Raw genomic sequence first — 72,089 nt, 5'->3', positions numbered from 1 at the left:
GCCCCGTCCTGAACTAAATCATGAACGTATCACAGGCGACACTACAACACGCACCATTACAACATCTTCTGCAGACAAAATGGAGCCGGCCGCGGTGGCCGTGCGGTTCTAGGCGCTCCAGTCCGGAGCCGCGCTGCTGCTACGGTCGCAGGTTCGAATCCTGCCTCGGGCATGGGTGTGTGTGATGTCCTTAGGTTAGTTAGGTTTAAGTAGTTCTAGGGGACTGATGACCACAGCAGTTGAGTCCCATAGTGCTCAGAGCCATTTGAACCATTTGAACCAGACAAAATGGAAAATACACCAGTGTCCGCTTCCACGGCGTGGCACGAGGAGGTGGTCGAGGAGCAGGACCCGTTACGGGACCCTGCGCCGTCACGGCCGCACCACTAATCATACTCCCCCCAGACTCCCCTGCGGGCCAGCGGGATAACGTTCCGCTACGACGCCCTCATCCTTGCTCGGACAGCGGAGTGGACCAGCCTCCAGCAATCCGACACCAGGCCGACCGGATAGCAACCATCAACACCAACAACATCCATTCCAGGGTGAAAATCCGCCTTATGCAGGAGATGTTCTGGGCTTCGGATATCGATTTCGCTCTTCTGCAGGAAGTTCACTTGGCTAGTCTCCCAGATATCAATGGCTATACCGCCCATGCCTCCGCGAGTGATCCTATGGGCCGCGGAGGGGCCATCTACGTCCGCCACGGGATTTCTGTGACCGATGCCGCCTTCCTTCCATCAGCTCGGGGCATGGCACTCACTGCCGTGGGGACACGCATCATTAATGTCTACGCTCCCTCAGGCACCGACCGACGGCATGAAAGAGCCCAGTTTTATTCCGAGGAAATCGCTTCCCTGTTTTTAGGGCGTTATGACCATTGCCTACTAGGAGGTGATTTTAACTGCGTTCTGCATCCTAAAGATTAGATTCCCCACTATACTACACGCCAGGAATTACGTATAGTGGTGCGAGACCTCCTGCTTCTCGATACCTGGGAAGTTCAACACGACCCCTGCAGGTCCGGGGTAAGAATAGGCCCGAGGTATTCCTGCCTGTCGTAAGAGGCGACTAAAAGGAGTTTCAACCGTTTCAGCCTTCCATGTAATGGTCCCCTTTGGGGTTTGACCTCCATTTTTCAAAATTCTACAGAAGTACGAGCCTTTTGGGGAAGGACACCTTACATGGTGTACCACTGGTCCTCAGTGCACTAAGACCTTGGCACTCAGCATTGCACCGGCGTTGTAACCATACCCACTATTCCTCAAATTGGGCCTAAACGCCTGATGGGTTGTCCAAGTTACGCCCATAGTGCATCTCCATCTGCACCAGCGATCATGATGGACTTTCCATGGCACCAGAAATCCAGCACGGTAGCCAGCCCGTTGTGGTGGGGTCGTCATGTACCCTCTAGGTTGTAGCCCCCTGACAACACAGGGATCGTACTGCCGATACCTGAGCTGCACCCTCCCCACGTCGGCCAAGGAGTAGATGCCCGTCTCCTTGGGGCATCAGGACTCCCGGCAATGGTCATCCTGCCAGGTGGCCCTTGCTGCGGCTGGGTGGCGCCCGTGGGAAGAGCCCCTGGTCGGAGTGGGTGGTATCGGGGCAGACGTTTCGCAGATGAAACGTCAACATGTATCAGGTCGCTCTGCGGCCGAGTCTTTCAAAAGAAAAGGTACCGTTTCTAGTTCTGGTTCTCCTGCCCTTTCCCTCTTGGCCACTCCATGGGAGGAGGGACAGGCCCGCCGGCTTGGGGCGAAGTACTTCCCCCGCTATTTGGTCTGTTCTCGAACCGATGGGGGGACGTTCGCCACCTCCAAGCCCATGTTCTTTGTTCAGCACATTGAGGACGTCTTCGGGGAAATCGAGGCTCTCAGCAAGATGCGTTCAGGGTCCGTCCTTATCAAGACCACCTCCGCCACACAGTCGGCGGCGCTCCAGGCGTGCGACCGCCTAGGGGACATCCCAGTATCCATTGTCCCACATCTGGCACTAAATAGGACGCAGGGGGTTATTTTCCATCGTGACCTCCTGCTACAATCTGATGAGGAGCTCAGGGCCAACCTGGAGCGCCGAGGCGTGCATTTCGTCCGGCGAGTCCAGCGCGGCCCCAAAGACCGTCGCATCGGCACCGGGGCCTTTATCCTCGCCTTCGAGGGGGACGTTCTCCCAGAGAAGGTAAAGGTGATGTGCTATCGGTGTGACGTGCGACCTTACGTCCCACCTCCTATGCGCTGTTTTAGGTGTTTGCGCTTTGGGCACATGTCATCACAGTGTGAGGCTGAGCCCCTTTGTGGCGATTCTGGACGTCCTCTTCGTGAGGAACATACATGCACCCCACCACCTCGGTGCATTAATTGTCCTGGCGTCCACTCGCCTAGATCCTCAGACTGCCCCGCATATCAGAAGGAGAAGAAGATACAAGAAATCAAAACTTTGGATCGGCTCTCTTATTCTGAGGCCCGGAAGAAGTACGACCGCCTCCATCCCGTGCCATTGACCACCTCGTTTCCCTCAGTTTTGTCCACTCCTTCCGCGGTATCCTCACCCCTATCCTGTCCCCCCTCCGCCTCCTCCACCCATCAGGGGGCTCTGCCTCCGCCTCCCAAATCCCTCCCTTCCAAATCCTCCTCCCCCGTGGCCCCCACCCCCTCTGCCCCAGGGGCCACCCTTCCTCCTCCTCCTCCCCCCACGCCACCTGAGAAGTGATCCTTTTCTCAGGCGTCCATCGGGGAAACGTTCCGGACCCCAGCTTCCGAGGTCCAGCGTTCCAAAACGGACCCCGCGCGTGAGGATCTTCTTCGGGTCCAGCCCACCATCCCTGTGCCTCCTCGGCCTTCCAAGAAGGCCTCCAAGAAGAAGTCTCTATCCCCCTCTCCACCCCGGCGCGTTTCGTCTGACGCTCCATCCATGAGTCGCTGCTCCCGGCCGTCCTCAGTTTCGCCGGGACGCTCTGCTGCCAGGCGCTCCGCCGGCCTTTCGTCGGCAAATGATGCGGCCCGTCCTACACAACCAGGGACAGCGGCCGCAGCTGGCGACGAGTCGATGGAAGCGGATCCGCCTCCCGTCGGTTGTAGTGTAGTTCCCTCGCAACCTGGCCCTCCGCGGCCGTCGAGGTGACCAGCTCTTCCCCTGTCTCGTTCCCCCAACCTTTTGACTAGCGATGGCGTTGTTTCATTGGAACATAAGAGGTATTCGATCTAATCGGGAGGAATTACAACTGCTCCTCCGCCTGCACTGTCCGCTCGTCCTTGGTCTCCAGGAAACCAAGTTGCGCCCGACTGACCGTATTGCCTTTACCCACTCTACCTCGGAGCAGTATGACCTCACCCCTGTGGACGGTATCCCAGCTCATGGTGGGGTCATGTTGCTCGTTCGGGACGATGTTTATTACTATCCCATCCCATTGACCACCCCACTCCAAGCAATAGCTGTCCGCATTACTCTTTCTGCTTTTACTTTTTCAGTTTGTACCATCTACACTCCACCATCATCTGCTGTTAGTCGGGCTGACATGATGCACCTGATCGTTCAGCTTCCCCCGCCGTTTTTATTGTTTGGCGACTTCAATGCCCATCATCCCCTTTGGGGCTCTCCTGCGTCCTGTCCAAGAGGCTCACTCTTGGCAGATGTCTTCAACCATCTCAATCTTGTCTGCCTCAATACCGGCGCCCCGACTTTCCTTTCGGACTCTACTCATACCTACTCCCACTTGGACCTCTCGATCAGTTCTGCCACTCTTGACCGTCGGTTCGAGTGGTATGTCCTTTCTGACACCTATTCGAGCGACCACTTCCCCTGTGTCGTTCGTCTCCTGCACCACATCCCATCCCCACGTCCTTCGAGCTGGAACGTACTGAAAGCTGGCTGGGGACTGTACTCCTCCCTGGCGACCTTTCCGGACCACGATTTTCCCAGTTGTGACAGTCAGGTCGAATACCTCACGGCTGTTATCATCAATGCTGCCGAACGTTCCATTCCTCGTACTACTTCTTCTTCACGTCGCGTTTCCGTCCCCTGGTGGAACGAGGCTTGTAGGGACGCTATCCGTGCTCGACGACGTGCTTTACGCACCTTTCGCCGCCATCCTACGTTGGCGAATTGTATAGAATACAAACGACTCCGAGCGCAATGCCGTAGAGTCATCAAAGACAGCAAAAAAGCTTGTTGGGCCTCTTTCACCAGCTCCTTTAACAGTTTCACTCCCTCTTCTGTCGTTTGGGGTAGCCTGCGCCGGCTGTCGGGCATTAAGGCCCACTCCTCGGTACCTGGCCTGACCTCAGGTAATGAGGTCCTTGTTGATCCTGTGGCTGTCTCCAACGCCTTTGGCCGCTTTTTCGCGGAGGTTTCAAGCTCCGCCCATTACCATCCTGCCTTCCTTCCCAGGAAAGAGGCAGAAGAGGCTCGGCGACCTTCCTTCCACTCGCTGAATCTGGAAACTTATAATGCCCCCTTTACTACGCGGGAACTCGAACGTGCGCTTGCACTGTCCCGGTCCTCTGCTCCGGGGCCAGATGCCATTCACGTTCAGATGCTGGCACACCTTTCTCCGGCGGGCAAAGGCTTCCTTCTTCGTACCTACAATCGCGTCTGGACCGAAGGTCAAGTCCCCATGCATTGGCGTGACGCCGTTGTTGTTCCTATACCCAAACCCGGGAAGGATAGACGCCTTCCTTCTAGTTACCGCCCCATTTCTCTTACAAGCTGTGTCTGTAAGGTGATGGAGCGCATGGTTAATGCTCGGTTAGTCTGGATTCTTGAATCTCGACGACTACTTACTAATGTCCAATGCGGCTTTCGTCGCCGCCGCTCCGCTGTTGACCACCTTGTGACCTTGTCGACATTCATCATGAACAACTTTTTTCGAAGGCGCCAAACGGTAGCCGTGTTCTTCGACTTGGAGAAGGCTTATGATACCTGTTGGAGAGGAGCTATCCTCCGCACTACGCACAGGTGGGGCCTACGCGGTCGCCTGCCCCTTTTTATTGATTCCTTTTTAACGGATCGAAAGTTTAGGGTACGTGTGGGTTCCGTATTGTCCGACGTCTTCCTCCAGGAGAACGGAGTGCCTCAGGGCTCCGTCTTGAGCGTAGCCCTTTTTGCCATAGCGATCAATCCAATTACGGATTGCATTCCACCTAATGTCTCAGGCTCTCTCTTTGTCGATGACTTCGCGACCTACTGCAGTGCCCAGAGAACATGCCTCCTGGAGCGCTGCCTTCAGCGTTGTCTAGACAGCCTCTACTCGTGGAGCGTGGCAAATGGCTTCCGGTTCTCTGAAGAGAAGACAGTTTGTATCAACTTTTGGCGATATAAAGCGTTCCTTCCGCCATCCTTACATCTCGGTCCCGTTGTTCTCCCATTCGTGGACACAACTAAGTTTCTAGGGCTCACGTTGGACAGGAAACTGTGTTGGTCTCCACATGTCTCTTATTTGGCGGCCCGTTGTACACGTTCCCTTAATGTCCTAAGAGTTCTTAGCGGTTCATCTTGGGGAGCGGATCGCACTGTCCTGCTTCGCTTGTATCGGTCCATAGTCCGATCGAAGCTGGATTATGGGAGCTTCGTCTACTCGTCCGCTCGGCTGTCCCTCTTACGCCAGCTCAACTCCATCCACCATCGGGGGATACGTCTTGCGACCGGAGCCTTCTACACTAGTCCTGTGGAGAGTCTTTATGCTGAAGCTGCCGAGTTACCATTGACCTACCGGCGCGACGTACTGCTGTGTCGGTATGCCTGCCGGCTGTTGTCTATGCCTGACCACCCCTCTTACGAGTCTTTCTTCGCCGATTCTCTCGACCGTCAGTACGGGTTGTATGTGTCTGCCCTGCTGCCCCCCGGAGTCAGCTTCCGTCGCCTGCTTCGACAATTGGATTTTGCCCTCCCTACCACCTTCAGAGAGGATGAGAGCCCGACACCACCTTGGCTCCAGGCTCCGGTTCCTATTTATCTCGACCTCAGCTCACTCCCGAAGGAGGGTACTCCGGCTGCAGTGTATTGCTCACGGTTTGTCGAACTTCGTGCTCGACTTGCCGGTCACACCTTTATTTACACCGATGGCTCCAAAACTGACGATGGTGTCGGCTGTGCCTTTGTCGTCGGGGCCGCCACCTTTAAATACCGGCTCCTCGACCAATGTTCCAGCTTTACGGCCGAGCTTTTTGCTCTCCATCAGGCCGTTCAGTATGCCCGCCGCCACCGCCATTCATCGTATGTACTCTGCTCTGACTCACTCAGTGCTCTTCAGAGCCTTGGAGCTCCCTATCCGGTCCATCCCTTGATTCAACGGATACAGCAGTCCCTCCATTCTTTCGCTAATAATGGTGGTTCTGTCAGCTTTCTGTGGGTTCCCGGACATGTAGGAGTGCCTGGGAATGAGGCTGCGGATGCTGCAGCCAAGGCTGCAGTCCTCCTGCCTCGGCCAGCCTCCCATTGTGTCCCGTCATCTGACGTTCGTGGGGATGTATGTAAGAGGCTTGTGTCGTTGTGGTGGGATGCTTGGTCATCCCTCCAAGGAAACAAGCTCCGGCCAGTAAAACCGCTCCCAACTGCTTGGACAACATCCTCCCGACCATCTCGGCGCGAGGAGGTCCTTCTGACCAGGTTGCGGATTGGGCATTGCCGGTTTAGCCACCGCTACCTGCTCTCCGGTGATCCAGCCCCGCAGTGCCCTTGTGGTCAGGCATTAACAGTGCGCCATGTTTTATTGTCGTGTCCCCGTTTTAGTCAATTTCGTGTTATCCTGTCCCTGCCATCTACTTTACTAGATGTTTTAGCTGATGACGCTCGAGCAGCTGCTCGTATTCTGAGTTTTATAACTTTAACTGGCTTGTCCAAAGACATTTAACCTTTTTACTTATTTTATCTGCATCTTTGTCAGGTACTTCTGGTGTCCCCCCATCCCCTTGAGTTTTAGCAGATTCCATTTGCTCTAAGACCAGTGACTGGGCGCTAATGACCTCAGCAGTTGAGCGCCCTTAAACCCTACCAAAAAAAAAAAAAAAAGTTCAACACGGTGACCGTTCTGGCCGTACCGCAAGCCGACTAGATAGGATATATTGAGTAAAAGTCTCTCGGTGTACATGCCGCGTCAAATCAGGATAAATCTCCAAGCTTTCGACCACTACCTCCATGGTCGTCGTCAGGGCTGAAACTGACTGTCGTGAACTAGCGAGGTTCCCACTTTTATATGCAAAGGACGGCTACTGATTGGCTGGAATACGTCAGCGATATGGCGCGTAGCGAAGTGGTGCCCTCTACTTCCATAGATGTAGTTGCTATCCCGCGTTGCTTGCAGCGCCATCCCTTGAATCAGGAGGTAAAGTGCGAGAAGTTTTTCTCTGCGATTTTTCTTTATCCAGTGCACTCTTCCAAGTGTTGCTAAGTGCATAGCCGTTGTCTCTATTAAAGTTATTATCGCTAAGTCTAATTTCGACTGCTTCCCGGATCACAGAGTCCCAGTAATTCGATGTGCGGGCTATAACTCTGGTTTCTTCAAATAAAATCTTATGCTTGTTAAGGAGGCTATGTTCAGCCGCCGCTGATTTTTCCAAATACCTGTATTTCAGGTGGCGTTGGTGCTCGATGCAGCGGTCGGCAACGGTTCTTACAGATTGGCCCACATAATTCTTGCCGCATTCGCAAGGAATAGTATAAATTCCCGGCACTCTTAAGCCGAGACTATCTTTGACTGGTCTCAACATTTCCTTAATTTTCCTAGGTGGTCGGAAAACTGGTTTTATTCCTTGCCTCTTCAGGACTCTGGCTATCTTGCTCGTTGTAGCACCGCAAAAAGGAAGCCGCGCTATGTGTTGGTCCTCTTCTTGTATGTGGCCGGCATCGTGTCTTACTTTCTTGGACAATACTGATTTAATTTCATCGGCAGAATAACCATTCCTCTTGAAAACAGTCGTCAAATGGTTAATCTCGGGACCGAGGTGGTCCTTGTCGGAAATAGTCCTGGCTCTGTGTACTTAAGTATTCAGCATAGCTCTCTTCTGAGACGGATGATGGAAGCTATGGCTATGCAGATATAAGTCTGTATGGGTTGGCTTCCTGTACACAGAATGGCCCAGTCGTCCATCCGGCTTTCGCTCTACCAACACATCTAAAAAAGGTAACTTCCCTTCCTTCTCTACCTCCAATGTAAATTTTATGTTTGGATGTACACCATTCAGATGTTCGACGAACTGCTGCAGCGTGTCGCTGCCGTGTGGCCAGATTAAAAAAGTATCGTCGACGTATCTGTAGAAGCATGATGGGCGGAGGTGAGCACTGCTCAGGGCTCGTTCTTCGAAGTCCTCCATGAAAAAATTCGCTATTGCTGGTGACAGTGGCGAACCCATGGCTGTTCCATCCGTCATTTCATAATAATTTCCACTGTATAAAAAATAAGTGGTCGTCAAGGTATGCCGGAACAACTTCAAAATTTCTGAGGAGAAATGAGCAGCCAACAGTTGTAATGTGTCATCCACAGGTTTTTTCGTGAACAGAGAAACCACGTCGAGGCTGACCATGATATCACTTGGGCCTATCTTCATCTGTTTTATGATATCAACAAACATTTTTGAATTTTTAATATGATGTGGGCAGTGACCAACTATAGGCGCCAACAATTTAGTTAAGTGCCTTGCAAGCTTGTACGTAGGAGAGCCAATAGCGCTAACAATCGGTCTCAACGGGACGTTCTCCTTATGAACCTTTGGCAAACCGTACAGTCTTGGTGGCCTAGGTGCTCTCGGCCGTAAGTTCTTCACCAGTTCGTCGGAGAGGCCAGAGTTTTTTAGTAGCTCCCTTGTCTTCCTGCTGAGCGCCGATGTGGGATCCCGTCTGAGAACCCGGTATGTGCTGTCCTCCAGTAATAATCCAACTTTCTTATGATAATCTGTAGCATTGAGGATTACCGTGGCGTTCCCCTTGTCAGCAGGTAAAACAACTAGATCTTCATCCTTCTGCAACAATTTCAGTCCTTGTCTCTCCTCTCTGCTGATGTTTGACTTAGGCGGCTTGGATGTCGCTAAAATCCGGCTAGTAGCAAGCCTTACGTCATCCGCTGCTTCTTGAGGAAGATGACGAACTGCTTGTTCCACTCCACTAATGATTTCAACCACCGGTAACTTACGTGGAGCTGAGGCAAAGTTCAATCCTTTACTGAGAGCCGAGATGGTAGCTTCATCAAGTTCCTTGTCAGAGAAGTTGATAACAGTGCGGTGAATGCCGTTGGACCCAGTAGTTCCTTGATCACGGTTAAGCCGCTCAAATTTATCGGCCTGTTTCGCCGTAGTCCTGCTTAAATTGGCTCGTTGGTGTGCCGCCAAAGTCATATCCACCCATTCCCAGTCCAATGGTGAGAGGACTTCGGCCAGAAATAAATGGCAACTAAATAACAGGCGAGCGTTCATGTCTAGTTCATACCTGGTATGACGTATCCTCTCCTTCACAATAGCATGGCTGGTCTTTCGTAAAATTCTGTTTACTGCAGCGCTTCTGATGTGGTGTTTGACGACTGCAAACTTCGGTACTACCTCCTTGTCACGACAGCGTTGTAAAAGAGCCAGATTGCTCAGCAACTGAGACTGTTTCAGGCGCAGCTTCTCCAGGTGACGAACGCTGCGCGCTATGTCCTCCCCGTAGAGGAAACTAATATGGCTACGAAGTCTTTCGCGACGTATTTCTTGAGTAAAAATCTCTCGGTGTACATGCCGCGTCAAATCAGGATAAATCTCCAAGCTTTCGACCACTACCTCCTGATTCAAGGGATGGCGCTGCAAGCAACGCGGGATAGCAACTACATCTATGGAAGTAGAGGGCACCACTTCGCTACGCGCCATATCGCTGACGTATTCCAGCCAATCAGTAGCCGTCCTTTGCATATAAAAGTGGGAACCTCGCTAGTTCACGACAGTCAGTTTCAGCCCTGACGACGACCATGGAGGTAGTGGTCGAAAGCTTGGAGATTTATCCTGATTTGACGCGGCATGTACACCGAGAGATTTTTACTCAAAAAATACGTCGCGTAAGACTTCGTAGCCAGATAGGATATATGTCTCACAAACTCTTAGATCTGCGATACGGGGCGCCGAACGCTGGCCGCTGGCCTTTTCCGACCATTGCGCCTACATCTGTACGGTCCTCCTTCCGCCGCAATCAGTATGGCGCAGCCGTGCTCCATGGAAACTCAATACTTCACACTTGCATGACCTGGCATGTCGCCAACAAGTCACTGAAACGTGAACAGCCTGCGAAAGACGCCTTCCCCGCTACCACTCGATATTGACATGGTGGTTGGACTGCGCCAAGCCGGCGATCCGGACACTGATGAGATACGGGAAGGACATGGCCGACTGGCATCGCACCACTGTTGACTTCTATTATGCGATTCTCCGAGATCTGGAAGCTCAACCGCCAACCCCGGACAACCAGTTGGAACGGCAAAGAACTAAGGCGAAGATAATTGCGCTGGCACGCCGTAAACTGCAAGGGGTTGTGATACGGACGCGACGCTACGATCACGCGAATTTAGAAATTCCATCCATGAATCATATAGTGTCCGACAAACGACGGCGTCGTCGGCAGATCATCAGCACTCTGACCACGCCTCATGGCACGCAGGTGACCACTCAGAATGACATCGTCCGCGCATTCGTCGAGCACTACCGTCGTACTTATAGTGAAGAAGACGCTGAAACTGCAGCAGACGACTCCTTTTTGCATTACGTCACGCGCACACTCCCCCACACGGAGGCGGATGCTTTGACAGTGGCGGTCACCCTAGACGAAGTCAACAACGCAATCGCCAAGGGTACTGTCAACAGATCGCCCGTCATTGACGGCTTACCGATTGAGTTTTACCGTACCTTTCGGGACCTCATGGCACCACGGTGGACGACTATGTATCAAGAACTGATGACATCTGACCAAGCCATCCCACCCGCCTTTGCTGAGGGCATCATCATCCTAGTCCACAAACCAGCCCGTGGGTCGATGGTCACGAGTTACAGACCGCTCACCCTCCTCAATGCCGATTACAAGATTTTCGCGCGCTTACTGGCAATGCGACTCCGAACTACACTCACTCATATCCTCTCGCCAGAGCAAATGACGCCTGGAGGACAGGTTAACATATAGACTGCCACAGCGGAATGCCGAGACTTAATTGCGATGGCGGCGGCCTGCAGACCCCGTGCAGCGGTCGTCGCTATAGACTTCGACAGCGCCTTCGATAAAGTGCGTCATCGTTTCCTGTTTTCGGTGGCAGCCCGAATGGGCATCCCCCCTCCGTTTCTCGACGTCATCCGGCGTCTTTACGACAGTGCCAGTTCACGTGTCCAAGTCAATGGACGTTTAGCAGGGCCGGTACCTATCTGCCGTTCGATACGGCAGGGGTGCCCCCTCTCTACCCTCCTGTATGCCATTGCCCTTGAGCCCCTTATTGGGGGCTTGACGACCAAGCTCTCTGGCCTCACCCTACGCCAACACACTTTTCACTGTCGGGCATATGCTGACGACCTCCTCCTCCTCATTCGCTCCGGCTCTGAGATTCGAGAAGTCCTCGAATTGATTATCCGTTATGGGCCTGCCGCTGACAGTGCCATGAATGTCGCCAAATCTTCTGCAATGCACATTGGACGAGGCCTCCAGAGGGGTGAAGTGGCACCCCTGCCGCTTGTGCGGACTTTCCGGTACCTGGGCATTGCCTTTACCCCCACGATCACACGGACAGCGGCAACGAATTTCCGTCGCCTGTTACACGTCATCCGCAACGACGTCCGCCAGAACCTCTTGCGCCACCAGGACACACTTCAACAGGTTGAGTATCTTAATCTTTATGTGGCATCAAAATTGGTTCACATCGCGCAAGTTCTCTCTCTGATGGTGGATATCAGTGGCGCCTTTGACAACCTGTGGTGGCCTTCGCTCTTCTCCTGCTTGCGGGAGAAAGAGTGTCCAGGGCCGCTATATGGTTGCCTGAGGAGCTATTGTAAGGATCGGGAGGTCTGGTTATCATCGTCTAGCGAAAGAGTTGGGAAGGTAATTACCAAAGGATGTCCCCAAGGTTCTGTCTTAGGACCCCTTTTTTGGGACATCCATATGGAGCCTTTACTAGATAGATTGCAACAAAGTAATGAGGTGCTAGAGGTGATAGCCTACGTGGATGACCTCCTTCTGTTGGTCGGTGGCCGTAGCCGCGAAGACACTGAACCGAAAATAGAGACAGCATTAGACAAACTCCAACAGTGGTGCCACACGACTAAAATGACGATTTCACCCAGTAAATCCACCTACTTACTACTAAAAGGTCAACTCATCAGAAACCCGACAGTAAGAATAGACGGTTCACCAGTTCTCCGACGACGAGAGACACGCTACCTGGGAGTTATCATTGATGAGAGGTGGAACTTCGGGAAACACATTGATACTGTCACCCAAAGAGCCCTTCAGGTATTAAATAATCTCATTTCAATAGGTCACAAAAGATTTCATCTTCCTCCACACTTAATCAGACTCTATCACAATAGTATTTTAACCTCAGTTGTGGGCTATGGCTCGGGAGTCTGGGCGCACAGGCTCACGAGGGTTGTGCCCGCCATGGCCGTGAGAAGGGTCCAGAGAAGCATGGTACTAAGAGCAGTAGGTGCCTATAGAACATCTCCGGGGGGGCCCTATTAGCCATAATGGGGCTCTGCCCCCTGGACATAAAGATAAGAGAGCAGGCGGCGTGGTATTGGGCCAAGAAGGGAAATTATGAAAAGATTGCTGAGATTATGGGTATTAGAGTGGGGGATAAGAGAGAGATAAGGAAAAGAGGGGAGGAGCTCTGGCAGGAGACTTGGGAGGCAGAAGAGACGGGACGAAGAACCTTCCAGTTCCTACCTGATGTCAGGGAATACATATACAAATTAAATTAGTCATAGGAATAGGAAATAAATAGTATATGTAGATATTAGATGCCCATTGTTATTAATATTAATATTAACTGTAGCTCACCAACTAATACTAAACTAGCTGCAACATTTCAATACAATTGTATAAATGTTAGGACCCACTAATGTATTAAGGTAGTGGGTTAGTTTGTATAATTATAATGGTTTTTCATAATAAAGAATTTTTTTTAAATTCTCTGCCAACTGCAATTGGGCGCAACCTTCAGGCGGCTTTTGGCTCTTATCTCATGGCTGGTTCAGAGTCCGTTATGAGACACTTACCCTGCCCCCACGGTATGGTGGCGTCGGGCTCGTCAATGTCCGTCTGCGAGCTGCAGCCTTGTACATGAGTACCATGAGAAAACAGTGGATGGGCCAGGGTACATCTCTAACACGCAGCTTGCTTGAGGTCCTCCTACCTGCTTCCACCTCACCACCGGTGTCTGTCGGCCATATCGTGCCTCATTTGTCCCATCTTTCGACCTTTTTCGTCGACTACAGTTGCATACACACCAGTCTCCCAGATACGCGCCCACCCAGGTCTAAGGATTTTTACAGCCTGTTGCTGCGCTGTGTTCCCCGGAATGTGATGGAGACCAAACATCCCTCCATCCAGTGGCCCATAGTGTGGACTACCGTCCACCAGCCCTTTCTCCCTACGAACGTCCGAAGCAGTGACTGCACAACATTGGCTTGTCAGAATCCCCTCTTTGTCTCCTTTGCCAGCAACTGGACACTGATGAACACTGTCTGACATGCGCCTCATCGCAAGATGTATGGCGCTTCGTGCAGCAAATCATTGCCTGCTATCTCCGGGTACCACCAGACACAATCGAACCTCGAATGTTTCTATACCCAGAGGACCGACATTTTCCCGCCGCCAAATGTCATGCTATTACGTGGGTGAAAGGGTGGGCGGTCGCTTATCTCTTTCATGAGGGACTTAAATCCCGCCTCGACTTCTGGACCTATTTACGAACAGCCCATGCAGCTCTCGAAAACACGCCACGTTACCGAACATTATTTGCTAACTATCCTCGGGCAGTCTTTATTAGACCTCCACTGAGTTGGGGGATGTCTGGCTCAGAGGGCACCTACCCCTCCTCCCCCGGCGGTATCTGCGTTTCAACCGCCTACGATCTATTCTACTTCTGACCTCCGCGGATGGGAGAGCGCGTCGCAGATTGCGCGGATTTTATTTCTTTTTGCTTTTCCTTTTTCGTTTCTTTTTCTTTAACCAGAATTTCTATTTCTTTTCTCTTTCGCCGATGTGTTCACATAATTTCATGATATTAGTGAATAATACAAAAACACATGCAAATAAATAAATAACAACGCCTTCCACTACTGTTGAGTCCTGTGTCTCCCATTTCCCTAAGCACCACAGGCTCGATAGTGGTGAGGAGGACACTGTGGCCAGGCCTCGGGTTCCGACCCCTACCCACTTTGCCCCCTGAGCCCCCACCGGTCCACTACAAAAAAAAAAAGATAAGCAAAAAAAAGCGGTCTGAAAAAAAAAAGATGGTAGAGCACTTGCCCGCGAAAGGCAAAGGTCCCGAGTTCGAGTCTCGGTCGGGGACACAGTTTTAATCTGCCAGGAAGTTTCATATCAGCGCACACTCCGCTACAGAGTGAAAATCTCACTCTGGAAACATCCCCCAGGCTGTGGCTAAGCCATGTCTCCGCAGTATCCTTTCTTTCAGGAGTGCTAGTTCTGCAAGGTTCGCAGGAGAGCTTCTGTAAAGTTTGTAAGGTAGGAGACGAGATACTGGCAGAAGTAAAGCTGTGAGTACCGGGTGTGAGTCGTGCTTCGGTAGCTCAGATGGTAGAGCACTTGCCCGCGAAAGGCAAAGGTCCCGAGTTCGAGTCTCGGTCGGGCAAACAGTTTTAATCTGCCAGGAAGTTTCATGAGCACATATTGCTACATCGGCACCAATCGCCAAGCCCAAGTTACACATCCAGAAAAATGTCAATTGAGCAAGAAGAATGGAGACATAGTCTTCAGCTCGTGTAACTGAAGCAACAAGCAGTACCCAGGATGCAATAATACATTTCAAAGGCCTGACAGTGCAGTTGAGAGCGTGTAACAAATTGTCGAGCAAACACAGCGGAATGAGGACCACTGACAGGTTCCATTGCCATGAGCTGCTGGAGGTGCAGTGCTTTATATTCAAGGAAATGCACGCCGCAAAGTTGTAGCTGTATTGCACCTGTTTGAACGGAGAACACAAAACGCCTCTGGTTGCTGTATTATCGCCATCTCGGCTCGGCGCACACACTGGGCAATGGAGAAGCCTTGGGGCTCCCTGCACCGGAGAGACACCTATCGGCGATAACATGAACTAGCAGTTTGCAACTGGCGCCAAGGCAAACTTTTACTGTCGATGCATTATCCCGAAGTTCCTATTTGTCATTTATGTAGATGACAGATTCTTGCCGCGCGGGATTAGCCGAGCGGTCTAAAGCGCTGCAGTCATGGACTGTGCAGCTGGTCCCGGCGGAGGTTCGAGTCCTCCCTCTGGCATGGGTGTGTGTGTTTGTCCTTAGGATAATTTAGGTTAAGTAGTGCGTAAGCTTAGGGACTGATGACCTTAGCAGTTAAGTCCCATAAGATTTCACACACATTTGAACTTTTTTTTTTTTTTTTTGACAGATTCTTGTCGAAATGTATGGATAAATCTCTTTGAAACACTTTTGCTACTTCCATCATATGCAGCATCGTAACATTTCGGATTTCCGTAAACAATGATCTCCATTGCGAAACTTGAGCAATCTGCTGGGAAAGTTGACGGCTGTTGATGGAAGACCCCACCGGATCGTAAACTGTTGCGGCGATATACCTTTGCTCATGCTCCACGCAATGGCAGACAACCAGCGTGGCAAACCGAACATCGGAGAGACACTATGAAACAACTAAGGAGATGTGCAGCGAGCAGAAACACTAGAAGGAACATCGCCAACCGTTAGAATAGGTAGTTGTAAAGCACTGATTAGAAGCTGACCACGGCAAGGAAATGATAGAAAGAAAGTAGGCCATAAATATGGTTCAATGAAAGTAGACACCATAATCTGGTAGTCTACAATTGCATCAAAATCAACTATTCTACCTGGCTGAACAGCCGAGAAGAATTTAAACGTGATTATACACACACACAAAAAAATGTTTTGCATAACCTCGGTTCCAACAGTTCCTTAACCTGCATAGAAAATTTGAATAGAAAAAAAATGGTTCAAATGGCTCTGACCACTATGGGACTTAATTGCTGTGGTCATCAGTCCCCTAGAATTTAGAACTACTTAAACCCAACTAACCTAAGGACGTCACACACATCCATGCCCGAGGCAGGATTCGAACCTGCGACCGTAGCGGTCGCGCAGTTCCAGACTGTAGGGCCTAGAACCGCTCGGCCACTCCGGCCGGCATTTGAATAGAGATCAACATAAACATCATTCCCACTCTTTTCATTACTCATGAAAACCATATGTTGCATGTTGTACCATCATACAGCGAGGCCTTCCGAGGTGGTGGTCCAGATTGCTGTACACACCGGTACCTCTAATACCCAGTAGCACGTCCTCTTGTATTACTACATGCCTGTATTCGTCGTGGCGTACTATCCACAAGTTCATCAAGGCACTTTTGGTCCAGATTGTCCCACTCCTCAACGGCGATTCGGAGTAGATCCCTCAGTGGTTGTGAGTCACGTCGTCCATAAAGAGTCTTTTCAATCTATTCCAGGCATGTCCGATAGGGTTCATATGTGGAGAACATGCTGGCCACTGTAGTCGAGCAATGTCGTTATCTTGAAGGAAGTCATTCACAAGATGTGCACGATGGGGGTGCGAATTGTCGTCCATGAAGACGAATGCCTCCCCAATATGCTGCCGATATCGTTGCACTATCGGTTGGAGGGTGGCATTCACGTATCGTACAGCCGTTACGGCCCCTTCCATGAGCTCCAGCGGCGTACGTCAGCTCCACATAATGCCACCCTAAAACAGCAGGGAACCTACACCTATCGGCACCCACTGGACAGTGTGTCTAAGGCGTTCAGCCTGCTTGGGTTGCCTCCAAACACGTCTCCGACGATTGTCTGATTGAAAGCATATGCGACACTCATCGGTGAAGAGAATGTGAGCGGACCATTCGGCATGTTGTTGGGCCCACCTGTACCGCGCTGCATGGTGTCGTGGTTGCAAAAATATACCTCGCCATGGACATCGGGAGTGAAGTTGCGCATAATGCAGCCTATTGTGCACAGTTTGAGTTGTAACATGACGTCCTGTGGCTGCACGAAAAGCATTATTCAACATGGTGACGTTGTTGTCAGGGTTCCTCCGAGCCATAATCCACAGGTAGCAGCCATCCATTGCAGTAGTAGCCGTTGGGCGGCCTTAGCGAGGGATGTCATCAACAGTTGCTGTCTCTCTCTGTATCTCCTCCGAGACGCTTGGACACTTTTCTTGTTGAGAGCCTTTCCTGGCACAAAGTAACAATGAGGACGCGATCGAATCGTGCTATTGAGCGTCTAGGCATGGATGAACTACAGACAACACGAGCCGTGTATCTTCTTTCTGGTGGAATGACTGGAAGTGATCGGCTGCCGGACCCCCTCCGCCTAATAGGTGCTGCTCAAGCATGGTTGTTTAAATCTTTGGGCGGGTTTAATCACATCTCTGAACAGTGAAAGGGACTGTGTCTGTGATACAATATCGATAGACAACGTCTATCTTCAGGAGTTCTGGGAACCGGGGTGATGCAAAGCTTTTTTTGATGTGTGTACAGTGAGTTATGTGACAGCGCTATGCACATATACTGATGACGTCAGTACCGTGTACGTAAGATATAAAATGGTAACGTGTTGGCGGAGCTGTCATTTGTAGTCAGATGATTCATGTGAAAAGGTTTCCTACGTTGTTATGGCCTCACGACGGGAACTAACAGACTGAACGGGGAATAGTAGTTGGTGCATGATACATTCCATTTCGGAAATCGTTAGGAAATTCAACATTCCGAGATCCACAATGTCAAAAGTATGTCAAGAATATCAAATTTCGGGCATTAACTCTCATCAAAGACAACGCAGTGGCCGACGGCTTCCACTTAGCCGCCGAGAACAGCGGGTTTGCTTAGAGTTGTCAGTGCTAACACACAAGCAACACTGCGTGAAATAACTGCACAAATAAATGTGGGACGTACGTCGAACGTATCTGTTGGGAGAGTGCGGCGAAGTTTGGCGTTAATGGGCTATGGCAGCAGCCGACCGACGCGGGTGTCTCTGCTACCAGCACGACATCGCCGGCATCACCTCTCCTGTTCTCGTGACCATATTGGTTGGACTTACACGACTGCAGAGCCTTGGCATGGTCAGATGACTCACGATTTCAGTTGGTAAGAGCTGATGGTAGGGTTCGAGAGTGGCGCAGTCTCCACGAAGCCATGGACCCAGACTGTCAACAACGCGGTGTATGTGCTGCTAGTGGCTCCACAATGTGTTTACACGGAATGTACTGGGTCCTCTGGTCCAACTGAACCGATCATTGACTGGAAATGGTTATGTTCGACTATTTAGAGACCATTTGCAGTCATCCAACGGTTGAATTTTTATGGATTATAATGCGACATGTCACTGGACCGCAACTGTTCGTGACAGGTTTGAAGAACATTCTAGACGATTCGACTGCATGATTTGGCCACCTAGATCACCCTACACGAATCGCATCGAACATTGATCGGACATAATCTAGAAGTCACTTCGTATACAAACTTCGCACCGGCAACAATTTCGCAATTATATACGGCTATAGAGGAACAAGGGCTCAGTATTTCTGCAGGGGACTTCCAATGACATGTTGACTCTATGCCACGTAAAAGTTACTGCACTTCGCCAGGCAAAAGGAGGTCCAACACGATATTGAGGTATTCCATGACTTTTGTCTCTTCAGTTTATATTTCAGTAATCTGTAGGTGGAACAATCATTAACGATACTTGTTTATAAGGTTTTTAGGCAAGCCTCATTTCCTTGTGAAAAAATTTTCTGCCACCTGTTTGTAGAATACCGTGCTGGATAGAAGACGCAGGAGAGGATCTCGACGTTTTTGTGGTCTATCCAGTATGATGCATTCAGGCACCGCTCGCTAAACGATTACTTCACCTGGTATCCTAACCTGTATGATGGGGTTGTTGCAGCTTCTATCGTTAATAAAGCAATACTTTGAATAGTATAGGATTCTCTGCTTTGGCACGGAATCACTGAAACAAACTGCTGACTGCACCCCGGAGAGAATGCATACATGTATGGGAGAAAGGCAACTTCTATACTCCGCTTTTTAAGGAGCCTGCTCCTCAACCTGCATTTGAAAAATAGAGACGAAAACCAACATTAACAGATACTCCGCAAGACTGATAGTCTCTCCCTGTGTCCAAGACTTGGGTGACATTTGGAATAGATTATAAAGCTGTCCGCAGTTTCTAATAGAGTGAGGACACGTCAGGCTATTGATGGTTGTCTGGACATCGCATGGCCTCGTTCAGCTCTGTACACTCCACTGTTACTCACAAGGCATATGCCTCAGACACGCTCATCCGAAAATGGTTGCCGAAATGGGGACTATTTTAAGGTATTTTGGCTCACTATCCCCACCCACCCCCGACTTTCTATAAAATGATAAACCACTCCTAAAATTCAGGAAGGGCAAACGAATTAAAATTGATGGAATCGATAGATAATGAGATACGAGCATTTTTCATCATCATATATTGCACCCCCAAACGCATATTTCAGCGAAATCTAGAAAGGCGTTTTTCACGAATGCTGCTTATGAACGCTGTAAAAAGAAGACGGCGATGACCCAACCGACCGAGCCAGCTGGCGTTGACCCAGCCGACCGAGCCAGCTGGCGCTGTGTGTGTGTGTGTGTGTGTGTGTGTGTGTGTGTGTCCAAGCTGGCGGGGGCAGGAGTCTTATTAATGCAAACAAATCAAGAAGAGACGTATATAAATAAATTTCTGAAACAACTTGGATTCATCAATAATAAAATTTTTGTTTCTCGTTGTATTTCGGTGTTCGGATAATGCAGAAGCAGAGAACACGGGTGTAGACCGCCAGGCCTGAGAGAAGGGTTAGGTCTTGTTCCCCTGGTTCGCTCCTCTCTCCTCGGGCAGTCTAAGTTCTCATTTGCTTGCTCTCGCAGCCGACTGCTAAGTTACGATGTCCACACTATATGTTATTCTAGTTATCTGTTCGTCACTGGATAGCTTTTAAATTTTATCGTGTACTTGCAGAAAGAAATAAGTTTTATGAAATAATACAGTGGTGATCTTTTGTAACAGGTCAATTACAGTACGTTGTAGAAAATTACATTTTTATGCGGTAATATCAGGTTGTTCAGTGAAATTTTTCAGTCACACAAATTTAATAATGAAGAACCCATAGATTTTGGCCAACGCTGGAATAAGTGTTACTGAGTGTATCAAATGGTAACTGACCGATGCTGTGTTTTGATGTAGTTTAGTATGAGGATGTCTTTCCTGCACTTAAGAAAACGCTAAATGTGGAACGATATGAACAAATTCTACAGCATTGTGTTCTGCATATAGTATAGGAACAATTCGCGGATGACGATAGTTCAAATGGTTCAAATGGCTCTGAGCACTATGGGACTTAACATCTATGGTCATCAGTTCCCTAGAACTTAGAACTACTTAAACCTAACCAACCTAAGGACATCACACACATCTATGCCCGAGGCCGGATTCGAACCTGCGACCGTAGCAGTCGCGCGGCTCCGGACTGAGCGCCTAGAACCATGACGATAGTCGCAGTATATCAATGCACCCTGTCTTAAAGTAGGATCGATGCGGCAACAGTTTGTAGACAACAAGACTCCTGAAATAGACTGGTCTGTCCAGAGTCTTGACCTGAACCTAACGGAACACCTTTGGTTTGATTTTAAAAAATCCTACCTAATTCTTATAGATGAGAAACTCCCTAGTTCTTAGGAAAACCTATCCTTCCGAAGAGTACTTACATTCCAAATTAATAATGTAAGTGTAGACCAGATGTGGCTTAAATTCGGCAGCAATTGAGAGCTGATCCTACTTGGTACACAAAATGGGTTAGAACACTGTTGCAGAAACAACGAAACAAACATGCCAAATTTAAACAGACGCAAAATCCCCAAGATTGACTATCCTTTACAGAAGCTCGAATCTTAGCGCGGACTTCAATGCGAGATGCTTGTAATAGTTTCCACAACGAAACTTTGTCTCGAAACCTGGCAGAAAATCCAAAGAGATTCTGGTCGTATGTAGAGTATGTTAGCGGCAAGAAACAATCAATGCCTTCCCTGCGCGATAGCAATGGAGATACTGTCGAAGACAGTGCTGCCAAAGCAGATTTACTAAGCACAGCCTTCTGAAATACCTTCACAGAAGGAAACGAAGCAAATATTCCAGAATTCGAATCGAGAACAGCTGCCTACATGAGTAACGCAGAAGTAAATATCCTGGGAGTAGTGAAGCAACTCAAATCACTTAATAAAAGCAAGTCTTCTGGTCCAGACTGTAAACAAGTTAGGTTCCTTTCGGAGTATTCTGATGCATTAGCTCCATACTTAACAATCATATACAGCCAAAATACGTCGGCGAAAGATCCGTACCCAAAGACTGGAAAGTTGCACAGGTCACACCAATATTGAAGAAAGGTAGTAGGAGTAATCCACTAAATTACAGGCCCATATCGTTAACGTCGATATGCAGAAGGATTTTAGAACATATATTGTGTTAGAACATTATGAATTACCTCGAAGGAAACGGTCTATTGACACAGAGTCAACGTGGGTTTACAAAACATCGTTCCTGTGAAACAAAACTAGCTCTTTATTCACATGAAGTGCTGAGTGCTATTGACAAGGGATTTCAGATCGATTCCGTATTCCTGGATTTCCGGAAGGCTTTTGACACTGTACCACAAAAGCGGCTCATAGTAAAATTGCGTGCTTTTGGAATATCGTCTAAGTTATGTGACTGGATTTGCGATTTCCTGTCAGAGGTCACAGTTCGTAGTAATTGACGGAAAGTCATCGAGTAAAACGGAAGTGATTGCAGGCGTTCCCGAAGGTAGTGTTATAGGCCCTTTGCTGTTCTTTATCTATATAAACGATTTGGGAGTAAATCTGAGCAGCCGTCTTCGGTTGTTCGCAGATGACGCTTTCGTTTATCGACTAATAAAGTCATCAGAAGATAAAAAAAAACTGCAAAACGATTTTAAAAAAATATCTGAATGGTGCGAAAAGTGACAGTTGACCTAAATAACGAAAAGTGTGAGGTCATCCACATGAGTGCTAAAAGGAACTCGTTAAATTTCGGTTACACGATAAATCAGTCTAATCTAAAAGCCGTAAATTCAACTAAATACCTAGATGTTACAATTACGAACAACATAAATGGGAAAGACCACACAGAAAATGTCGTGGGGAAGGCTAACCAAAGGCTGCGTTTTATTGGCAGGACACTTAGAAAATGTAACAGACATATTAAGGAGACTGAATACACTACGCTTGTCCGTCCTCTTTTAGAATACTGCTGCGCGGTGTGGGATCCTTACCAGTTCGGGCTGACGGAGTACATCAGAAAGTTCAAAGAAAGGAAGCACGTTTTGTATTATCGCGAAATATGGGAGAGAGTGTCACAGAAATGATACAGGATATGGGCTAGAAATCATTAAAGAAAGGCGTTTTTCGTAGCGACGGAATCTTCTCACGAAATTCCAATCACCAACTTTCTCCTTCGAATGCGAAAATATTTTGTTGACACCGACCCACATAGGGCGGAACGATCACCACGATAAAATAAGAAAAATCAGAGCTCGTACGGAAAGATACAGGTGTTCATTCTTTCCGCGCACTATATGAGATTGGAATAATAGAGAATTGTGAAGATGGTTTGATGAACCCACTGCCAGGCACTTAAATGTGATTTGCAGAGTATCCATGTAGATGTAGATGTAGATTGAGGGCATAGTGTTGTATGCCAAACCAAAAAATGAAAAGATCGACCTGGTGCCTCTTAATTCAATTAATCGGTTGGCGTATACTAGGGCGGAACAAACAAGCACCCCAAATATCCTATTAACCAAGGGGCGCCTCCAAAATGTAACTACTATTTCCTTGTCAATATAAGTCATCATACTACAAGCCTATTTATAAAATGACTAACCAATCCAAATAGGAACTGACACATAGCAAATTGTATTGCAGTAGGTACTGTGGGGACGAAGCAGGATAAAAGTAAGGTAAGTGTGCGAAAACCAAAAGTATGAGGCCACTAATTAAGGAACATACTGGTGCAAAAACGGCAACATTTGTGAGCGAGAAAGGGGTTGTTAAATGACCTCATACTATAAACCGATCATGGAATGGAAGAATACTTGATGAAAGCCTTCTAAATGATGAGGAAAACCATGTCGATAAAATAACCAGAGTAGTAGCACAAGTCTACATATGCCAGGAGCATCGAGCTATACAGAAAAACTTGTGAGCCACAACAGTAGCACGCAACGTACTGAAACCTCACAGCTATCATCAGGTCGACACAATCCAAAACAATAAAAAAAACCTAAAATTCATGTATATGGAAGAAAATCGTAAAGTAATCCCACACTACCCTTTGCAATACAACTTGCTATGTGTCAATTCCTATTTGGAAGGGTTCGTCATTTTATAACTAGATCGATAGTATAATACGTTATATACCCAAGGGAATACTAGTTACACAGTCAGTTGAGATTTTTGAGGTCTTTCCTGGTTTAATATGGTGTTTGGGGTCCTTGTTTGTGCCATCCTAGTATTTTCCCGCCGATTAATTGAAGTAAGGAACACCAAGCCGTATATTTTTATTGTTTGATTTGGTATATAATGCTATGTCCCCTAGATACTATTGAATATTTCTCGCAATTTCTTTGCACTTCCTTACTCACTTAATATTTTGTCGGCAATTGGTTTTTGTCTCTGGTTTCGATTTTGATGTTTTGGGAACTATTTCTTATATATCTCTAGAATTGATTATACTTAGGCTATACATATGCTGACTATTGTGTGCCTAATAGTTTATACCGCAACATTTTACTTTCAATGAGGATATGTAGTTTCTCCCGTCCAAGAACCATGGACCTTGCCGTTGGTGGGGAGGCTTGCGTGCCTCAGCGATACAGATAGCCGTACCGTAGGTGCAACCACAACGGGAGGGTATCTGTCGAGAGGCCAGACAAACGTGTGGTTCCTGAAGAGAGGCAGCAGCTTTTTCAGTAGTTGCAGGGGCAACAGTTTGGATGATTGACTGATCTGGCCTTGTAACACTAACCAAAACGGCCTTGCTGAGCTGGTACTGCGCACGGCTGAAAGCAAGGGAAAACTACAGCCGTAATTTTTCCCGAGGGCATGCAGCTTTACTGTATGGTTAAATGATGACTGCGTCCTCTTGGGTAAAATATTCCGGAGGTCAAATAGTCCCCCATTCGGATCTCCGGGCGGGGGCTACTCAGGAGGACGTCGTTATCGGGAGGAAGAAAACTGGCGTTCTACGGATCGGAGCGTGGAATGTCAGATCCCTTAATCGAGCAGGTAGGTTAGAAAATTTGGAAATGGATAGGTTAAAGTTAGATATAGTAGGAATTAATGAAGTTCGCTGGCGGGAGGAACAAGACTTTTGGTCAGGCGAATACAGGGTTATAAATACAAAATCAAATAGCGGTAATGCAGGGGTAGGTTCAATAATGAATAAAAAAAATAGGAGTACGGGTAAGCTACTACAAACAGCATAGTGAACGCATTATTGTGGCCAAGATAGACACGAAGCACACGCCTACTACAGTAGTACAAGTTTATATGCCAACTAGCTCTACAGATGACGAAAACATTGAAGAAATGTATGATGAAATCAAAGAAATTATTCATATAGTGAAGGGAGACGATAATTTAATAGTCATGGGGGACTGGAATTCGGTACTAGGGAAAGGGAGAGAAGGAAACGTAGTAGGTGAATATGGATTGGGGCTAAGAAATGGAAGAGGAAGCCGCCTGATAGAATTTTGCACAGAGCACAACTTAATCATGGCTAACACAAGGTTCAAGAATCATAATAAAAAGGTTGTATACATGGAAGAATCCAGGAGATACTGACAGATTTCAGATAGATTATATAATGGTAAGACAGAGATTTAGGAACCAGGTTTTAAATTGTAAGATATTTCCAGGGGCAGATGTGGACTCTGACCACAATCTATTCGTTATGAACTGTAGATTAAAACTGAATAAACTGCAAAAAGGTGGGAATTTGAGGAGGTGGGACCTGGATAAACTGACTAAACCAGAGGTTGTAGACAGTATCGGGGAGAGCATAAGGGAACAATTGACAGGAATGGGGGAAAGAAATACAGTAGAAGAAGAATGAGTAGCTTTGAGAGATGAAGTAGTGAAGGCAGCAGAGGATCTAGTAGGTAAAAAGACGAGGGCTAGTAGAAATCGTTGGGTAACAGAAGAAATATTGAATTTAATTGATGAAAGGAGTAAATATAAAAATGCAGTAAATGAAGCAGGCAAAAAGGAATACAAACGTCTCAGAAATGAGATCCACAGGAAGTGCAAAATGGTTAAGCAGGGATGGCTAGAGGACAATTGTAAGTATGTAGAGGCCTATTTCGCTAGGGGTAAGATAGATACTGCCTACAGGAAAACTAAAGACACCTTTGGAGATACGAGAATCACTTGTACGAATATTAAGAGCTCAGATGGAAACCCAGTTCTAAGCGCAAGAAGGGAAAGCAGAAAGGTGGAAGGAGTATATAGAGGGTCTATACAAGGGCGATGTACTTGAGGACAATATTATGTAAATGGAAGAGGATGTAGATGAAGATGAAATGGGAGATATGATACTGCGTGAAGAGTTTGACAGAGCACTGAAAGACCTGAGTCGAAACAAGGCCCCGGGAGTAGACAACATTCCCTTAGAACTACCGACGGCCTTGGGAGAGCCAGTCCTGACAAAACTCTACCATCTGGTGAGAAAGATGTATGAGACAGGCGAAATTCCCTCAGACCTCAAGAAGAATATAATAATTCCAATCCCAAAGAAAGCAGGTACTGACAGATGTGAAAATTACCGAACTATCAGTTTAATAAGTCACAGCTGCAAAATACTAACGCGAATTCTTTACAGGCGAATGGAAAAACTGGTAGAAGCCGACCTCGGAGAAGATCAGTTTGGATTCCGTAGAAATCTTGGAACACGTGAGGCAGTACCGACCCTACGACTTATCTTAGAAGGTAGATTAAGGAAAGGCAAACCTACGTTTCTAGCATTTGCAGACTTAGAGAAAGCTTTTGACAATGTTGACTGGAATACTCTCTTTCGAATTCTGAAGGTGACAGGGGTTAAATACAGGGAGCGAAAGGCTATTTACAATTTGTACAGTAACCAGATGGCAGTTATAAGAGTCGAGGGACATGAAAGGGGAGCAGTGGTTGGAAAGGGAGTGAGGCCGGTTTGTAGCCTATCCCCGATGTTATTCAATCTGTATATTGAGCAAGCAGTAAAGGAAACAAATGAAAATTTCGGAGTAGGTATTAAAACCCATGGAGAAGAAATAAAAACTTTGAGGTTCGCCGATGACATTGTAATTCTGTCAGAGACAGCAAAGGACTTAGAAGAGCAGTTGAACGGAATGGATAGTGTCTTGAAAGGAGGATATAAGATGAACATCAACAAAATCAAAACGAGGATAATGGAATGTAGTCGAATTAAGTCAGGTGATTCTGAGGGAATTAGATAGGAAATGAGACACTTAAAGTAGTAAAGGAGTTTTGCTAATTGGGGAGCAAAATAACTGATAATGGTCGAAGTAGAGAGGATATAAAATGTAGACTGGCAATGGCAAGGAAAGCGTTTCTGAAGAAGAGAAATTTGTTAATATCGAGTATACATTTGTCAGGAAGTTGTTTCTGAAAGCATTTGTTTGGAGCGTAGCCATGTATGGAAGTGAAACATGCACGATAACTAGTTCGGACAAGAAGAGAATAGAAGCTTTCGAAATGTGGTGCTACAGAAGAATGCTGAAGATTAGATGGGTAGATCACATAACAAATGAGGAGGTACTGAATAGGATTGGGGGGGAGATAAGTTTGTGGCACTACTTGACTAGAAGAAAGGATCGGTTGGTAGTACATGTCCTGAGGCATCAAGGGATCACCAATTTAGTATTGGAGGGCAGCGTGGAGGGTAAAAATCGTAGAGGGAGACCAAGAGATGAATACACTAAACAGATTCAGAAGGATGTAGGTTGCAGTAGGTACTGGGAGATGAAGAAGCTTGCACAGGATAGAGTAGCATGGAGAGCTGCATCAAGCCAGTCTCAGGACAGAAGACCACAACAACAATAACAACAACAACAATGTAGTTTCTCATCTATAAGAATTATGTAGGTTTTTTTTACATGGAAATAATACATATACAGGGTGTCACAAAAAGGTACGGCCAAACTTTCAGGAAACATTCCTCACACACAAATAAAGAAAAGAAATTATGTGGACATGTGTCCGGAAACGGTTAATTTCCATGTTAGAACTCATTTTAGTTTCGTCCACCTACGCTCAATGGAGCACGTTATCATGATTTCATACGGGATACTCTACCTGTGCTGCTAGAAATGTGCCATTACAAGTACGACACAACATGTGGTTCATGCACGATGGAGCTCCTGCACATATCAGTCGAAGTGTTCGTACGCTTCTCAACAACAGATTCGGTGACCGATGGATTGGTAGAGGCGGACCAATTCCATGGCCTCCACGCTCTCATGACCTCAACCCTCTTGATTTTCATTTATGGGGGCATTTGAAAGCTCTTGTCTACGCAACCCTGGTACCAAATGTAGAGACTCTTCGTGCTCGTATTGTGGACGGCTGTGATACAATACGACATTCTCCAGGGCTGCATCAGCGCATCAGGGATTCCATGCGACGGAGGGTTGATGCATGTATCCTTGCTAACGGAGGACATTTTGAACATTTCCTGTAACAAGGTGTTTGAAGTCACGCTGGTGCGTTCTGTTGCTGTGTGTTTCCATTCCATGATTAATGTGATTTGAAGAGAAGTAATAAAATGAGCTGTAACATGGAAAGTAAGCGTTTCCGGACACATGTTCGCACAACATATTTTCTTTCTTTGTGTGTGAGGAATGTTTCCTGAAAGTTTGGCCGTACCTTTTTGTAACACCCTGTAAATATAAAAAGACAGAAAATGAATAAAAAACTAGACAAGCTTTACTCGTTTGTGCTTAGGAGTTTGTGTTTTGCCTATTTTTGGTTTTTTGAATTGTTTGGCGTGTTCTGTTAAAACTCTCCAATGTCGAAATAGTTTCGATGCTAAGCAATATGTGTACGTAGTTGTCTTTGTAGTGCTGTATGTGCACAGGTACTTTCCTTAATGTTGCACACAACATGTATACTCGTTTAAACATACAGGTGCCTGAATATGGCATTAGTGAGAGGTCAAAATTAGTTGTCTAAACAAAATAAGTTATGAAAATATACGGCTGTTTGGCGGGTCTTGTGAAGTAAACATCTCAACAGAGTTGTAGCTGCCATAAGGCGAAGGTTGGACATAACTCATATTAATATCTATTAACAGATGTCCAGATATTTTGTTCAGATAGCACCCTGTATATATATGAAACGACCTACGTTTTTAACGACACTGATGTACAGTATCACACCAGATTTATGTGTACTGACTAGGGTTTGTCAGTGAGGCAGCCCGCTGCAAATAACTTATTTGTGACATTTGTGGTTTCACCGTGAGTTCTAAGCGGGACAGTTCTTTGTTGTATGATATTAAGGAAAATTAATGGTCCTCAAGCAGTTTACTTGAAATTGCGTCAAGAAATGAACACAGCACAGCCACAGCGGAATGCCTCAACAACATGAATCAAATGCAACTTTGTCACATGGCGGTCGCAAGTCGTAATGTTGCAAGTCTGGCTTAACTCTAAGGATCCCTGCGAGTGCCATGAGTGAGTTCGCAGAGCTAACGGATTGATGTGACATACGGATCACAATGGAGAAAATCGTTAAAATAGAAGCTCTTAGGATATATTGATGCGTGCATATAAAACGAAAACAGCTTTCGGCGTACCTATTTTTTATTATGTGTGATGTGAATGAAGGTAAAAGTCGCAACTCACACAGATACAAGTTTCAGTTATGAGGGGCAGCAAATTACACTACTGGCCGTCAAAATTGCTACACCACGACGATGACGTGCTACAGACGCGAAATTTAACCGACAGGAAGAAGATGCTGTGATATGCAAATGATTAGCTTTTCAGAGCATTCACACAAGGTTGGCGCCGATGGCGACACCTACAGCGTGCTGACATGAGGAAAGTTTCCAACCGATTTCTCATACACAAACAGCAGTTGACCGGCGTTGCCTGGTGAAACGTTGTTGTGATGCCTCGTGTAAGGAGCACAAATGCGTACCATCAAGTTTCCGACTTTGATAAAGGTCGTATTGTAGCCTATCGCGAATGCGGTTTATCGTATCGTGACATTGCTCCTCGCGTTGGTCGAGATCCAATGACTGTTAGCAGAACATGGAATCAGTGGGTTCAGGAGGGTAATACGGAACGCCGTGATGGATCCCAACGGCCTCGTACCACTAACAGTCGAGATGACAGACATCCGTATGGCTGTAACGGATCGTGCAGCCACGTCTCGATCCCTGAGCAACAGATGGGCATGTTTGCAAGACAACCATCTGCACGAACAGTTCGACGACGTTTGCAGCAGAATGGACTATCAGCTCGGAGACCATGGCTGCGGTTACCCTTTACGCTGCATCACAGACATGAGCGCCTGCGATGGTGTACTCAACGACGAACCTGGGTGCACAAATGGCAAAACATCATTTTTTCGGATGAATTCAGGTTCTGTTTACAGCATCATGGTGGTCGAATCCGTGTTTGGCGACATCGCGGTGAGCGTTCATTGGTAGCGTGTATTCGTCACCGCCATACTGGCGTATCACCCGGCGTGATGGTATGGGGTGCCATTGGTTACACGTGTCGGTCACCTCTTGTTCACATTGACGGCACTTTGAACACTTAACGTTACATTTTAGATGTGTTACGACCCGTGGCTCTACCCTTCATTCGATCCCTGCGATATCCTACATTTCAGCAGGATAATGCACGACCGCATGTTGCAGGTCCTGTACGGACCTTTCTGGATACAGAAAGTGTTCGACTGCTGCCCTGGCCAGCACATTCACCAGATCTCTCAGCAATTGGAAACGTCTGGTCAGTGGCGGCCGAGAAACTGGCTCGTCACAATACGCCAGTCAATATTTTTGATGAACGTACACGTGGCCTTCAAAGAGGCGTTTGTATCAGAGATGGGTTGCAAGCAAAGAGCTGTCACTGATACCCTCTTTCGAGATGATCGCTTCGCTGCACAACTTGACGTTTCAGTCGGCAGAGCTGGTACACTCCCCCACCAGTGGGGGTATTCAACTTTTGTGCCCGCTGTGTTCCTCGCCACCTAACGGAAGACTGTAAAGAGCAACGAGGAGCCGTCTGTGCGGAATTGATAGAGAGTTTACTAGGGTGATAGTGTCAATTTTTTGTCGAAAATCGTCACAGGCGATGAATCATGGTTTCATCACTGCGAACCGGAAACAAAACGGCAATCTGTGGAGCTACACTGCCTCTCCTCCGCAGACAAAGTTAAAAGCTACACCCTCAGCCAGTGAATCCATGGCGACAGCCGTTCAGGGACTCTTAAGTGGTAATTCTGTTTGCGGTCCCCCGTCACGGCACAACAATCAAATCGGAAATGTGTTATGTACCCGAAGAAACGACTTCAGCCGCTTCGTCACAAAAAAAGAATGAATAAATAAATAAAATAATAAATTGCAAACAGTTTTATCCTTTTCCAGGAAATCACAAGACCTTACACAAGTCTGCGTTCTCTAGAGGAGCTCACAAAATTTCATTGTATCACGCGAGAATACAGACTCTCACATACGGTAACGTAAGGCCGTCGCATTGAATGGAGGTTACGTTGAAAAATAGGGTTTTATAGCCAGAAGAGTGAGGAATAACAATGAATAAAACAAACTTGCTTTCGGACAACAAATGTGTTGCATTGCTTACTGGACGCTCCTCCTATCACCTCGAAAAAATCACGCTGTGTCCAAGAAATTTGGTGACAGTGTTGGCCCTTCTCTACATATTCTCCCTTCAGTGTGACATGTTTTAGCCAACGATGGATGTCTTAGCGAAGCTCTTGGTTGCACAAGTCTACATTTTTGCTGTTCAGGAAATGTTACACTTAGAAACCTACCTCTTCGTCAGTCTGCAGATTCCTGCCATGCAGTGGTTTCTTCATCGGATGAAAGAGGCAGAATTCATTGTGTGCCATGTCAGGAGAGTATGGAGAATGAGCAAAACTTTTATCGCCCAAAGAAGCAGCACGTGTGAGGTGTCCTGTGTGGAATGAACTGGGGCGTTATAATGTAGCAAAAATACCGCCTTCGTCAGCTTCCAATGACGCTTTATCTTGACAGCCTCTGGTACATTCGTACAGATTTCGGTAGTATGCTCCTGAGATGAACTGACAGTTACGAGCATCATCTGTGATTGCCACATTATGGAAATTCCTGTATAACGTACCTACAACAAATATCATACCTACAACAAATATAGCCTATGTTTGTCTGTGGAAACGGACTCGATAAGCAACCTACATAACACTGTGTGCATGTTGTATGAGTGTCAGTTTCACTGTCATTTAAGCCCTCAACAGATCGTTACATAAAAGGCTTAAAACTAACACATAGACTGTAGTTTCAATAGTTAATGCTTTCTTTTAACTGGTACTTGTATTACTGTCCATGTTTAACACCCCTTGTAGTTGTCTCATCAAATACTGTTCATATTTTACTTTGCTCATTTATTTAATGAAAACTGTTACACAGCCACTGCTTTGATTATAATGTTAATGTTAAAATGCAGTACCACCACACTCTCGAACTGTAGGTTCCCTCGAACACCTCCATTTTCCTCCATTTATTTATTTCTGTGTATCTTATTGATATTGCTTAAGTCCCTTACGTATTCTGATAATTGTCTCTTCTTTTAATTGGTTTGTGTATCATTCTCCATGTTTCATACCTCCTGATGTAGCCCTGCCTAGTACTAATTTTATTTTATTTTATTAGTTTTGTTTATTAATAGAAACTGTTATGTAGGCATGCTATTCCTATGCTAAAGGTTTTCCTGTCTACTCCATTGCAAAGATGTTACTTACTGTATGTTTCTACTTCAGTCTAGATGTGTTACTTCTCTTCCAATGTTGTTTGCAAACATTTAACTTCTTTGGTGATAATACTCACTAAATGTCTGAAGATGGCCTTGTAAGCCGAAAACCGGTTAACAATAAAAGTAATATTGTAGAACAAAAGCAAACTGGTGATTTTCATTTATTATAATGTTGTTCTACCAAGAACCGATGGAAGATTCTGTTAACATGTTAAAACTAACATTTGAATATGAAAAACTACAGGAACAACTGAAGCTCTAATCATGAATACCTAAGCGATCTGACTGCGTTTTTGAATAAGAATTGACAGGTGTTACTGACTTGTGCAGATGAATTTAATGGCTTAGAGTATATGACTGTTGTGGTGTGTCAGTGTCTCTGTTTCGGCCGTAAGTTTTGCACTCACCTGTTTAGATGACTGCCTTTTTGCAAGTGGTTTACAGCAACTAGCAGCAGCAGCGGCTAAAGCTTGTTTTTATTAGGAATGAATTTAATAAACTGGAGTTTGCTTGGGTCCTGTTAATTACTAAATAACTTGTGAGAAGGGATTTCATAAGTTAAATCTATTTAAAAACTTCGGAAATCATCACGACCAATAATGGTTTGACAAGTATTAAGTATTAATAACGAGGAAATGCCTGACAATGACAGAAATATGAATAATGCCTGAGTGCCAGATTAACAAGTGACTTACATTTCAAAGTTACATTAACATTTAATAACCACAGCATATTTATGAATTGGATGCAGAGAATAATAATATTAATATTATTAATAATAATAATAAGTATTATTATTATTGTTGTTATTATTATTATTTTAACTGACAACCTGACATGGGTTTATTGCAGACTCGGACTAACAATCACAATCCTAACCCTAGAATTGCGTTTTAGGCTATGCTTGCGAATGTTACCTTGAATTCCATCGTCAAGCTTAACTAAGCCATTTAAATCTCTCCTGGTCGTATGAATGAAATGAGGCCCTGAGTGTGGTAAGATCTGCCATCACTGACGTGAGGGCAGCGTGACACGTCTTGTGTCTCCGAACTCTCGACCAACACTACAGACTCGTCTCACAACAATGCTTAGAATCGCGCTCCCAAGTTTCGCCCTCAGATTGTTACTATCGATATCTGAGTGCTCATTTATTTCCAGTCTTACACAATGCAAAGAATAGCCTTAAATTAGCTATTTGGTTTTCGATTCTCAATGGAATATTTAATCAATGTAATGAAGAGTTCTGACACACTCCTTACACCAGTATACCTTGCTGTATGTTGCTTAGCACTGGCCGGTTATAATTAAAGTCCAACTACTCACAGAGGCCCAGTATGTGCTCTAATTATCGTATGGTAGGAAAACTTGTAGATATTCTAGTGAGTTAATGCGGAACCGATTTACACTGGAAAAAAAGTTAGTTTCGATTTTGGCTACCAGATACAAATGTGGCGCTGTACACCATCTCGGGATGTCTCTAGTGCCCATACTGAACACGCTGTGTAAGCCGCAATTCACATCAACATTATGCCTTTCTCACTTGTTTCACCTCACTCACAGTGCCATATTTGCATCTGGTAGCCGAAACTGGAATTTATTTTTTTCCGGCGTAAATCGGTTGCGCATTAATATATCGACCAAGTTTTACTGCCGCGCGATTATTACAGACCATAATGGACCCCTGTGAGTTGCTGCACTCTTATCGCGAGGGACTTTCATAAAGTAATGCAACACATTTTTTTCTGAAATCAGCTTAGCTTTATTTAGTATCACAGTACACCATATTATTCCCCACTCTTTTGGCTACAAACCCTATTTTTCAGCACAAATTTCATTCAATGCAACGGCCTTACCCCAACCACTGGTCGACGTCAGAGCCAATTTCTTGTTGCGTCAATGACCTCTCCATCATCCACGTACTGCTTCCCGCGGAGTGCATCCTTCATTGGGCCAAACAGATGGAAGTCGGAAGGCGCGAGATTCGAGCTGTAGCGTGGATGAGGCCGAACGCTTCAATGAAGTTGCTGTGAGCCCTTGCTGTGTCACGGAGAAGTTCGTTTGCATTTTTATGGCGACGAATAAGCTGAAGTCGTTTCTTCAGCTTCCTAAGTGTGTGTGTGTGCTGCCGGCCAGCACGCGGGAGATCGGATAGGTTTGCGTGACTTTGTTGCGATGATGACAGAAGCCTCGCCCAATGACTCCCCGTGCTTTTGTTCTGCCATGTCCCCTTAAACCTTCTGCAGACGCCTATGAATTCCTATAATGCTCAGTGCTCTGGTTTTCCGTCAAAAGGAAATGATAGCTCGCTGCTTGGAACGCATTTCCGTTACAGAGGCCAGTTTGAAACCAACCTGTAGCGCCGCGACTTCATGAAACCATAGTACTGAAGCGGGAATATTCCACTATGTCGCACAACAAATTAGTCCACGTTTCAGCAGAAACTGACCAAGAAAAACAATGTGTTGCCTTACCTATTAAACGTCCCTCGTATAACCACCCGGTACTTCTCATCTTTCGTCGGTGGTGAATCCATATGCGTGTTTCCACTGCTTGCTTTGCCCCTTTGTCTTGGGTTCAGAGTGGTATATCTCACACGTGTCCATGGTTCAAATAGTTCAAATGGTTCTGAGCACTATGGGACTTAACTGCTGAGGTTATCAGTCCCCTAGAACTTAGAACTACTTAAACCTAACTAACCTAAGGACAGCACACACATCCATGCCCGAGGCAGGATTCGAACCTGCGACCGTAGCGGTCGCGCAGTTCCAGACTGTAGCGTCTAGAACCGTTCGGCCACTCCGGCCGGCTTGTCCGTGGTGATTCGGTAGCTAAGGAAGTCATCTGGATTGGCACGAAATGGCATTTGCACTTGTGGCTTTGTTCGGCGTGTTTTTTTGAACGGATGTATGCAGACGTGGTACCCAGCGGATGGCGAGACCTTACCATGTTCAAAATGTCACCCAAGATGATGAAAATAGAACCATGACATTTTCTCTCTTTCCACAGTCGCCTCGATGGTGATGCACCCGTCTTGGAGCTCCAGGACCTCCACACTTCCTGTGATCCCTGGTTCTTCATAGAGAGATGACCTGACACTTCGTACTTTTTCATTCAGACTTCACAGTAGAAGCGTGACTACCACCTATCAAATGGCTCTGAGCACTATGGGACTTAATACCACCTATCCACTGTCCCATATGATGGTGCTTTGTTGCCGTACACTTCCATCAACTCAGTATGGACTTTTGCAGCGTTGTTCCCCTTAAAATTTAGAAAAGGAACTATCGTAAGAGACTCCACTTTCTTGGTGGGCTGCGTCATTTATTTACTTATTTTACTCCTCAAGCGACCTTCCGTACTACTACGGTGCGGGGATGTCAGTGTGTACCAGGATTGCAAAGATTCTACGAAGAAAAAATTTAAGTACCCTTAAAAATACTGATATTACTTACTTGAGCATACTGCAGTTTTATGGACGTGATGATATAGCCAACCAATGGATAATGTCATATCTAACCGAAGGCATGCAGAAAGTTGCAATTAGTAATTCAACCAATGTAGTCCGAAGATATTGTTGTAACTGCGAAGAAGTCACGTATGGGGTTCCCCAAGCCTTAGTCTTGACCCATTGTTGTTCCTCATATATGTAAATGATCTCCTGTCGGATACATAAGAAGCAGACTTAGTTCTTTTTGTTCATGACCCCAGTAATCGAACCAAGAATACATACACCGAGCGAGGTGGCGCAGTGGTTAGCACACTGGACTCGCATTCGGGAGGACGACGGTTCAATCCCGCGTCTGGCCATCCTGTTTTAGGTTCTCCGTGATTTCCCTAAATCACTCCAGGCAAATGCCTGGTTGGGTCCTCTCAAAGGGCACGGCCGACTTCCTTCCCTAATCTGATGAGATCGATGACCTCCTTCCTCAAAAACAACTCCCCAAACAACCCAACCCAACCCAATCCTACACATACAGAAACACAAGAAAAAGTAAATAATGTTTATAACAATTATTGATTGGTGTTCTGCGAATGGTTTCACACTTATTTTTAAAAATAGACAAAATATTCAGTTCTGCACGTCTAGGGATACTACACCAATGATATGTGTAACACATGGTGAGGAAATAATAAATAGGGTAGAAACTTCAACATTATTAGGTGTACAGAAAGACGAGAATTTTAAATGGAAAACGCATATTTTGGAGCTCCTAAAACAACTTAGTTCAGCCACATTTGCACTTAGAATCATTGAAAATCTTGGGGAGAGAGAAATCAGTAAGTTGACATATTATGCATATTCTCATTCAGCAATGTCTTATGGAACAATGTTCTGGCTTAACTCATCCTTAAGAAGGAAAGTCTTCATTGCTCAAAAACGTGCTGTAAAAGTAATATGTGATGCACATCCACGATCATCTTGTTGGCATCTGTTTAAGGAATTGGGCACTATGACTACTGCTCCTCGTGAAGATTTTTGTAAATCATCCAGTGCAGTTCAATAGGAGCAATGATGTACATAATTACAATCAAAGAAGGAAAAATGACATTCATTACTCCATATTGTCTTTACAACAATAAGGGATGCGGAACGCTGCAACTAAAACTCTCGATAATCAAAACATTGATGTAAAGTGGGCCGACAGACAGCAAAGTTAAATTTTAAAACCAGCAGAAATAGTTTTTCCTTGACAACTCTTTCTGTATTGTAGAAGTATTTCTATCACTGTGATGTGTAAAAGATGGTGGACTGGAATTATTAACTCACATCTGTGTATTAAAAAGAACAGATAAATTAACTTTGGAAATGTTTAGCATGTTGCAATATTTAAAAATTTATTTGCGATATCTACGTAAAGTGACTCATTCTACATCATTACGATTTATTGTGCAAATGGTCCATGAAACTAACTAGCTAACTTAAATTTTGAAAGGTAATAAATTAAAGTTTATGGCTTACCGTCGAAGATATTTGTGGAGCCTTTCTCAGAGTGATTCTGAGGGTTGAACAGAAATCTAAGTTCGTTAAAATTGGATCGGAATACAGTATCAAACCCCAGTCATGGTTAACATAGTCTGTAGTAAGAATCAGGTTGGAAAGTATGTTTTGTTTCTTGAAAACCACGCTAAAACGTTCCAAAATAGCGACAGGTAATGATTTCTGTCTCTCTGTGCCACTTCAACTAAACTTCAGAACTGGAAACATCCACTCAATGGACTGCTTACTTAAACAGTGATTGGGTTTCAGTATCACTCTGTGACGTCGGTGGTCACTTAATGGCACAGACTTACTTTAAATTCAGACACAGCGGTGATTGGAGTATTAATGCACACATTTCAGTCTGTGCCAAAGGAAATGTATTACGTTTGCAAGCTGCTGTTCATTGCAATGTGTCTTCTTCAGTAACATCCCAGAAAACTTCCACAGTTACTAACAGCAGTGTTATATAGCTTTAATGGTCATCAGTTTCTTGACTGGTTTCATTTGTCCACCTATTACTCTTCTCTTGTGCCTTTCTCTACGTTTTAGAGTAGCCATTGCACCCAGTGTCCTCTGTTGTTTATCGGATATATTCCAACCTCTGTGGTGTTCTAAAATTTTACCCGCTACATATCCCTCAAGTTTCGTGGAACTTGCTCCTTGACACCTTAACACACATCCTATCACCCTGTTCGTTTTATTTGTAAACGTTTACCACATGTTCGTCTTCTCACTGTTTATGTGGAGAACTTCGTCAGATATTCCAGTCTGTTTCTGGCACCTTTCTACAACACTCACACTTCAGATTGTTCCTCTCTCTTCCTTTCTGGTTTTCCCCACAGCCCATGCTTCCCTGCTATAGAATGCTTTCCTTCAGATGTACAACTCCAGAAGCTTCTTCCTCAAATTAAGGACGATGCTCGACACTAAGAGATTTCTTTTAGCCAGGAATGCCCTCTTTTCCAGTGCATCCTTCCTTCGACAGTCACGTATTACTTTGCTTCCGAGGTAGTACAATTCCTTCACTTCTACTTCGTGGTCCTTTCATTACTTTCATTCTTCTTCGCTTTACCCTAAATCCATAGTCTGGGCTCATTAGATTGTTTCTTCGATTCAACAGGTCGCGCAGTCCTTTCTCACTTCCACTGAGGATAGTTATGTGATTTGCGAATCTTATTATTGATATCCTTTTACAGTGAATTTTAATCCTACTCCTGAACCTTAGTTTTATTTCCATCATTGCTTCATCGGTGTGTTGATCGAACAATAGGTAGGCTACACCCCGACACTTTCAAATACGAGCTCTCCATTCTTGGACATCCCTTCTTAATCATTTCTCTAGGTTTTCTACGTATTGTAGTTCAATAAGTAAACCAAAACATTTCTTTTCTCTGCCAATTTCGGATGAAATAAATAAATACATAAACGGACAGAGAGCTGTCATTGGGTTCCTGTTGGCCGAAAACCACGACATAGCAAATATCCATAGGCACTTGCAGAATGGCTACAGAGATCTGGCGGTTCACAAAAACACGATGAGTTGTTCGGCGAGGCGTCAGTCATCTTCGCAATAAGCTCGCGCAAACCTATCCGATCTTCCGCGTGCCTATTGACCGGACACAGATGACTTCTGTAGTGTTGGAACGAACGTGCATACACTCTCACTGGAGGAGATTGATAGATCGTAATCAAACACCTCGCTGTACAACTTGACGTCTCTGTTGGTAGTGGTGACACACTCGTCCACCAGCGGGAGTATCCCAAAGTATGTTCTCAAAAAAATGGTTCAGATGGCTCTGAGCACTATGGGACTTAACTTCTGAGGTCATCAGTCCCCTAGAACTTAGAACTACTTAAACCTAACTAACCTAAGGACATCACACACGCCCATGCCCGAGGCAGGATTCGAACCTGCGACTGTAGCGGTCACGCGGTTCCAGACTGTAGCGCCTAGAACTGCTCGGTCACCCCGACCGGCCAAAGTGTGTTCTCGCTGAGTTCCTCGTCACCTAACAGAAGACCATAAAGATCAACGAAGGACCATATGTGCGGAATTCCTTGCGCGTTAGGAGGCTGATCGTGACAATTTTGTGTCGAACATCGTCACAGGCGATGAAACATGGGTGCATCACTTCGAACCGGAAACAAGACGACAATCCAGAGAGTGCCACCACACCACCTGTCCTCCGAAGACGAAGTTCAAAGCCCCAGACTCAGCCAGTAAATTCAAGGCTATGGTCTTCTGGGAGTCCGGCCTTCTGCTTGATGTCCTCCGTCATGGTAAAACGATCAGCTGTGAACTGCATTGTGCTACCATCAGGAAACTGAAGAAATGACTTCAGCGTTTTCGTCGCCATCAAAATGCACACGAGCTTTCCTTCTCCATGACAACGCAACACCCCTCACACGTCTGCGCACCCGAAAGGAGCTCACCAAACTTATTGAACTGTTCTCCCTCAGCCAGCTTGTAGCTCTGATCTCCCATCTCCCGACTTCCATCTGTTTGACCTATTGAAGGGTGCACTTCGCGTGAAGTAGTACGTGGTTGATCAGGAGGTTACTGATGCAACAGGACATTGACTCTGACGTCGACCAGTAGAGTACACCATGTAGGCCCTCCAAGGAAGGTAACGTAAGGCCGTTACACTGAAGGGAGATTATATTGAAAAATAGGGTTCTGTAGCCAAGAATGTAGGTAGTAATGTAGTGTATTGGAATACTGAGTAAAACCAACATGATTTCTGAAAAGAATATGCTGCATTACTTATTGAAGACCCATCATATATTATGCGTGTTTCCCTAACACTTGCACATGTTATTCTGAGAATTTCTAATGTGTTTGCACCATTTTACATACTAGAATGTATTTTGTACGTATTATCTTAGTGCAAACAAACCTGCAAATTTTCCAGTTGTCAACGGAACGTCTAAATCCTTCCTTAAGATCTCGCTTAAAACCAAAATCCATTCTTTCATTTAGTAACAATACTAGTTAAAAGTTCTCCCGACAGATCAACACTGATTCTTCCTTGGCTACAGTCCAGGAACACCGAAACTACTGCACACCATGGCATGATCAATAACACTCCCAGATTTCATTTAATTTTTCTTTGACACCAAAATAATCTCTAGTCCAATTTAGATTAAACAAACTAATGAAGAGCTTGATCGTGCTTAATTAACTATTATATCGTCTTGGTACACATCAAAGTTAATTGTTTCACCCTTCCCTAGTCTTAAATTAATTTCTGTCCTTTTTTATATAGCTCTTAATGTCTAAAGAAAAATAAATCTGATACAATTATCAGCCCTCCAGAGAATTAATTTTTGCAGTAGTACGTATGTAACAACATGGCCTTACTGTTACCTTAGTTTCACAAAACAAAATGACAGGTTACTTTTATATCTCTACTTTCACACGACTGATATACCACTTATTTAAACTGTGCAGCGCACCCTCGTGTTTACGCATGTGGTCAGTCTTTAGATTGCAGTTACATGTGACCTCTGAGGGCCACACGTGTTCCTCTTGTGTACTAAGTTCACGCTACTACACTGTATGGCGCTTCGAATATTCAGTGAGTCAGACGAGCGGTGATACAACTGTTTTTCCAAGAAGTTTGTTTCCATGATAGTAAAACGGAGAAAACAGCCGTCAGACTGTACACTGCCAGCTATAACAATTTTCCTTATTGTGAGTATGCAATATAGTAAGATACGTTATTGAATTTGTTGGTGATTTGAGGGTACGTAGAGTGCATACAGAGAACTGCCAGCTATAGTAGATACTACGGGTCAAAAGCGACTGGGTATCGAGTAGAACTGACCTTGATGACAGATACGGGAATGTCAGTCAATGCTGTTTCAACTCTAGGTCAAAGTTCATCAATCACAGTGGCTGACGAGTGGAAGCATGCCAGTCTCTTGTCAACCCAAGGCCAGATGTTTGCGATGGTAAGAGACGTGGAGAACGTGCTCACGCGGTCAATAGTTGAACATTTAATATACCGAGGCAGGTCAGCAGAGCACGGGCAACATGCAGTCTTGCATTATCTTAATATGTGCAGAGTGAAGTAAAAATACCGCACTTGGAGGTCGACACGCGATTCCTAAACCAGTTCGCGTATAGCTGAATGTACTTTTTACTAAGGTCAATCACCTTCAGACTGCTGCCTTGGGATGCAGCGGTGGTAGATAATCTGGCTCGTCACATGGGACACGTCAGGTGCCACTTGTTTTGCCCACAGGCTCTGCTTTCGAAGCACCTAGTGGACCCAACGTGATGGATCCACCATCACAACAGGGTGAGTTGGGGGTGGTAACGCGTTCATGTCGTTCAACGCGGAGGGCGGAGGGCCAATGTGGAGACTGACAGCCCAGTCTCACCCATTCACCCTGTCACCCTGTGAATGGACAGGTGGTCACTCTTTAGTGCGAGGAGGCACACGGGGGGGGGGGGGGGGGGGAGATTTAAGAGCTATTGGGAGTTCCAATGCCAGGCGTTTTATGGTGCCCCTTAGGCAGCTAGTGTTCAGGGTTGGAAAGAAAGCCAATATGCTATCGGTATGTCTGTCGGGGGGCCTCATCCGAGATCTGGAGGCGGCCTTGCCGGTGGCTATCGAGCGTGCAGGGTGCAATCGTCTGCAAGTTGTGGCTGAAGTCGATTGGCAGAGATCGCAATTTGCACAATTGTTCCCAGAGTTGATCAGGGTCCTTGAAGCTGAATAGAGGGTCTCAACCAAAGGCTTCGTCGACTCTGCGACGGTCTTGGCTGCAGATAGACCTGCATTATCGTGTGGGGGGTTAGTGGCACTCTCCTTGACAGGTCAGGGGTGCACTACACAAAGGAAGCAGATACTCAGGTAGCAGACTACATGGAGCGCACATCCGGATTTTTTAGACTATGTAGTAGTTTGAGGTGGTTTGATGATCATTTGCCAGTCGATAGGCAGCAAGGGAAGTCAGACTGCGTCCATAGTAAAGACACTTCGACTGTCAAACTTTTATCAGTAAATCGTCAAAGTATTCGTAACAATGTGCCCAAATTTACTGCCCTCAAGGGACGTTATCGCTCCCATATTATTCTTGGGACCGAGATTTAGCTGAAACCCAAAGAGGAAAGCTCAGAGGTGTATAGCAAATCGTGGAACGTATGTCAGAAAGACAGATTAGAGACCATGGGGGGGTGGGGGGAGGGGGTGTTCATTGCAGTTGCTAAAAATATTGTCTCTTTTGAGGTCGATCTGGTCGCGTATAACAGGTTAGGTGAAATCAAGTTAATTGTTGGATGCTTTTGCCGGCCACCCGATTCTGTTGTGGCAATTCTAGAGCCATTCGAAGAAAGTCTGCAGTCAATAGCGCGTAAATACCCAGACCTTGCAATACTAGTTGGAGACGACTTTAACCTACCGAGTACAGACTTGGATGTCTATAGATTCGTTGCGGGGTAGGTACAGACGGACAGCCATGTGAAATATTTTTGAACGTGTTTTCTGAAAACTGTCTTGAGGAGCTAGCTCGGCAGCCCACACGTAATGGAAGTATCATAGAGCTGGTAGCTACAAATAGGCCAGACCTTATCGACAGTGTCAGTATAGAAACGGGCATTAGCGATCATGATGTCATTATCGCAACTACGATTACGAAAGTTAATAAATCAGTCAAGAAGGCTAGGAGAGTGTTTGTGTTAGCCAGAGTAGATAAGCGGTTATTAGGATCACGCTTAGACTGTGAAATAGAATCACTTAGTAACGGCAAGATGGATGTAGAGAAATTATGGGCAAGATTTAAACAGAATGTAAATCTTGGTCTGAAGAGTTATGTGCCAAGTAAGTGAATAAAGGAATGAAAATCCCCACCATGGTTTAATAACGAAATTCGGTGGATGCTGAGGAACCAGAAACTGTTGCAGTCTCGCTTCAAAAGCGAACGCCCAAATGACGAAAGGCAAAGGTTAGTAGATTCGTGCGCCTTTAAAAGACCTACGCGCGAAGCATACATCACCTACTACCATTACACCTTAGCAAAAGATCTGACAGAGAACCCGAGAAAATTCTAGTCTTGTGTAAAATCGCTAAGCTGACCTAAGCCTCCTATTCAGTCCCTTGTTGACCAGTCTGGTGTAGCAGTTGAAGATAGCAAAACGAAAGCCGAAGTTTTAAATTTCACGTTCAAGAAATCGTTCACACAGGAGAATCGTACAAGCATATCGTCATTCGACCATCGGATAGACTGCCGTGCAGACGACATAATAAGAAGCATAACTGGCGTAGACAAACTGAAAGATTTAAAAGCAAATAAATCACCAGATCGGCATGGAATTCCATTTCCGTTTTACAAAGAGTATTCTACAGCATTGGCTCCCTACCTAGCTTGCATGTATCGTGAACCCATCGCCCAGCACAAAGTTCCAAGCGACCGGAAAAAAACGTAGGTGACTTCAATATATAAGAAGGGTAAAAGAATTGACCCACAAGATTACAGACTAATATCCTTAACTTCTGTTAGCTGCAGAATCCTTGAACATATTCTCAGTTCGAATACAATAAACTTTCTTGATATTGAGAAGTTTATGTCCACGAATCAGCATGGTTTTAGAAAGCATCGCTCATGTAAATCTCAGCTTGCCCTTTTCTTACATGATATAATGCGATCTATGGATGAAGGGCAACAGGCAGATTCTAGATTTCCGTAAAGCATTTGACATGGTGCCACATTGCAGGCTGTTAATGAAGGTACAGGCATATGGAATAAGTTCACAGATATGCGAGTGGCTCGAAGACATCTTAAATAATAAAAGTCAGTATGTTGTCCTCGACAGCGAGTGTTCATCAGAGACAAAGGTACCATCAGGAGTGTCCCAGGGAAGTGTGATAGGCCCCCTGTTGTTCACCATATGCACAGTTGATTTAGCGGATAGGGTGGGCAGCAATCTGCGGTTGTTTACTGATGATGCCGTGGTGTACGATAAGGTGTCGAAGTCGAGTAACTGTAGGACGATACAAGGCGACTTAGACATAGTTTCCAGTTGGTGTGATGAATGGCAGCTAGCCCTAACCCTCTATTGCACAAGAACAGTAAAAGTAAGAATTTTCCAGCAACAACTTTGGAATTATACTTCATAGTACCCATGAATGATAAATAGATGATAATAAACTTTCTAGTATATATATTTTGGAAAATATCATTCTGTATGTCCAAATATACACTGTGCAAATACGGATGTAATGAGTACGTACACATTAGTTCGTATAAGGTACCAAATTTTTGGAGAACAGAGTTCAAAATTTATGGTACATCAACAAATTAAGACTTTAAAGGAAATTTTATTTATTTAAAAAATGAAAATAGAAAAACATTATAAAAGTTGGGTATACATCAGTTAGCAAAATGTGACTACTCTGCAATTACATATTTCCAGAATTTATACATTGTGAAAATTGTAGAAACAATTTCTGTCTGGTACAAAACACAAACAGGTGTCACATTTGGTACACATTACTTTTGTTATTTTTTGACATTTATTATATTTATATATGGCAGATTTTTTACAGTAGATAGGCCAGTGATCGAATCTGTCCTTCCTGATTCAGCATTTGCTGTATTTGGCTGCCTTCTCTTTTTGGTGCCACTGCCTGGTGAGCTATCCAGTGATTGTCTCTTGGATGGTTTTCCTGACCAGCATAAGGATTCAGCAATATCAAGCTTGAAATCAAACAAAGCCATCTGGGTTTTCTCTTCAATACTATTTTCATGACAGGCTCTCTTGTAAAGTAGTCAAGCAACAACTCAACTCATGTCCAGTAAATGGAAGAACAGTCTCATGTAATATTTCTTTGACCTGATTTGCGTTCTGTACAGGGCTGATAAGGAGTCAATAGTGTCAACACCTCCCATAAACGTGTTGTACTCATTCACAACCTTTGGGCATTGTATTTGGATATGTTGCTTTGTTTTTTGTCATATCTTGCAACCTGGCTTCCTGGGTATGTACCTGAAAATGTGCCCATAAGGCTGACACACCTGTTATCTTGCCATTTCACAAGAATCAGGACATATTCAGAAACTAATGCAGTGGATTCAACAAATGTGCCTCTTCCCTGCTTTTTCATTTCAGCATCAGATGTCATCTTATTGTTTCTCACTCTGTTCAACTGTACTGTTCCCAGACTGTGAATACCACATTTTACCAGCTCAACTTGAAGCTCTGGACTGCAGAACCAGTTATCATAGAACAGTTTATGATTTTTGTACTTTGGTATTCTTTCAGCCAATGTAAGCACTACATTTCCACTGACGTTTACTGTAGGAAGATGCCTGGGTTGATTGACAGGTTCAGAATGGACTTCTAAATCATAAATAATACCACTGGCACCTGCTACGCAATATATTTTGTAGCCCCACTTCTTTGTTTTCTTGGGATTATACTGTTTATAGCTACTGTGACCTTTGAACGGCACAATTTGTCCGTCCACTGCAAGGTGTTCTTTAGTTGGTATTATTGATAAATTTTTTCACAGTATCTCGCTTTCCATTCTAACCTTGAACAGTCTGCCAGGTGCAGAATGTTGCTGAGTATTGTCAGCAAAATGTAAATATCTCTTTATTTGTTCCCATCTGCGTAACGTCATTACATTAGACACTTGTTTCACACCACATTTCTTGTTCCAGTATCTTCTGTTCCCAGGTATAGCAATCAGTGACACTGAAGGTGTTGGCCACAGCACACTGCTTCGAATACAGATTTGTTTGATGACATATGTAGTCAATGATACTTGAGTCAAGTGGTGAAAATACTTCTGTAGATGGTGGAATTTCTCCAGTCCAAACAGGAAAAGCAATTACAGATTTTACAGTGTTCCTCTTCCAAAGAAGGTTCAATTTCGACACATTACAACGAGATGGAGATTGTGCCTAAGGAAGATTACCACCAACTTCAGGTTCAACTATCTGCTCTGTGTTCGAAACACAAGGCACTCCCACTTCATCTGGCTCATCACAGTTTTCTTCGATGCTGCTGCTACTGTCACCTGATTGTGAGCCTGAAAAGTAGAGTGTGAGTTACTTGTCATCAGAAACTGAACAAGGGGTGGTGCTGGGAAACTATATAAAGCTGACTAGGCTACAATGCTGGCCTAAGTCACAGTCACAATTTTTTAGATAAAAAGCATGGAACACATTTGGGACATCAACAATTGATATATTGTCACGAGAAAAAGAACACACATGAAAAGAACTGTAAAGAGTTGTATATTAGAGCAGTAAATGTTACCACTGTAGCGAAAATCCAATCAACTTCTCATATTGATGTAACTGTTTACGTGATTTTTTTTTTATGAAAATTGCTAGTGAATTTCTAATTCACCTGTAAGCCATTCAGGAATGTAGATTTCATCCAGATCACTGTCATCACTGTCAAAACAGTCCTCGTCACTGCTCTCTGGAGGAATATAGCTTCTCCCTTGTCTTTTTCCATAAAATAAACGGATATCCATGTTTCCTTCAGGTATTGTCCACTTTTACCTTTACTGCACACTGTTCATTCAAATACACACGCACAAAAGTTTGAATAAAAAGCAAAGAAACAATTATTTCGAAAGAAACAATACGTTTATAGCTTTTGTAGATTCTTCCAACAGAAACACGACGAAAGAAAAGCTCAAAAGACACGTCACTCATGCATAAATAAATTCCAACAATCGCACGCCCGGAGACCCACAGCCTTCTAGACATAACAACAGTTGTGCGAACTTTTACTCACCTGCCGTAAGCAGATGCTGCCATCTGACGTGATCCACGGAAAACACAGATGTATATCTGCGTATACACTGCAAGTCAGTGGCACAGTTACATTACATGAGCCAGTACAGAGCTCTGAAAATATGTATATTTAAATATACACAGTGCAATAGAGGGTGTGATGAATGGCAGCTAGCCCTAAATGTGGAAAAATGTAAGTTGATGTGGATGAGTAGGAAGATCAAAACTGTATTGTTTGGATACAGTGTTACTAGTGACCTGCTTGACAGAGTTTAAATATCTGAGCATAGCGTTGCAAAGCAACATGAGAGAACTGTGGCAAGAAAGGCGAAAGGTCGATTTCGGTTTATTGGGAGAATATCAGGAAAGAGTGTGTCACCTGTAAAGGAAACTGCACATACGATGCTGGTGCGACCTATTTTTGAGTAACGCTCGAGTGGTTGGGATCCATACCAGGTCGCATTGAAGGAAGACATCGAAACAATTCAGAGGCAGGCTGCTAGATTTGTTACCAGTATGTTCGAACAACACGTAAGTTTTGTGGAGATGCCTTGGGAACTCAAATGGGAATCCCTGGAGAGAAGGCGACATTCCTTTCGAGAAACACTACTGAGAAAATTTAGAGAACCGATATTTGAAGCTGATTGACATAAGATTCTACTGTCGCAAACATACATCACATGTAAGGTCCACGAAGATACAAGAACTTAAGGCTCATACAGAGGCATATAGATAGTCGTTTTCCCCTCTCTCTAATTGCAAGTGTAACAGGAAAGGAACTGACTATAGTGGCACAGGGCATCCTCCACCACGCACCGCATGGTGGCTTGCAGAGTGTCTATGTCGATGTAGATGTAGATGCAGATGAGAAAAGTTTATCTATCAAAATCAGATCGGCTGTATTTTGAAAACACATGTGTGAAAACGACAAGCTGGCAACATTGTCACATTGTGCAGCAAAATGGAATGCATATTAGAACATGTGTCACCTCGTAACGTGTCAAATAGATACACACCTTACACTGAATTCCTGAAATAATGCCAGTTAACTTGATATGCCACGCGACATAGTTACGTGAAACTGAATGAATTTTATTTATTAATATGCAGATGCAATAAATAAGCTAGCATTTTATGAATATATACCACTAACACTCACACTAAAAATTGAATGCAAGCAATTTCCCTGACCTGAGCTAGGAGACGCAGTTCTGAGGGAAAGGAGAATTTTACGACGGCACGCCGTCCTGCGCGGCTAAAAAACTCTCACCATGGGTTACCTAGCACACACAATGAGACGCCGCCGCCACTGTGTAGACCACCGGCAAAAACAGCCCTTGTCCCTGCTTTTAACGACGGCCCTTCCAAAAGCCGTTCTACGGCAACACGGCGGGAGAGCCCAGATAAAATGTCCAGAGAAACCCAACTGAAAACATTGGTGACTCATTGTGGCCACCTGCGTTAAAACTTGCATGAAAGAAAAAGCTCATTATCTCAGTATTATGTAACAGAAGTTAAGCTCTGTCCTACGAAAGAAATGATGGCTGTGATAGGCTACAAAGATTGCAGTGGGTGGAGCTATAACAAGTACGAATGCCCCGTTTGGAGAGGAAGAAAAACACGTGGTCACCAGCTTTGATATAGGCAAATTGCAGACAGGGTAATTGGCTCTTCTCTTGCAGAAAATCGTCTAGTGTTTGAGCAAGGTGACTTACACTGCGAGAGTCATTATGTGAACACTTGTTCACAGGCTCGTCTTAGCTCATAAGGACTTAAACTGCAAAGTCTCCTAGTACAGAGAATCGCACCGAGCACTAACAGTTAACGCTTGTGAGCGATTTGAAAGCTACGGCATATTCGTTATTCCAGCCACCCATAGCATATACCATGCCAATTAACTTAGCTAGGGAGTAACTGGGAGTCTAAGCTTCACCGAAGACTAGGAAATGTATCCGACTGGTGTTTAACAGTCTAGAGAGATATAGAATGGATTCCTAGGTGCACAGCTCATGCTGACAGCCGCCACTGACACTGCTGACGCAAGGTAAATACAAGTGCACTTCCTCCACACCAGCAAGTGATATTCAATTGACACTCAGAACTGCGGTCGTCTCCGTCTGTCTTTTTTTTGTGCCTTCAACTATGACCAGTAGTTAAACATATTCATGATTGTTGGGCCGAATTGAAGCAGAAATGCAAGATGTCTGATCTAATAAAAGGATTGATCAGCCACTGTAGAGTTATGAATTGTTTCAAATGTGTACTTCTTTTTGATTGCTCTTTACTGACCCCATTCAATTTTAGGTATTTTCATTGTGCATAACTGATATCTCTGGCCCCAGTTGTATTTAATTTGCTTGTATTTTTTATCGATCCGCAAACATCATCATCAACCACCTTACCATTAAAGAAGCTTACTACAGTTAGGAATTTCGCTTCATATTCGTGAAAACCCATTATCAAATTTTTCATCCTCTACGTAAATTTGCTAACATTGCTTTGTCACGAAGTCGTATTTAAGGTAAAAATAAACCTGAATAACTGTGATCTAAAATTTACATTTCTTTTGCTAACATGTAGTTAGCTTGAACCCATACACAAATTTCTGTTAGCAATAACGCTTCCTATAAAGGGAGTGTAGTGGAACCGACATTGATATCATTGTCTAATTACATCACTGTCTGTACTGATGCACTCATCTGATGTCCCCACTTTGCAGGTCGTAGCCTCAGCACCAAATTCCTAAAACACTCACAGAGCGTCCTTGCGCAACTGTGGCAGGAAGATAGATCAGAAACAGTCTCATATGTGTTAGAACCTCACCATCGCAGCTCACTGAGTAGACTGCTGTGACATCGAATCCCTGTCAACCATGGAACTACGGTTCAACTCCTTATCAGGATCACTTTTTATTTTTAGACATCCATTCCTTAGATCTATTCATTTATACGCAGGGCATCATTTACCCAGATGACAATAGCCTATCTCGTGACGGATCCATTAAACTGCATGCACCTGTCTACTAACGATGCATGGACACTTGAACCATCGTCCTTCAGAATGCAACTCCAGTATGCTAACCAGCACGCCACCTTGCCCGGTTTTACACCAAGTGAAAGATAACGAATACACTCCTGGAAATGGAAAAAAGAACACATTGACACCGGTGTGTCAGACCAACCACACTTGCTCCGGACACTGCGAGAGGGCTGTACAAGCAATGATCACACGCACGGCACAGCGGACACACCAGGAACCGCGGTGTTGGCCGTCGAATGGCGCTAGCTGCGCAGCATTTGTGCACCGCCGCCGTCAGTGTCAGCCAGTTTGCCGTGGCATACGGAGCTCCATCGCAGTCTTTAACACTGGTAGCATGCCGCGACAGCGTGGACGTGAACCGTATGTGCAGTTGACGGACTTTGAGCGAGGGCGTATAGTGGGCATGCGGGAGGCCGGGTGGACGTACCGCCGAATTGCTCAACACGTGGGGCGTGAGGTCTCCACAGTACATCGATGTCGTCGCCAGTGGTCGGCGGAAGGTGCACGTGCCCGTCGACCTGGGACCGGACCGCAGCGGCGCACGGATGCACGCCAAGACCGTAGGATCCTACGCAGTGCCGTAGGGGACCGCACCGCCACTTCCCAGCAAATTAGGGACACTGTTGCTCCTGGGATATCGGCGAGGACCATTCGCAACCGTCTCCATGAAGCTGGGCTACGGTCCCACACACCGTTAGGCCGTCTTCCGCTCACGCCCCAACATCGTGCAGCCCGCCTCCAGTGGTGTCGCGACAGGCGTGAATGGAGGGACGTATAGAGACGTGTCGTCTTCAGCGATGAGAGTCGCTTCTGCCTTGGTGCCAATGATGGTCGTATGCGTGTTTGGCGCCGTGCAGGTGAGCGCCACAATCAGGACTGCATACGACCGAGGCACACAGGGCCAACACCCGGCATCATGGTGTGGGGAGCGATCTCCTACACTGGTCGTACACCACTGGTGATCGTCGAGGGGACACTGAATAGTGCACGGTACATCCAAACCGTCATCGAACCCATCGTTCTACCATTCCTAGACCGGCAAGGGAACTTGCTGTTCCAACAGGACAATGCACGTCCGCATGTATCCCGTGCCACCCAACGTGCTCTAGAAGGTGTAAGTCAACTACCCTGGCCAGCAAGATCTCCGGATCTGTCCCCCATTGAGCATGTTTGGGACTGGATGAAGCGTCGTCTCACGCGGTCTGCACGTCCAGCACGAACGCTGGTCCAACTGAGGTGCCAGGTGGAAATGGCATGGCAAGCCGTTCCACAGGACTACATCCAGCATCTCTACGATCGTCCCCATGGGAGAATAGCAGCCTGAATTGCTGCGAAAGGTGGATATACGAACCATTGTAAGAAGCAGTGCCTCAGTGGCTATTCACTCACACAAGAGTGAATGCGCTAGACAGGACAGTGTGTTCCTTATATAGCATCAGTCCTGGCGCAAGCAACTGTTATCCATCCATTACCTAAACCCGAAGAAGTAGAACTCTTCATTAGAGAAAAATTAAATCTCGCGCCACAAAACAAGGTAGGCCCATTTAAAAGTAGAAATTGAGCAGTTTTACCTACTCCCCTAACAACATTCTTCCCCTTACCTGTAGATGCAGCAGCACCAAGTGTGCCGTCCACATTTACAAGTGTTTTGTATACGAGCAATCGTCGACGACGCTCAAGGTCACGCGCTCTACTGTGCTGCCATCTATTGAGCACCCAGAGAGTCACCCAGAGAGCATCGCAGGGTGCCCCAGAGAGCTACAACACCAAGAAGAATCGCTTCTCGGCTTTTGGCAAGATCAATGTGTAGTATTGTGGCCCTTAAAAGGGCCTTTTTTTGAGAACTGCTTCAATGGTTATATAGAGTACAGTCACCCACAATGCGACAATCTTCCAAAGAGGAAGACCCATGAGCCTTAACCCATAAGTGAATATTTGAATCAGAATTTATCTTAAGACGTCTACGACAAGTCAAAGATAAACTCCCATGTGGCATAAGATAAGAACCCTCACCAGAGATAATAATCTCAGATACAGGTATAGTTCTGTAAGCTAAAATTTCACGAGTTTCAAAGGATTCCAAACCAGCTCTCCCTGCACTGTTACATGCAACGAAAGCAACTGTTATCCATCCATTACCTAAACCCGAAGAAGTAGAACTCTTGATTAGAGAAAAATTAAATCTCGCGCACGCAGCGGATGTGGACTTCCGGGCGCCCATTCATAAGAGCGCCTTATCACCTGCAGTTGCGCAATCGGCAACTTGATTTTAGCCCGCCGCGAGCCTAGTAATACTAGGGCTCGCGGGTCCTCTCTCTCACACACTCCACAGCGCTCTCTCTCGCACGCTCAAGGTCACGCGCTCCACTGTGCTGCCATCTATTGAGCACCCACAGAGTCACCCAGAGAGCATCCCAGGGTGCCCCAGAGAGCTACAACACCAAGAAGAATCGCTTCTCGGCTTTTGGCAAGATCAATGTGTAGTATTGTGGCCCTTAAAAGGGCCTTTTTTTGAGAACTGCTTCAATGGTTATATAGAGTACAGTCACCCACAATGCGACAATCTTCCAAAGAGGAAGACCCATGAGCCTTAACCCATAAGTGAATATTTGAATCAGTCTTCTGTGGTTGCGCCACAAAACAAGGTAGGCCCATTTAAAAGTAGAAATTGAGCAGTTTTACCTACTCCCCTAACAACATTCTTCCCCTTACCTGTAGATGCAGCAGCACCAAGTGTGCCGTCCACATTTACAAGTGTTTTGTATACGAGCAATCGTTTTTTGAGAACTGCTTCAATGGTTATATAGAGTACAGTCACCCACAATGCGACAATCTTCCAAAGAGGAAGACCCATGAGCCTTAACCCATAAGTGAATATTTGAATCAGAATTTATCTTAAGACGTCTACGACAAGTCAAAGATTCACTTATGGGTTAAGGCTCATGGGTCTTCCTCTTTGGAAGATTGTCGCATTGTGGGTGACTGTACTCTATATAACCATTGAAGCCTACCTTGTTTTGTGGCGCGAGATTTAATTTTTCTCTAATGATTCAAATATTCACTTATGGGTTAAGGCTCATGAGTCTTCCTCTTTGGAAGATTGTCGCATTGTGGGTGACTGTACTCTATATAACCATTGAAGCAGTTCTCAAAAAAAGGCCCTTTTAAGGGCCACAATACTACACATTGATCTTGCCAAAAGCCGAGAAGCGATTCTTCTTGGTGTTGTAGCTCTCTGGGGCACCCTGGGATGCTCTCTGGGTGACTCTCTGGGTGCTCAATAGATGGCAGCACAGTAGAGCGCGTGACCTTGAGCTCAATTTCTACTTTTAAATGGGCCTACCTTGTTTTGGGGCGCGAGATTTAATTTTTCTCTAATGAAGAGTTCTACTTCTTCGGGTTTAGGTAATGGATGGATAACAGTTGCTTTCGTTGCATGTAACAGTGCAGGGAGAGCTGGTTTGGAATCCTTTGAAACTCGTGAAATTTTAGCTTACAGAACTATACCTGTATCTGAGATTATTATCTCTGGTGAGGGTTCTTATCTTATGCCACATGCGTTGTTATCGTCGTCGTCGACGATTGCTCGTATACAAAACACTTGTAAATGTGGACGGCACACTTGGTGCTGCTGCATCTACAGGTAAGGGGAAGAATGTTGTTAGGGGAGTAGGTAAAACTGCTCAATTTCTACTTTTAAATGGGCCTACCTTGTTTTGTGGCGCGAGATAAATTCTGATTCAAATATTCACTTATGGGTTAAGGCTCATGGGTCTTCCTCTTTGGAAGATTGTCGCATTGTGGGTGACTGTACTCTATATAACCATTGAAGCAGTTCTCAAAAAAAGGCCCTTTTAAGGGCCACAATACTACACATTGATCTTGCCAAAAGCCGAGAAGCGATTCTTCTTGGTGTTGTAGCTCTCTGGGGCACCCTGGGATGCTCTCTGGGTGACTCTCTGGGTGCTCAATAGATGGCAGCACAGTAGAGCGCGTGACCTTGAGCGTGCGAGAGAGAGCGCTGTGGAGTGTGTGAGAGACATTGTGCATGCTCTGTTGCCTGTGTCTATATGCCTGTGGTTCTGTCAGTGTGATCATGTGATGTATCTGACCCCAGGAATGTGTCAATAAAGTTTCCCCTTCCTGGGACAATGAATTCACGGTGTTCTTATTTCAATTTCCAGGAGTGTATTTTATAAACTAGATGATATGGAATGGCGGATCTAGCTTCACTCATAAAGGTATTTTCAATCTCCAGAACAGCCATTATTGGTCAGAACACAACCCACGTGTCCCCCATGAACGTGGCTTTCAGGCAGGCTTTGGCACAAACCTGTGGGCTGCAATCGTGGGAGGAATGGTTTTGGACCGTTACCTAATGCCGCACAAGTTTAATGAACCCCCATATCGTACGATTATTTGCAATACTTCGCCTGACGCATTACAAAACGTTCCTCTCGAGTTCGGTGACAGCTATAGTCTTAGCATAGTGGTGCACTGACACACTTCGGAATGAATCTGTGGATCTATTTAAATGAATCGTTTCTAACAAAATAGATTGGTCGTGGAGTTCCAATATTCTAACCTCCATGTTCCCCGCAACTTAATCCAAAAGAGTTTTAGTTGTGGGGACACCTGAAAAAGCAAGTTTATAGTATTTCACCCATGGATGTATACGGCGTAATAGCTTACGTGCATGCCACTTCAGTATACGAGTGTGGATACAGGTGTATTGCGTAGGGTCCTGCCGAGCATGATGCAGCGAGCGGCGGGGTGTATGTGAATGGAAGGAGCTCACTTTGAGCATCTTCTCTAAAGTGAATGTTGCTCGTATGTGTACGTACTGGATCTGTGAGTCAAACGTACAGAATGGAGTTATTGTGCAGAGCATAGTGCGCAATCTAGTGTAGCCTATTTGCTGTGTTTATTGTACCTCATTGAATAGAGATGGTGTTACTGTATCCACTATCATTTTATGTTGGCTTTATTTGTGTCATAGACGAAAAGAAAAGATCGTTTACGTCTGTTAGAAGTTCATGTTACCTCTTCATGTTTAAATAGGGGTAACAATAACAAAAAGAAATACATTGTGGAGCTGTAAATTATATATACACTCCTGGAAATGGAAAAAAGAACACATTGACACCGGTGTGTCAGACCCACCATACTTGTTCCGGACACTGCGAGAGGGCTGTACAAGCAATGATCACACGCACGGCACAGCGGACACACCAGGAACCGCGGTGTTGGCCGTCGAATGGCGCTAGCTGCGCAGCATTTGTGCACCGCCGCCGTCAGTGTCAGCCAGTTTGCCGTGGCATACGGAGCTCCATCGCAGTCTTTAACACTGGTAGCATGCCGCGACAGCGTGGACGTGAACCGTATGTGCAGTTGACGGACTTTGAGCGAGGGCGTATAGTGGGCATGCGGGAGGCCGGGTGGACGTACCGCCGAATTGCTCAACACGTGGGGCGTGAGGTCTCCACAGTACATCGATGTTGTCGCCAGTGGTTGGCGGAAGGTGCACGTGCCCGTCGACCTGGGACCGGACCGCAGCGACGCACGGATGCACGCCAAGACCGTAGGATCCTACGCAGTGCCGTAGGGGACCGCACCGCCACTTCCCAGCAAATTAGGGACACTGTTGCTCCTGGGGTATCGGCGAGGACCATTCGCAACCGTCTCCATGAAGCTGGGCTACGGTCCCGCACACCGTTAGGCCGTCTTCCGCTCCCGCCCCAACATCGTGCAGCCCGCCTCCAGTGGTGTCGCGACAGGCGTGAATGGAGGGACGAATGGAGACGTGTCGTCTTCAGCGATGAGAGTCGCTTCTGCCTTGGTGCCAATGATGGTCGTATGCGTGTTTGGCGCCGTGCAGGTGAGCGCCACAATCAGGACTGCATACGACTGAGGCACACAGGGCCAACACCCGGCATCATGGTGTGGGGAGCGATCTCCTACACTGGCCGTACACCACTGGTGATCGTCGAGGGGACACTGAATAGTGCACGGTACATCCAAACCGTCATCGAACCCATCGTTCTACCATTCCTAGACCGGCAAGGGAACTTGCTGTTCCAACAGGACAATGCACGTCCGCATGTATCCCGTGCCACCCAACGTGCTCTAGAAGGTGTAAGTCAACTACCCTGGCCAGCAAGATCTCCGGATCTGTCCCCCATTGAGCATGTTTGGGACTGGATGAAGCGTCGTCTCACGCGGTCTGCACGTCCAGCACGAACGCTGGTCCAACTGAGGCGCCAGGTGGAAATGGCATGGCAAGCCGTTCCACAGGACTACATCCAGCATCTCTACGATCGTCTCCATGGGAGAATAGCAGCCTGCATTGCTGCGAAAGGTGGATATACACTGTACTAGTGCCGACATTGTGCATGCTCTGTTGCCTGTGTCTATGTGCCTGTGGTTCTGTCAGTGTGATCATGTGATGTATCTGACCCCAGGAATGTGTCAATAAAGTTTCCCCTTCCTGGGACAATGAATTCACGGTGTTCTTATTTCAATTTCCAGGAGTGTAATTTGATCCTTTAATTGAAAAAAAGCATTCTCTCGTCTCACTGAGCTAATGGTAGAGCTGCGGCAAAACGCAAAATTCATGTTACCTTGAACTGGAATGAGGAATCGTATGCTGACCTCTAAGTGCGCGACGTTTTTCCTCACCTTGTAGGCACAGGCTGATTCTTATTAACGTTTAAAAAACCTAAAAGTGATGTAGACGACTCTGAGGCAAGTAATTTAAAACATATTGGGACGAAAATGTCGGGAAGTACTCTAAAAGTGGATGATAAATGTTGAACATGTTACGACACCAGCTGACGTACCTCGCTGCAGGGGCTGGGCTTCTGGATAACACCATCAGTAGGCGGCAGCGCTACCCATCTCTCTTCTTGGATACACTGTTTTCGTTCTTGCATCATCCGATGTGATACAAGAGTGCTCATGGTAGCGTTAATACAAGATTACGATGAATCGGTTTACATTTGCGAAAAAAAGAGTAGTGTTGTGGAGCGTTGCGTTGCATTGTCACCTACCAGCGAGAGTAGGATCGACAAGCTCATCCGCTGTACTTGTAGCGAGGTAAGTCATATGATGACGTCACATGTTCAACTTTTCTCACCCATTCTTCGTGTATTTCGTGAGATTTGTGGCCCCATGTCTCTTGTGCTAAATTACTTGCTCAGCAGCATGTAATTCGCTTCAGGTTTTTTTTTAAGTTAATAAGACTATCACTGTATTTATATAAGGTGCGACGACCAAAGATCCATTGTTTCAGTGCGGATGCAGACCAAGATCGATATCTTGCAGGAATCCAAAATGGTGAGCGAGGTCTTCGTGGAAAGGTGACGCTATGGTAGTAGGCTGCAACAAGTTGGGGAATTGAGTCGATGGAAAGCGTGCACAGGTGGCTGAGGAGGTGAAGGGGACCACTAGCAATAATAGATCTCTGTTCGAGCCCCGGTCCGGCACAAATTTTCGCCTGCTGCTGTTGATTCATTTCAAGGCCCAAATGTTGTTAATGTCTTTGAAAACCTTTAACTATTATGTGATGTTTTTACAATATCTTCCATTTCCGACATGTACTCTCTGGTACCTTTATATATACATTTAAATACTTTAATTAGGTTATTCACATATCCTCTTTCAGTCACGACTTGCTATAATTTTTTCCTACTTACTCGGTTGAATGGTTTTTCGTAATCAATGACAATATATAACTTTGAAGCTTATATTCCCTATCTGTTTGTTAGTGGTATCTGTACAGGATCGTCCCTTTGCAAAACCACTTTGTTCTCCTAGTCAGAAAATGTCTGTGATGGCTCGTGCTCTTGTACTTTTCTTGCATGTACTTTATATTTTACATTCAAAACAACTACTCCTCTATAATTTCCACACCTGTTCATGGCACCTTTGTTTTAAAATATAGGCGTAACTTCGGCATGTGATATACGTTCCTGCATCCATTAACTAGATTCAGATATCTCTGATTTAGGATTGGGCACCCATATCTCCACCGTTCTGCATGTATTCCATCCGGTCCTGTTGCCTTCCTATCATGCATTTCTTTACTCCTTTTAACGCCATTTGTAATTCCTACAAGGTAATGGGATCTACATTTCCATAAATAGTCTCTTCGTTTTCTTCTTCTCTTTCCAGGGAGTTATTAGATCACAAATCTCTATAATGTTTTAGCCATTGTTGTTCTTCGATTAAATTTATATTTTCTGCTTGTAACGTATTTTTGTTTACAGCAGATAAAAAAGGGTAAATATTTAAATCTTGTTGAGATTATGCTAAGGTTTGCCTCGGAAAAGACACACTACAAATGCAATGGTACGATGTAATTAGATATGTAATACACGCTCATAAGAAAGTATATGAATTCTTTTAGTTCCCGTTATTTCTGATGTTTTTGTGCATTTGCTCACGTTATTGAACTTCATTTAAGAGTTACTGACTGTTATTATTCCCATGTGAAAGTGGTAATAAAGCTTAATCGGACTTCATGAAGAAAAATCTACAGGTTCGACTTGCGGTTAGTTAAATATTTGAATGACACGTTCCGATGTGCCATCAGTCATTCCGCCTTTAAACAATGTGAGCACAATACATTGATACAAGAGTCTGCAAAATAACAACTCATAAATACACTGAAATATATTTGTGACGTTCAAAAGGAGTGCTACACTAATTAGTAGACGCCAAAAAATTAAAAAAATAGTTCAAATGGCTCTGAGCACTATGGGACTTAACATCTGAGGTCATCAGTCCCCTAGAACTTAGAACTACTTAAACCTAACTAACCTAAGGACATCACACACATCCATGCCCGAAGCAGGATTCGAACCTGCGACCGTAGCGGTCGTGCGGTTCCAGACTGAACAAAAAATTAAAAGGAAAGTAATTATTATGCATCGAAATTTACATAACATACTGATCGGCAGTTTAACTTTCATCTTAAAACAACCAAGACAGAAGTAAATCGGATAAAAGTCGACGCTTCCTTCCTTCCTTCGTTTATTGTACAGATGTTTTTTAACCTTGTATATTTGTTCGTGTCTTTCTCTGTCACCACTTTCCCGATAAACGTTATCTTTTTATAGGATGTAGTTTGTTGCATTAAAAGTGGTTTTATGCGATTTTATACATCTGTCTTCACTATTAGATACTTAAGCACTACATACGCCCCTGGTGTGTTTTCCTTACAGTATTTTTTTCTTCATTTCGTTTCCCCCAGTTTCTCTTGCTTCATCCGGTTGTTGTTGCAATGCTAAAGCACTGAGGTGACAAAAGTCATGGGATAGCGATATGCAGATATACAGATGGCAATAGTATCTGGTACATAAAGTATAAAAGGGCAGTGCATTGGCGGAGCTGTCTTTCGCACTTAAGTAGGAAACCTTTTCGCTTGAATCACCTGTTCGTGCCGCACGATGGGAATTAACAAACCTCAAACGTGGAATTGTAGTTGGAGCTGGACGCATGGGACATTCCATTTCGGAAATCCTTAGGGGATTCAATGTTCCGAGATCTACAGTGTCCACAGTGTGCCGATAATAACAAATTTCAGGCATTACGTCTCACCACGTACAACAGAGTGGCCGACGGCCTTCACTTGACGACCAAGAGCAGCGGCGTTTGCGTAGAATTGTCAGTGCTAACAGACAAGCATCACTGCATGTAATAACCACATAAATCAATGTGGGACCTACTACAGACGTGTCCGTTAGGACTGTGCGGCAAAATCTGTCGTTAATGGGCTTTGGCAGCTGCTGACCGTCGCGAGTGCCTGTGCGAGCAGCACGACATCGCCTGCAGCTCTTCTCCTGGACTCATGACCACATCGGTTCGACCCTAGACGACTGGTAAATCACGGCCTGGTCAGATGAGTCCCGAACTCAGCTGATTGTATGAATCAAGAGTGGCGCAGACTACACGAAGCCATGGACCCAAAATGTCAACAAGGCATTGTACAAGCTGATTGCGGCTCCATAATGGTGTGGACTGTGATTGTATGGAACGGACTGCGTCCTCTGGTTCAGCTGAACGCATCAGTGACTGGGCAGAGTATTGTTCGGCTATTTCAAAAATGGTTCAAATGGCTCTGAGCACTACGGGACTCAACTTCTGAGGTCATTAGTCCCCTAGAACTACTTAAACCAAACTAACCTAAGGACATCACACACATCCATGCCCGAGGCAGGATTCGAACCTGTGACCGTAGCGGTCTCGCGGTTCCAGACTGCAGCGCCTATAACCGCACGGCCACTTCGGCCGGCGTTCGGCTACTTCGGAACAATTTGCAGCTACTCATGGACTTTATGTTCCTAAGCAACGATCGATTTTTTATGAATGATAGTACTCCGTGTCACCGGGCCACAATTATTCTCGACTGATTTGAAGAGCACTCTGGAGAATTCGAGCAATTGACTCGGCCACCGAGATCGCCCGACATGAATCCCGTCGAACATTTGTGGGACATAATCGGCAGCTCAGGTCGTCCTAAAAAATAGTGCCCTGACAACGCTTTCGCAGTTACGAACTGTTGTAGAGGCAGCATGGCTCAGTGTCTCAAAAGGGGATTTCCAACGACTTTTTGAGTCCACGACACGTCGAGTTTCTGCACTATGCTGGGAGAAAGGGGATCCGACACGATAGTTCAAAATGGTTCAAATGGCTCTGAGCACTATGCGACTTAACTTCTGAGGTCATCAGTCGCCTTGAACTTAGAACTACTTAAACCTAACTAACCTTAGGACATCACACACATCCATGCCCGAGGCAGGATTCGAACCTGCGACCGTAGCGGTCGATTGGCTCCAGACTGTAGCGCCTAGAACCGCACGGCCACTCCGGCCGGCGACACGATAGTATGAGGTATCCCACGACTATTCTCACGTCATTGTAGATGGCCTAATTTCTTGTCTCTTATTTCGTTTGCAAGTTCTTCGTCCCATATCCTTAATTCTTTTTCCTTCTGGTGTTTTCATTTTTTTTGTCCAACACATCATTAGCTATCGTTCTTACAGAATGTCTAATATTATCCCATTCCCAATTAATTTGTTGGTTAATTTATTGTCTTTGTAGGTAATCTAATGATCTGTGATATAAAGCTTTTATGTTTTCTTATTTTTATAGATGTATTTCAAACACTTCTTCATCAGCTGTTTTATGGCTGTTCATTTTCTTCCACTTTGTTAGAAGATGTATTTTTGATATTAGCAAATAACAAATTAATGTATCACTTCTCCGTTAGACTCTTACATCTTTTACTTGCGATGATAATTTTTATTCGTAATGACATAGTCAACTGGCGATCTACGTCCCATTGTGTTCCAAGTAAATTTATAAATGTCTTCTTTTTCTAGAAAATTATTTATTATCCTTAATGTGTTAAATGATGCAAGCTGTCTCAGCCTATCTCCATTATCCTTCAAAGTATGTTCAGCAATTGTACCTATAAATTGTTTAATCGGTTGTCTCCTAATAATGCAAGGTAATCTCTTTTTACATACTTGTATGTAAGTATGTTGTATGTTAACCAGGGACCTAGAAACGATGGAGAGGCTTCGTCTCCGCCGCAGCCACAGTGGTCCTTAATCTCATGACGACTAAAGCAGTCCACTTCACCCCTCCGCCGCCCCTCACGGAACACAGGGTTATTGTGCGGTTTGGCTCCCGGTGGATCCCCCCAGGGAACGTTTCACACGAAACGAGTGTAACCCGTATGTTTGCGTGGTACAGTAATGGTGGTGTACGCATACGTGGAGAACTTGTTTGCGCAGCAATCGCCAACATAGTGTAACTGATGCGGAATAAGGGGAACCAGTCCACATTCACCGAGGCAGATGGAAAACCGCCTAAAAACCATCCACAGACTGACCGGCTCACTGGACCTCGACACAAGTCCGCCGGGGGCTAGGCACTAGCCGGCCGGTGTGTCCGAGCGGTTCTAGGCACTTGAGTCTGAAACCGCGCGACCGCTACGGTCGCAGGTTCGAATCCTGCCTCGGGCATGGGTGTGTGATGTCCCTAGGTTAGTTAGTCACTGCAGTCTCTAGTCACACGACGAGGCCCATACAAAGGACTTAAAGTGAATTTGCTACAGCTTGTTTAATAGAAGTGACAAAACCTTATGCTTATGCATCAAGTTTTATAAAGTTGACTTTGAACTTGGCCTGTTTTAGGCAAACATTTAAATAATATTTCATGTTCTGAAGACGTTATTACTAACGTTGAAACCTAGGTAAACGATAAAGTTAACCTGCAACTGTAGGCTGTATATTCTTATATAAAAACGTAAAACTGAAACATCTTTCCATTCACTATTGAGAAGTATATTTATTTCATGAACTTTGTTTGTTAATGACTGTACGTTCGCCGGCCGTGGTGGCCGAGCGGTTCTAGGCGCTACAGTCTGGAACCGCGCGACCGCTACGGTCGCAGGTTCGAATCCTGCCTCGGGCATGGGTGTGTGAGATGTTCTTAGGTTAGTTAGGTTTAAGTAGTTCTAAGTTCTAGGGGACTGATGAACTCAGAAGTTAAGTCTCATAGTTCTCAGAGCCATTTGAATCATTTTTTGACTGTACGTTCTGGTGTACAATCTTCAGTTTGTATTTGCAATTTAGATCTGCATCGCAGTTTTTTGTGATACAGTCTACTTCCCTATAAAATGTCTTTCATCATTTATACTGCAAGAGGAAGTAAGAAACACACTTGTAATGATGTTTGATGATTTTCAAATACTTGTCCATGTTGATACATTTTTTTGCAGGTGCTTGAAAATGACTTAGTATCAAAATTGGCCAATCTCACTACTTCAGACAACATATCCTTTCACAAAACTGTTTTGATCATGGAAATGAGCGTTTGGCGTCATTGGCCGGGACGCCCCTGACAGGGAAAGTCCGGCCGCCTTGGTGCAGGTCTTATTACATTCGACGCAACATTGGGCGACCTGCGCGCCGGATGGGGATGAAATGATGGTGAAGACAACACAGCACCCAGTCCCTGAGCGGAGAAAATCCCCGACCCAGCCGGGAATCGAACCAGAGCTCGTAGGGCGGCAATCCGTCACGCTGACCATTCAGCTGTCGGCGCGGACTTTTGACACGTCAGTAATGCGCTTTGGCTGCGTAGGCTTTAATTGGAGCTTGTCTCATAACTTCTATACTTGTCACAGATGACTATCTGCTTTTGCTTCTTAATGACACAAGTGTCTCGTAGTCGCTTTAAACTGAGAATAAAGTATTCCTATATAGTGTTTTACAAAAATTCAGGGTCACATTTATACAGATAGTAGTGAGTCCTAGATTGAATACTTTGAAATAAGGAAGTAACAATCAGAAATCAACTGTTAGGTTTTTTATGGGCGTCAGCAATTCACGCCCTATGGTAACATCTTAACATTCCGGTCCGCAGCTCGTGGTCGTGCGGTAGCGGTCTCGTTTCCCACGCCCGGGTTCCCGGGTTCGATTCCCGGCGGGATCAGGGATTTTCTCTGCCTCGTGATGACTGGGTGTTGTGTGATGTCCTTAGGTTAGTTAGGTTTAAGTAGTTCTAAGTTTTAGGGGACTGATGACTACAGATGTTAAATCCCATAGTGCTCAGAGCCATTAACATTCCGGGTTCAAAATCATTTGGTCCCATAGCTTACCCATGTTGTTCGCAGTGAAGGTCCAGAATTACTGTCCATCAGTGGTCTCCACATTTTACTCTTTAATGTGTTGTTCGCGGGCAGATTGATAGGTGCTTATTGGTGAATCTTCACCTGCTTAATCCAACGGAATTTACTCAAAATTCTTTGTTGAGAGACCCAGATGTTTCTATCTGGAGCTATACATTTCTTAAACTTAGTCAATCCACGTGGAACCGACATAGTTCGCTACAGTTATTAGCAAGAAAATGAAACAGAATTCATGGACAACACTCACAAAACGGCAAGGAAATTCTTAAGAACTAACGTTAACGGGACACGTTTTGCAAACTTTTTCCTCCAGTAATTCGTGATTCTCTCACTCGGTGGTGCTAATTAAGTTACGATATTCTAGAGTACATTAGGGACACATGTACAAACTTGGCATTCCTTTCCTACAACGGATAATTTTGCTAATAACAGGAAGTAGATTAATGATGCATCAAATCATAACAGCAGAGGGAGGAATTCGATGGCCAAGGTGCAGCAACCTTGTTGATTACCCTTGTAAGCATCAGAACGTTTAAAATCATGTGGAATTCTGTAGGACTCCCTTAGCCCGAACGTAACGAGCCTTTTGGAGGCCCACAAGACTTGTACTGTTTGAAAGCCGCGCCTCCAGACCTCTGCTTCATGCAGTCCGTAGACACTGGTAAGCGCAGCCTTCAAGACTAGCTACAACCGGTTCGAAAAAACTGACTCGATCTCAACAATTCCAAAAACGTTCACTTTTATTACTTAAATGCGCGTGGGAAATATTTCCAATACGTAATGATAATTTTGTAATTAACTAATGAGAAATATATTTTAAAATGTATTTTGAGGCGGCTGAACTGAGAGCCTTTAACCATGAGCTGCACCTGGCCGGGACTTCAGTATTCAACAAAACTAGGGACAAATTGGTGTAAACAAATGTCCGGAGTACAAAGAGAGATAGAACATTCTGTCATGAGATAGTCATCTGTTGACAGTATATGAAATGATGATACCAATCATTCTTACATATCGTTCAGTCCTCGTTCATAAAGAATTGGAACTAAAATTGCCACTGACTTCTTGGAGACAAACACAAACTCTTAGTAAGAGTTTTTCGGAAAGTGTTAATCTGTACAGGCCATGTGCGCGTATGCAAGCACACAATTACAAAACAGCTAGCGCGACGGAGGATCCAAATGAGAAGCGAAGGATCGGCTCGAGATGAATATAAAATGATTCGTGGGGGTGTGATCGTTTCACAGAGGCTAGACTCGATCAACAACACTATGGCATTGGGCAATGGCTACAACAGTCCCATTGCTGTCAGAAATTCTTGTTCAAAGCCATAAACACCTGGTGCGATGCATTCAGGAGGAAACAGAATTCGGCAGCGTCGTGTCACCATATACGTACCTCAGCAACAATGACAAGAATACGTTTGATGACTTATTTGAAAAAGTAATATACATTCAACTTCAACCCTCCCTTATAATTCATGAAATCAGCCCCGATTTAGTTATAAGTACCGATGAAACACTATGTATGGCACCTGTCTAAAGATAATGTTATCATTTTGAGGTGAGAAAGTTGTACAAATAGCTGTCGACTTAGTATATCAAAGAAATCCGTTGTCAGCATTAGGGCAAAGTTTTGCAACTTTTTTTTAAAAAAAGAAAGAAAAACAGACAAGTGCGAGGAATTCCCTAGCTCTGAGAGTTTTTCTTTTACTTATTTATTTATATTTATTTACTTGTAACATGCTCCGTACGGTATTTTTAATACTACGTGTATATATTGTGAGTCAGTGAGTGAGTCAGTGTGTGTGTGTGTGTGTGTGTGTGTTTGTGTGTGTGTGTGTGTGTGTGTGTGTTGGAGTGAAGTATAATGTTTGTGTTGTACAATGATGATGAGAAACGGGAAAGGGTGAAACCCCTTGTCGGCACGTAGCCTACTTCTCGCGAGTAACACCAAGTGGGCCACATAAGACAGACGGACCACCATAAGTAATGTCACATACCCTCATTTCATGAGACACTGCAGAGAGGTGTGGTATTTAACCCAGGACATCGATGCAAAGACAGGTGATCAGGAACTTTACGCCACCACCTCTCCTCCACTTGCCGGTCAACCACGGGCAGTGAAAATGTTTTCCACCTCCAGGATTCGAACTGGTTTACCCCCGATTCGTTCTGAGAATTCCGAAAAACCTTAATTATGTATATATACAATAAATGTAATTTCGTGTATCTAAACAGCCTGGTGCAATTCTTTTTATTGATGGCCATTTCGGCTACTTGCGTGTCTCTGACCTACCGCAGTTTTCCAGCCGTGGAAGTTCAACGTAGAATCCGAACCATGTATTGTTTCTGGTGATTTGTCACATGGTTGAGAGGAGAAGACTAGGTTAAAATGAAGACTAAAAATCCATGGTTTCGTGGAGATTCGATGCCGCGATCTCTCGGTTTGGAGGCATACACTTTACCGCCTTTTCTGCGGTTTAAAAAACAGAGAAGTGTGTGGACTCGAATTACGACTTCGTGTCTACATTCCGTGTCATTTATCACTTTTTTTAACCTTTTGCGTTCCAGGCTCTCGCTTTAGCACCTTCTTTTATTTTTTTGATTCCAAAGTATACTTGCTATTTTTTATTCCAAAGTATGCTTGCTACCCTAAATAGAATAAAAGAAAAATCGGAGTCAATACTACATGGTACCACCTTTTTTACACTTCAAAAAATAAGAAATACAAAATTACTTTTTATTTTTATTTGTTTATTTTGTTTGAAATAAATAAAAATGACCAAGAGAGCCACAAAAATTATATAACAGTGAAACAATATACCTGAGAAAGGTCCATACCTTGACAACGAAATAAAAGGTTCAATATATTGGTAAATAAGTTGCGACACCGCGACAGGCGCAAACACTCCCAATATGCAGGGGCCATATACTTGGTGACTGGGTCCGTATAGCACCTTCCATCTAGACTGCAATGATAAAAGTGCTGCAATAGACATGTAACTGTATTGGACTTCGCCCTCGGATAGTAGAAGGAGTGTGGATGCTACAGGATATCAGCCGAAAAAGTGGTCCCAACGGATCGAATGAGAAACGCTTATTGTCTTCTAAGGCAATGCCTGTTCTGTTCGTGATCATGGTAAGTAAATTTATGTTGCAACGTGTCTATGATGGTACCTCGACCGCACTGCTCCGTGGTACTAAGTCCAATACAAAATAGGCACTCGTAGGTGGAAAACAGGTTGTATAGCACTTGATACCACGAGAACGCCGCTGCCATTGGTTGAACATGAAGGCTAACACGAGACCACACGTCTTCCAAGAAGATTGCGATGATGCTCGTACAACAGACACCGTACTGTCAATCCCTCCACTGTCCATTAAGAAATGTGGCAGTGAGATGCTGCCTCTGTAGCGTTTCAGCCTCCAAGTAACTGACAGCGATATAAAATTCACGGCCATGTTTTAACTGTAATTTCAATCGACCAAAATGGACAGGCGGATAAAGACTGCCCGGTCGCAGACAGTAAGATAACCGAGACGTGAATGTGTCGATTACGTGAGAGACAGTCAACACAGACACACTTTCCTTTGAGTTTGGGGAAGTCCCAACCTCCCCGAGGGAACATTCCTATGTCATCACCTCGTATCGTAATCGAAAAATGTGATGCGCCCATAAAGAGCAACTAGACAGCTGTTTTAGTTTCCTTACCATCATCGCAGGAAGGGTAAATATCTGAGCGACGTAATATGCTTTGCGCAAACGTGCTTTCTGCAGCAGGTTAAGGGAACGCCGTTCATGTTCCAGGATTGCACTTCGTGTCTACCCGTAACCTACTACTAATTAAATGTTGCCATTTGGAGAAGGAAACGATCAATTATGACTCCCAACGATATATCTATCTGCCATCATCGTTCACTAAATGACAGCATTATCAAAATCCCGTAATTTGCTCAACCGACATAAGCCTGGGTTGATGCAGGAACCATGCAAAAGTCATCCAGCACAGTCTTGAGCAATGAAAACTCAGCAGGAAAACTAACACCATCATGTCGTCCGCTTATGACCGATATCGTCTCGCCCAAGAGTGTCCATCCTTGTAACGGAACGGAGGTCCTGCGAAGAAGGGGCTGAAGTGAAGGAACAGAAAGCAACATTGAAAGTGGAATTCCCGAAGGGAAACCCCTACCGACGTTAATCGGGGTATCAGTTGGCCATTAACAGCCATCGAAGCTTGAATACCAGTAAATACATTAGGCAAGACCCTGCACTGAACCCAGCGCCTTAGTTCCTGCAACAGGAAGCCATGTCTGACCCAGTGAAACGCTTGTCAAAATTCACAAATGCCAGAGCATCAGGAAGAGAAATAACAGCGGCCACCGATATGACATCTCGACGTTTAGCAACCAGGTTCAGAATTGTACAATTTTGATGGCCAGCGACAACTTTCTACATCAACACAGACAGACAGCTACTCGCATCCCACGCCACAGCCTCGTGATCAAAATTTAATAAGGTAATCGGACGAAATTTATCATTGTTTCCTGAGTAGAAATTTTAAGAATTAACATAATTTTGCCAAATTTAAACGAGTCAGGCACAAACCTATTCTCAATACTTAGTCCAAACGCAATGTAAAAGTAGTACCTAACATACGACAAAAAATCACATAAAACTCCTTTGACAGACCTTCCAAATACTGTGACTTCCGAGAAGGCGATTTGACACTAAGGTCATAGACAACGTCACATTGAAAATCATCTAAAAACGCACCATTATGAACAGATCGAAGGCTTCTATCCAGAGCCCGAACAAACAAAACGGATGAGATATCGACAGGAACAGCCAAACTCGGAATTGAAGCAGAGCATGCAGTATGTCCTTGTGTGTTGCCACAATATTGCCGCTCTCGATCTTGAGAGCCGTGACACACGCACGTCGTCGACGATTCTGATGTTGTATCAGATGATAGAGAAGTTAATTCATCTAATACCATAGAACAGTCACGGCTGCAAAACACTAACACAAATTCTTTACGAATGGTTCAAATGGCTCTGAGCACTATGGGACTTAACATCTGTGGTCATCAGTCCCCTATAACTTAGAACTACTTAAACCTAACTAACCTAAGGACATCACACACATCCATGCCCGAGGCAGGATTCGAACCTGCGACCGTAGCGGTCACGCGGTTCCAGACTGAAGTGCCTAGAACCGCACGGCCACACCGGCCGGCAATTCTTTACAGACGAATGGAAAAATTCCAGAAGCCGACCTCGGGGAAGATCAATTTGGATTCCGTAGAAATGTTGGAACAAGTGAAGCAATGCTGACCCTACGACTTATCTTATAAAATAGATTAAGAAAAGGCAAACCTACGTTTTTAGCATTTGTTGACTTAGAGAAAGCTTTTGACAATGTTGACTGGAATACTCTCTTTCAAATTCTGAAGGTGGCAGGGATCAAATACAGGGAGCGAATGGCTATTTACAATTTGTACAGCAACCAGATGGTAGTTACAAGAGTCGAGGGACATGAAAGGGAAGCAGTGGTTGGGAAGGGAGTGAGACAGGGTTGTAGCCTATCCCGGATGTTATTCAATCTGGATATTGAGCAAGCAGTAGAGGAAACAAAAGAAAAAAATTGGAGTAGGAATTAAAATTCATGGAGAAGAAACAAAAACTTTGAGGTTTGCCGATGACATTGTAATTCTGTCAGAGGTAGCAAAGAACCTGGAAGAGCAGTTGAACGGAATGGACAGTGTCTTGAAAGGAGTATATAAGATGAACATCAACCAAAGCAAAACGAGGATAACAGAATGTAGTCGAATTAAATCAGGCGATGCTGAGGGAATTAGATTAGGAAATGAGACTCTGAAAGTAGTAGACGAGTTTTGCTATTCGGGGAGCAAAATAACTGATGACGGTCGAAGTGGAGAGGATATAAAATGTAGGCTGCCTTTGGCAAGGAAATCGTTTCTGAAGAAGAGAAATTTGCTGACATGAAGTATAGAGTTAAGTGTCAGGAAGTCTTTTCTGAAAGTATTTGTATGGAGTGTAGCCTTGTATGGAAGTGAAACGTGGACGATAAATAGTTTAGACGATAAGGGAATATAAGCTTTCGAAAGGTGGTACTACAGAAGAATAATGAAGATTAGATGGGTGGATCACGTAACTTATGAAGAGGTACTGAATAGAATTGGGAGAGGCGGCATTTGTGGCACAACTTGACTAGAAGAAGGGATCAGTTAGTAGGACGTATTTTGAGGCTTTAGGGGATCACCAATTTAGTATTGGGGGGCAGCGTGGAGGGTAAAAATCGTAGAGGGGACCAAGAGATGAATACACTAAGCAGATTCAGAAGGATGTAGGTTGCAGCAGATATTTGGAGATGAAGAAACTTGCACAGGTTAGAGTATCATGGAGAGCAGCATCAAATCAGTCTCTGGACTGAAGACAATATTGTGTATGTTAAAAAAAAATATCCATCCCTCCGTCTCTGTGTTCATCAGCGGATTATGTAGAAATTTTAAGTACGCCGACCAAGAACGTTTCCCTTTCATGTATTAGATACATGTATGTTTGAAGTTATATTACGAAAATGCAGACAGTTACGTTTCTCTTGTACTGAACGAACAATGTGCAAAACTTCATCAAAATTGGAATAAAACTGTAGATTTGTATGAATTACAAACAAATAAACGGACAGTCAACCTTTTAAAATTGTTGCAATGTTAATAAAAAGTGATTGCAACAGTACGCAAAATGGTTCAAATGGCTCTGAGCACTATGGGACTCAACTGCTGTGGTCATCAGTCCCCTAGAACAGAACTACTTAAACCTAACTAACCTAAGGACATCACACACATCCATGCCCGAGGCAGGATTCGAACCTGCGACCGTAGCAGTCGCACGGTTCCGGACTGCGCGCCTATAACCGCGAGACCACCGAACAGTACACATTTCGTTAAAAATTAAACTTGTATCCTTAAGACTACTGTACTAACTACAGCCACAGCCGCTGCCGCAATCTTAAATCGTTCCATATTTCGTGTGTTTTATTACAATACTGAAAATTTTATACAGTATTGACAATAGCAACAGGGGGGGGGGGGAGGGGGGCGGAGGGTTTGCAAAATTCTTGGGCAACAGGGGGGGGGGGGCGAGGGGGGCGGAGGGTTTGCAAAATTCTTGGAGGTGTTAGCGACTGATCTACTTTTAAAAACGTGTCGGAGGTTCTCCGCGGCTCATCTCATTTTAATACCCTCTAATAGTTTCAGTTCTCTTTCTTGTTCTTCTTCTTTTCCTTCCGCGTCCTACTTCACTCTGCCTCTTGCCCAGTTTATTTTACCTCGCAAATTTTTTTCCGCCTGTTCCAAAACAGCGCCCCCACGGAAGCGGCATCCAGAGGTCATACACCGGCTACCGTGGCCTGGTTACGCCACTGAAAGAGAGTTTAGTAGAACGGTGCAGTAGTTTTGATGTGACACTGCAGCGTGACAAGAACAAGTGTTCGCAAACTACCCGCATTACTCACTGTCAACAGAGCGAAACGAGACGGTGCGCTGCCGTGCGCGTCAGGACACACGCATTGCTCAGCGAGGCCGTAAATCACCGTCCGCGGCTGTCTGCGGACGCGCGCGCTGTTGTTGTTGCTAGGGTCTCGCCTGGCCCCGGCCGCACGGCCGCGCCAATTAGCGGGGCCGCCAGGCGGCGCCCCGGCATTTGGGCGCTAAATGGCGCCTGTGATGGCAATCCGCGGCACAAATGGCGCGACCACTGGAACACCGGCCACAGGCCAGGCGGAGCGAGCCGGCGGTGTCTGTCCACCCCGTTCCGGCCATTCAGAAATAGACGCGCGGCGTCTCTTGGCGCCGCCACACAATGCTCTAGTCCCGCGCGCCAACAGCTAGCTGCCGTAGCCGCTCGTAGCCACTGCGACGCACTCTCCGTTCTCACGATAAGCAGACGATACGCCGGATAAGGGACGCTTTGTATTCGTACTTTACTTTCTGCAGTGACTCTCTTCTCAACAATTCTTCTTCTAATTTGTGGGTTTAATTAACGTTTTTACAAAAGGCAGATAACTCATAAAAAATAAATCACGATCCTTTGGCATCGGCATGGCGTAAAATGTTGCCCAGTCATAGGCCGTCATATGAAAAAAAGGGCTAGATCTCAGAAGTTCGCCCGCAGCTCGCGGTCGTGCGGTAGCGTTCTCGCTTCCCGCGCCCGGGTTCCCGGGTTCGATTCCCGGCGGGGTCAGGGATTTTCTCTGCCTCGTGATGGCTGGGTGTTGTGTG

This window comes from Schistocerca serialis, chromosome 4 (genome assembly GCF_023864345.2).
Source record: "Schistocerca serialis cubense isolate TAMUIC-IGC-003099 chromosome 4, iqSchSeri2.2, whole genome shotgun sequence".
NCBI lineage: Eukaryota > Metazoa > Arthropoda > Insecta > Orthoptera > Acrididae > Schistocerca > Schistocerca serialis.
This window is presented reverse-complemented; position numbering follows the sequence as displayed.